Here is a 72,089-nt window from a genome sequence, read left to right as displayed (position 1 = left end):
ATTCAATATCTGGGGTCGTCCCGTTAGAGCTTGGTTACAGTTCTTCTCTGTCGGATATTGATTTGAGTTATAATTTGCTCAGAGGGTCATTGCCAACCTCGATTTGGAACCTGTGTGACCGCCTCGATTTTCTTAGGCTTCATGGTAATGCTCTCTCCGGTTCTCTGCCGGAGCCTGCATTGCCTGATGCCACTTGCAAGAACTTGCAGTTTCTTGATTTGGGGAAGAATGTGTTTACTGGGAGTTTCCCACAGTTCGTTACTGGTTTTCTTGGGCTTAAACTGCTTGATCTTGGGGACAATATGTTTTCTGGTGGAATTCCAGAGGGTGTGACTGGGCTAAAGCTGGAAAAATTGAATCTTTCTCATAATAATTTCACAGGGGTTTTGCCAAACTTTGGGGGATCGAAGTTTGGTGTGGAGGTTTTTCAAGGGAACGGTCCAGGTCTTTGTGGGCCACCTCTGAGGAAATGTGGCGGAAGCTCTGGATTGAGTTCTGGTGCAATAGCTGGGATTGTTATTGGTTTGATGACCGGTACCGTGGTGTTGGTTTCGTTGTTGATTGGATATTTTCAAGGAAAAAGAAGGAATTTGGATGAAGAGGATGAGGAGTTTGACGACGGGGAGGATGAAGAAATTGGCAATGGCGAAGATGCCGGCGGTGATGGAAAATTGGTTTTGTTTCAGGGTGGTGAGCATTTAACTTTGGAAGATGTGTTGAATGCTACAGGGCAAGTAATGGAGAAGACCAGTTATGGGACAGTGTACAAGGCCAAGTTAGCAGATGGAGGAACAATTGCTTTAAGGTTGTTGAGAGAAGGGAGTTGTGAAGATAAGAGTTCTTGTTTGCCGGTGATCAAGCAGTTGGGGCGGGTTCGGCACGAGAATTTGATTCCTTTGAGAGCTTTCTATCAGGGGAAAAGAGGGGAGAAGCTTCTCATATATGATTATCTGCCTAACAAAACCCTTTCTGATCTCTTACATGGTATGTTTCATGATTCGATCTTTGCTTCAAAACAGGACTACATATGCTTCATATTGGATGTTGGTTAAAATGCAGTATGTGTATATTTGTAGGTAGACTCCTTTTACATTGTGATTAACAGTTGTATAATGATGGTTATGTGTGGTTTATATTTGCTCCAAGAATATGTAAAAATTATTTAGAATTCAATTAATGATGTTATGTTATGTGAATCGAATCTTGCGTGATTAGTTTGAGGATTGAACTTCAACCAATTTTGTAGAGGCCCGCAGTGGTGAGATTTTCATGAAAAGCAAAATCAAGAATGTGATGACTGTTAGAGTAATTCTTCATCAGAAGTGATACAACAAATATCTTCTTGTTTCATTTTAATGTGGCCGCAACGCCAATTCTCGACCCATATCAAGATTTGATGGCTCATAAACAAAAGTCTGGGGAACTTGTATTTCGGTGTTCGCCTGGTTATACTTTTTTTTTAGTAATATCCTGCATAGGCCATGATAGTACTCAGCTTGTAACCAGAGCTATTTATGTGGGTAGGTTCTCAAATGCATTAACACTGTTATTGCTAATTTTTTTTGACAATATTGCTAAGATATTGTTGATGATTAATTGATTGAAAATTGTGAACTAATTTCTAATATTTGTATCTCTGGCTTATGTTTAGAATCTAGGGTAGGGAAGCCGGCCCTAAATTGGGCTAGGAGACACAAGATTGCACTGGGAATCGCCAGAGGATTAAATCATCTTCATGGCCTCGAAACACCAGTAACTCATGGCAATGTGAGATCGAAAACTATTCTGGTAGATGACTTCTTCGTGGCGAGGCTTAATGAGTTTGGACTGGAAAAGATAATGGTTGCAGCTGTGTCAGATGAGATAGTAGCACTAGCCAAAGCAGATGGTTACAAGCCACCAGAACTCCAGAAGATGAAGAAATGCAATTCAAGAACCGATGTTTTTGCATTTGGGATACTACTACTCGAGATTTTGTTGGGAAAAAAGCCAGGGAAGAATGCAAGAAACGGTGATTTTGTCGACTTACCTTCACTAGTGAAAGTAGCAGTTTTGGAGGAAACGACCATGGAGGTTTTCGATGTGGAACTCTTAAAGGGTGTGAGAAATCCGATGGAAGAAGGGTTGGTTCAGGCGTTGAAGCTTGCGATGGGATGCTGCGCTCCCGTTTCCACTGTTAGGCCTACGATGGAAGAGGTCGTAAGGCAGTTAGAGGAGAACAGACCGAGGACTCGGTCTGCTTTGTTCAGCCCGGCAGAAACTAGAAGTGGGAGCATTACTCCCTTCTGAGCTTTAGCTCTTTTCATTGAATTGTGAATTGCATCAAGTGCTGGTTCATGTAGTTGGGATATAAAGCTAATGTTCTCGAGTTTCTTATGTTGGTTCTTTATTGTATTGATGCTACATTAATATCATAGGTAAAAATATTAGAGAGAAGGCTGATGTGTTGTAGCCCAAGTTTAGGACGAGTTTCGGGTTTGTGACTCAATTGTAACAAAATACTCATCGCCCGAAAAAAAAAGTAAAAAATGACTATTATGTGTTTTGGGTAAAATTTTTGAAGGATCATGTGAAGGACCGACCCTTTAAATTTTTAGTTTGCCATGTGATGTAATATGCCAATTGGACTGAAACACTTGAATTATGTGAGGCAATGAAGGCTAGGCTACTCCGTATGCACTTCACAAAAGTATTCTAAGTTTTACATTTGTATATTAAAAATGTACCTTTTTTTTTTAATTTTTTGGTTGACATTTAAAATTACAAAGAAAATAAAGTAATTAAATTTTTTTTCAGCTTATATTTATAAATTATTCAAATAAAACACGGTAAAAGATCGTTGTGGTTTGAGATATCAATTTGGGTTGTGTGTGTCGGGTTGGCATGCACCGCCAAACAGTTTGTGTGAGTTAGGTTGAAATTTTATCGACTCATTTAAAGGTGAGCCTAAATGAGCTCGCACGAGTTTATATTAAATATCTATATATCTAATATTATCGATTTTCTATTATTATATATAAATATGTGACTTTATATGTGAATATACATTTATCTCTTTATTAATTGCTTACTTTAAATGTATATTTTCTTTCTCCTTATTCATATTTTAAATATGTGCGATTATTAGTATTTAATTTTTTATGTCTACCCACATTATAATATATTATTTTGATCCAATGATATCTTTTCATTATGTAAATTAGTATTTGGTTTTTTTATCCCTACTCACATCATAATATGTTATTTTTAATTCAATGACTTAGATTTTTTATTTATCTTTTTATTGTGTAAATTAAATAATTAATGTTGTTAGACTTAAATTTGTTGTGGAGATGCTAGTAAAAGTGGAGATGCTAGTAAAAACCAGTAGATGCTGACTTAGTACAAAACCAGTAGATGTAAAATAGCAGAAAAACAGAAGCACTTGTAGCACTTGTCAAGTACTGTTTCTTAGCTAAAATCAGAACTAGAAGGATACAAAATTCGAAATATACACTAACAGAATCTTGCGTATCTCAAAGTCTCTAAATATTACCGTTGATCTATTAACGTGACACCAGCATTTATTGCTTCATTAAATGCCATTAAATGCTATACAAGAACATTTAAGACGGTATACCATTTTTGGTATGAACTGCGACTGATTACTTTTGATGTATTCTGCAGGGTCCATTTTAAGCAATAAAGCTGAACCACCAAAAAGAAAAGAACCGTTCTGTTTTTGAACGTTGAATAGAGCCTATATATGGAGATGAATGATTTCGTGAAGTAATACGCAGCATTGAACAAAAATTTGAATTGAAAAACATCATTCGAGCAATGTTAGAACTTTCAGTTATCTAAAAGCTCAAATACTGAAAAAGCAGCACACGCTTCATTGCATACTCTTGATCATTGAGATCATATTGTGCTAGCTATTTTTCGTTATATCTTCTCAAGCTATTCACTTCACTATTTCATTGATAGAATAATTTGTAACTGGAAAAGAGTCTTTTCCAGAACTTAAGATCATTCAAGAAGTTGAGTTGTAAAGCTAAGAGTTTAAATAGGCGAAGGGTAAGTCCTGTTGAAGTGGATGTGTACAATTGTTATGCTGTATTCACCAAAATCTTTTAGTGATACCTTCTGGAAACAGAAGAAGGGGAGACGTAGAAGATTCATCTTCGAACTTCCAGAAACAAACCTTGTGCTATCTACTGCTTTTCGGCTTTATTATTTTTCACCCACTAACCAACAGATCGTTTTTCGCACATTATCTTGTGATCTGCTGGTCTTTATACTTGAACAAGAATCGTTAAAATCTCTAATAGGATTTTAGCACATCATTCGAAAGAATTTAATAAGTTGGCCATTGAGTTTATTCAACCCCCCTTTCTAAACTCAACCCGATCCTCAACAAGTGGTATCAGAGCAGAGTTATTCTTGTTCTGAAAAATATTTAATAGACATGGCTCATTTCAGCAAAGTTCCAATGTTCTCAAAAGAAGATTTCGATGATTGGAAAATCAGAATGCACGCTCATCTTGCGGCTCAAGATGATGACATGTGGTATGTCATCACTGATGGTCCATTAAAGATCTTAAAGCCAAATCCAGCTATTGCTATCACCGAAGGTGCACCTCAGATGCTTGAAAAACCAAGATATGAATGGACAAGTGAGGACAAGAAGAAAGCCAATCTTGACAACGTTGCGAAGGACATTTTATACAAGACACTCGACAAAAATATCTTCAGCAAAATCAAGATGTGCCATACTGCCAAGGAAATCTGGGAAAAATTAATTCAGATCTGTGAAGGAAACGAAGAAACAAAGGAAAACAAACTGTCTGTAGTCATGCAGAAGTTTGAGAATATGAAGATGAGGGCTGAAGAAACTATGAATGAATTTGATGAACGATTCAGCAGCCTCGTCAATGAACTCTCAGCTCTTGGGAAAGACTTTGGCAATAGAGAAATTGCATTAAAGATAATGAGAGGTCTATCCAGAGAATGAGATGTCAAAACAATGGCAATGAGAGCTTCCAAGGATCTCAACAAGTTAGAACTGCACGACTTGTTTGCAGACCTGAAAGCATACGAGTTCGAACTGGAGGTAAGAAGTGGAGAAGAGCCCTCAAGTCTACCTACCAAGGCTCTTGCTGCTACTGCTACTACAGCTGTACCTCAAGCATTACCTACTGTGATCATTGACAGTACATTGGAGAAGACTGCTGAACAAATCAGTAGTGATGCTATGTCCTTGTTTGTAAAGAAATTCTCCAGGTTCATGAAAAAAAACCATCGAACTTATCAGGGTCCCAATCGCAACTTCAAGAAAGATTCACCATCTGGTGATACGGGATGCTTTAACTGCGGAAAAATAAGTCACTTCATTGCTGATTGTCCTAAACCAAAGAAGGATGACCAGAAGAGAAAGGATCACAAGAGGAATGACAAAAAGTCCAGAAGAGATCGAAAAGCAATGACTGCTGAAGAAAGCAAATCCAAATGGGCGGACTCCAGTTCTGAGTCATCTGATTCAGAAAGTCATTCCAGTGACAGTGATGCAGAAGAAGTTAAATGTCTCATGGCAAACACTGATTCAACCTCGACATCTGGAGAGGTATTTGATTTTGATTCTAACGAATTCACACGAACTGATCTAGTTAATGCATTACATGACATGGTAGAAGAGTATTCTAGACTTTCTCAATCATTCGAAGAAGTTAAGATCGAAAATCAGAACTTAAAGGATCAGAACAGTAAGTTAACTTGCTTGCAAGTAGACAGCTGTAATGATTTACAAGTTGAGATGAGTAAATTAAAAACGGAGAATGAAAGAGCAAAAGCAGAATACCAGAAGATGCTTTCTGAAAGCCAGAAGTTATCACTACTGGTAAATGTTTGGAACAAGTCCTATATTTCACTGGAAAAGATGCAAGAATTACAAAAACAATCTGGAGACAGGAGTGGTCTCGGATTTTGTAATAATGAAGGCACTTCTGAAACGAATACTAAGCCAAAACTGGATATGTGCAAAGAGAAGTATATTCACTTTGTGAAATCCAGTGTGGTACAGAAACCAGAAGTACCTACTGTTTCAGTAGAAAGGAATGTAAATCAGATGAACAAAAGGATGCATTATGGTCTGGGTTATGTTGAACCTAAGGAAAAAGTTGACCATAGTTCTAGAATCAGAAGAGGATTCAACTCAGGAAGACAACCTCCTATGAAGTTTAAAAACTACCAGTACTACAATTCTAGACCTGTTCAGAAGAGATACAGGCTAGACAACAGAAACAGAAGGGAAGAACAACATACTAAGATGCACAATGTTAAAAACAACAGACCCTCTGTTGCACACACCTCCATGGATACCCGAAGTATAAAAATTATACAAATGTGGGTTCCAAAGGGACTAATAAGGCTTGGACCCAAATAGATTGGGTACCATATACTAAAATTTGTGCTTGCAGGAACAGGTGAAGAAAACCAAGATCAGTAGCTCAACGTGGTATTTGGACAGTGGATGTTCAAGACATATGACTGGACAGAAAAGTCTGCTATCAGAAGTAGTAAGTTGTGCTGGACCAGAGATAACCTTTGGGGATAACTCAAAAGGTAAAACCGTGGGTAAGGGTAAGATTATCCATGATAACATCACTATTAAGGATGTGCTCTTAGTTGAAAATCTTTGTTATAACTTGATCAATATCAGTCAATTATGTGATAATGGATTTTCAGTAGCATTCCAGAAGCATACTTGCACAGTTAAAAATGCTGATGATTCTACTGTTATAACCGGAGTAAGAAAAGGCAACACCTATAAAATCTCATGGAACATAGATCATATCATTGCTCCTACATGTTTAGTTGCATCTCTAAGTAATAAACACTGGTTGTGGCACAAAAGACTGAATCATCTAAATTTTAAGTCTATCAACAATCTCAAAAAGCAGAACTTAGTCGATGGATTGCCAGACATAAAATTTATTAAGAATCATGTATGTTCTGCATGTCAACTTGGTAAGCAAGTAAGATCTAGCTTCAAAAATAAAGGCAGCAAATCATCCTCAAGATGTTTAGAATTATTACATATGGACTTATTTGGTCCAATCCCTATCATAAGCTTAGGGGGAATGAGATACACCCTTGTTGTTGTTGATGATTTCTCTAGATTTACTTGGGTAATTTTTCTTGCTGGAAAAGATCAAACCAGTAACCTCCTGATCAAACTTTTGAAAAAGATTCAAAATGAAAAATAAATTTCTGTCATTAGAATCAGAAGTGATCAAGGTACTGAATTTACTAACAAGATTCTTGAGATATATCTAGATGAACATGGCATTCATCATGAATATTCAGCTGTCAGGACTCCTCAACAAAATGGAGTAGCTGAGAGGAGAAATAGAACACTTAAAGAAGCTGCTAGAACAATGCTAGCAGATGCAGACATCTCTCAGCGCTTCTGGGCAGAAGCTATTAATACAGCTTGCTACACACAAAATAGAACGATGATCAACAAGAAAAACAATCAAACTCCGTATGAAATATGGAAAGGAAGTAAACCGAACATATCTTACTTTCATGTTTTCGGTTGTAGATGCTTTGTGCACAATAATGGCAAAAATCATTTAGCTGCTTTTGATTCAAAATCTGACATTGGTTTATTTCTTGGATATTCAGCAGTTAGTAAGGCTTTTAGAATTTTCAATAATAAAACTCTTAATGTTGAAGAATCTATTCATGTTGTCTTTGATGAAGACAGCAGTGTTCCCGAGATTACTAACATATCTAATTTAAGTAAAAGATTAGACAAGGTTTATCTGGAATTAGACAGTGAAGATGATGCAGAAGCAAGTGTCAAAGATATTCAAAATCCAGAACCAGACATTCCGATAGTGGAACCAGAAGTACAGACATTAGATCTGCCAATACCAGCAGAAGACACTCAAGAACCTACTACTGGTTCCGTCGAGAACAATCTCAACATATCAAATCAGGACTATTATCTCTTGCCATTTCTCTTAAAGAATGATTATCTGGTTTACCCCATGTTCATATCTATAGATGAAAATCGGGCACAAAAGCTCGAGAAAGTCTTGACTACAGTAGATATATATATGAAACATCCCATATCAAGCTATCAATGGTTCAGTTACCAAGTATTTTAATTTAATAATTGCACTAATTTAGGTAGAACTTTATTCTGATCTTCTGTGATTTTGTGTCAGATGCAGAAAGTATTTTGTCTCATTAACAAAACAAGGCTTTCTTCAGTTTCCAATAGAATCTATCATAAGATGACTTACTTCCTTCTGAACTTAATCATTTATTCATTTTATTCTTCTAACATTGAGTTGTTTGCAGAAAGGAATAAAGGAACATCAAGTACTTCAACTGAAATTTCATTAGAAATTTTTCAGTACATTAAACAAAGTGAAAGTTACAGAAATCTCAAGACATCAAAACGTCTTCTGAAATTCTAGACTAATCAAGCTCATGTCTTCAGTAATATCAGCAGCTTGTAGTATTCTTGCAAAGTACTTCAGCAGAAGAAGGGTATTATAGATGATATTAGTTATCGATCCACCAGCACTCTCTTATTGCATTTGCATGTTTCTGGAAGGGATCGATGCTACATATCAATCTCAATGAAAGCAAACAATCTTTTTGATTGTTAATATTACAACTCCAGGAGTAAAATCCAAGGATCATTATGTGCAGAACGACTTTTTCCAACATCTTCTTAGAAATCGCAGCAAGCTGTCTTCTGAACATTCTTGCTTCTGCTTCCGGATCAGTTGTTACCTCTTCTTTCATTTGATTTTTATGTTTACTTAACCTTGTTTAACCCTTGCAGGTATTTATAGTGATATTCAAAGGAGATAAGGATCCTTGCGACAGTTCAAATTCAACGATTTAAATTGAAAGATTGCCAAGAGTCGTTTAGTATTTAATATCCATTACTACTGCATTAATTGAGGGGGAACATCTTTATGACATTTATATTAGAAACTGATTTGTCTTTTCGATAAAACAGTATACCTACCAGAAGTTGTTAAAGTGCTGCATTTGTTTCAGCATCTTATCCACTTCCAGTAGATATTATCATAAAATGACAAATCAGCTTCTGTTTATTTAGCAACCGCCTCGGACAGCCCGCCAATTTTTCAAAATATTTTAAAATGAGTAGAGTAACTGACACTTTTGTCTCTCTCTCTCCTAACATATCGACATGTGTCACTATGTTCACTGGCGGCTGTATATTTTGCTTTAACCGTTCATTTTTTTTTACTACGCTTTACGAACTCAGATTATTTCCTTGTCTCTACTGCTTTTTCGCATCTACTGTTAACATACTTCTATTCTCTTTCAAATTTAGAAATGGCCGCAGCATATACGTTGAATGCTTATCAGGTGAATTTTGCTTCTGTTCTCACTATTAAGGATGAGAATCTTGTCAAGATGTTCAAATCATTGGAAAAGTCCGGGCTTCGAATATTCTTGGAATCACCTGCTGTTATCTACAAGTATGTTCTTTTGGATTTCTATGCCAAAGCAGAAGTTGTGGAAGGCAAGATTACCTATACACAGGGAGATGCATCGATTTCTATTGATGCTGCACTTCTGGGTTCCACTTTCTTCCTACCGATTTCTGGCCTTTCCGAGCACTCGGACATTTCAAAGGAAGACATGTCCATCGCCTTGACAAATTTTTCAGCCACTGGAGAAGAACTTTCACCCTCTTGCTTCAAAAAGCTACTGAAAATTGAGTACCAGGTACTCGCTGATATAGTAGCAAAAGCCTTGTTAGTTAAGGCTGGAACCTTTGACAAACTAACAAAAGAAAATGTTCAAGTGATGGTGGCCATCACATCAGAAAAGAAAGTGGATTGGGGACGTTTTCTGTTTCGCATTATGAAGGATATGATTCTCAGGAAAAGTACTGAATTTGCTGTGCAAATCAGTAAGATGTTGAAAGATGCTGGTTTTCCTGGAACAGCAGAAGAGGATGACTCTTCGGTAACAATGACTGATGTTGATAGCGTGCTTGCTTTAAGGCCAAAGCTAACCGTTGGTGAGTTTGTGGCCATTAAGAAGGAAATTGGAGAATCTCAAATTGAGGGGCAGAAGAAAATTAAATGAAAAAGGTTGTGGTCTTGTCTGATTCTGACAAAATAGAATCTGGAGAATCAGCAGCACCCACTCAGCAAGCTTCACTGCCTCCCACCCCAGCTAAGAAGAAGCCTCGCACAACAATCCGCATCAAGAAAACAGCGGTTCTGTCTGAACTGGAGAATGTTCCTCTCCGCCAAATTTTTCCATCTGTTGTTTCATCCACCAAAGCCAAACCGATTGAATCAGGGCCCTCACCTGCTCAAAGCTTCAGACCAACTTCTGGTGTGGTCATTAGAGAATCTGCTACTGGTTCTTCTGCTTTTAAACCAGTAGTCGCTGCTACTTCTGAAAAAAGAAAAGAAAAGATTACTGAGTTGTCTCAGTCACCGGTGGCAACATCAACCATTCAAACAGCAATAAATCTACATCTGGAAGAAGTTGAAATCTCAACCAGAGAATATATGAAATTTTTTGACGATTGGCTTAAGGTACGTGTCTACCACCCAATCACATTTTTGAAAACTACTGGTGTTTATGCTCAAACAGTAGAAAATGAGAAAAAGGTTTTTGATGCTGCCGGGACACGAAATGTGATAGAAGCTATAAATCGTCGCAATTACATTTTGGAAAAATTCTTCAAAATGCAGAAGATGGACACTGTTCTGAAAACCTTAAAGTCAAATTTTGACTCTGCAAGTCCTACTGCTTTTCATGACCAGAATGTCATTCAAATTTTGTCGGAGCAGCTGACAATTCTTTCTGAACAAACTGCTAATAAGGAAAAGGCCTTTTCTCGGCCTCCAAAGTTCAGTCTCACTTCTGTCTCCACCATTTTGAAGACTCAGTCAGTTGAGGAACCGGCCAAAGCTTCTTCTGAAGTCAATGTCTCTAGTACTCCTGCATCTCAAGAAGTTCCTACTCAATCATCCTCTCTGATTTCTGTTCATGATCTGGCATCGGTTGATGAGGTAATCGAATTGATTATGCCGACCCAAACAGCACAAGATGAATTGCTTCAAGCTATTCCTACTACTACTGATCCTTCTCCAGAATCTGCTACTGCTACTGCAACTGCTGCTGCCAGTGCTACTGTTATGACTACTGCTTCATCGTCTCTTCCAGAGCTTGAGCATTTTTCAGAAGCTCATCAAGCTGAAATGGCAACTTTGTTGCATACTTCACCCTCTGTTGTTGAGCCACAAGCTGTATCTGTACCTGCTGCTGTTTTGCAGCAACCAGACGAAGGGCCAACATATCAATCTACTGCTTCAGAAGGACCTTCTGCTGAACCAGAACCAGTTGTTATCACTCAAGCAGAAGTTGCACAATCTACTGCTCTTATTATTCCTTCTCTGCAGTCTCCTGAGCGCATCGCCAGAATGGAAGACATTAAGCAACGATTGCTTGCAAAAACCCCTTCACCAGTTGTGGAACCATTTGATTTAGAGTTTCATATTGATAATCTACAAAAGGAGCTACAGAATCTTTCTGATATAGTCAAGCGGCTATCTCGTGAGAATGCCGTAGAAATCAGTGGTGCTCAGTTTTTCCGAGACCGTATGACCTAGGAAATACATAAAACGGCGGAATCTGTGCATAAAATGAATGCTGAAACCATTGTTTTTCGACAAGCTATATCCAGAAGTTCCAGTCAGCTCATGATTGCTCAATCTGACATACTTACCCGGCTCACCGAGCATGATGGTCTTTTTCGCTCAATCTCTACCACCATGGACCTAATGGATGCCAAGATCGATTCTCAATCTCGATCTCTCACCGCTCTAAATGATCGAGTTTCTAATCAGGCTCCATATCTGGAGATGTTGACTAATGGCATTCACAACTTATCTGGGCGAATGGATGACTTAATTGCTAGGGTCATTGCCGATGATGCCAAAAAAGGGGAAGAAGATAGAACTGGAGCGAGTAGCAGCAGACCTCATTCTTCTGGAAGGGATCAAAATCCAGATGAAGCTACTTTCAGAGATATTGGAACAAATTAGTTTTATTTTCTTGTCTTAACTAATTTGTGCTTTACGTGATTTTTCTGGATAATAACTGTTTTTATCTGCTTCGTAATCTGTTTTATCTATTCATCTTAACGTCTAAGGAACATCTAGGTTTTGGCATCACCACAAAGGGGGAAATTGTTAGACTTAAATTTGTTGTGGAGATGCTAGTAAAAGTGGAGATGCTAGTAAAAACCAGTAGATGCTGACTTAGTACAAAACCAGTAGATGTAAAATAGCAGAAAAACAGAAGCACTTGTAGCACTTGTCAAGTACTGTTTCTTAGCTAAAACCAGAACTAAAAGGATACGAAATTCGAACTATACACTAACAGAATCTTGCGTATCTCAAAGTCTCTAAATATTACCGTTGATCTATTAACGTGACACCAGCATTTATTGCTTCATTAAATGCCATTAAATGCTATAGAAGAACATTTAAGACGGTATACCATTTTTGGTATGAACTGCAACTGATTACTTTTGATGTATTCTGCAGGGTCCATTTTAAGCAATAAAGCTGAACCACCAAAAAGAAAAGAACCGTTCTGTTTTTGAACGTTGAATAGAGCCTATATATGGAGATGAATGATTTCGTGAAGTAATACGCAGCATTGAACAAAAATCTGAATTGAAAAACATCATTCGAGCATTGTTAGAACTTTCAGTTATCTAAAGAGCTCAAACACTGAAAAAGCAGCACACGCTTCATTGCATACTCTTGATCATTGAGATCATATTGTGCTAGCTATTTTTCGTTATATCTTCTCAAGCTATTCACTTCACTATTTCATTGATAGAAGAATTTGTAACTGGAAAAGAGTCTTTTCCAGAACTTAAGATCATTCAAGAAGTTGAGTTGTAAAGCTAAGAGTTTCAATAGGCGAAGGGTAAGTCCTGTTGAAGTGGGTGTGTACAATTGTTGTGCTATATTCACCAAAGTCTTTTAGTGATACCTTCTGGAAACAGAAGAAGGGGAGACGTAGAAGATTCATCTTCGAACTTCCAGAAACAAACCTTGTGCTATCTACTGCTTTTCGGCTTTATTATTTTTCACCCACTAACCAACAGATCGTTTTCCGCACATTATCTTGTGATCTGCTGGTCTTTATACTTGAACAAGAATCGTTAAAATCTCTAACAGGGTTTTAGCACATCATTCGAAAGAATTTAATAAGTTGGTCATTGAGTTTATTCAACCCCCCCTTCTAAACTCAACCCGATCCTCAACAAATGTTTAGAAATAACTCATTATCGAATTGTGAATTTTATTGGGTGTCTTATTAATTTTTTTTTCATGTCCTCATGTGACAATTTGTAGAATTTATGTGTTTAAATTAAAGTTTTTTGCAACCGAAATTTTTTTGCGATTTATATTTATAAATTATTTAAATAAAACATGGTAAAAGATCGTTGTGATTTGAGCCGTCAATTTGGGTTGAGTCTGTCGGTTTGGCCTGCACTGCTAAACAGTTTAAGTGAGTTGGGTTGAAATTTTGTCTGCTAATTTAAAGGTGAGCCTAAATGAGCTCGCACGAGTTTATATTAAATATTATATATCTAATATTATTGATTTTCAATCATGAAGTCTTGATATAAAATAGAAAATATCATTTTGATTTCAAAATTTTGATGTTACTATCTTGTCCAAAAATTGTGAATTGTTGAGATATTTTGGCAGTCACTCAAAATTGAATGTCAAAGTTGACATTTGAGTTGTATTTTTGGATTCCTGACAATATGTTAATCAACAGATTATTTTTAAGTTAGTTTTATCAGTATCGTGAGGGGTAAATATATTATTACAATATATAAATATTGTCATCTCTTTAAATTAATATTCACTTTTATGCTTGACATATTATGAGTCTTAGTAAAATGAGGAACAATAAATTCAAACAAACGAATACAAAAAGTCTGGGCGAAACCAGAATTATATGGTATTGAAAATTAATATATAAATTTTTAATGAATTTATCGATGTTAAGATGTATCACAAATCTTATATCATAATATATAAAATTTCAACCTTATAAATGAAATAAATCAAACATATTGAAATATACAAAATTTATATTACATATACAATCAAGTAATTTATTATAACTGTATTTTATTCTAAAAGAATTATTGTCAAACTTAGTGATTGTGGATTTAACATATATTAAATCAACAAACTAAAGAGCGTGTCAATTAAACTAATTGAGTAATCACATATTCTTGAATTTTTTAATTAATTTTTTATCTTGATAATTTGTTTCAGTTAATATTTTAAATTATAAGACACTGTTACTATAACTAAAGACACATTTTTTTAAATGTTCATAAGGACTCAATCACTAAATCATATGAAAAACATTTATCGACATACTATATTGAAAACATTCTAATTAATTCAGCATATTTGCTGAAAATTTTCTAATTAATTAAGAAAAATTCATTTACAATAATCATATTTAATTTTTTTGAGCTAACACCGTTTATTTTATAAGATATTCATCGCAATTAATTATTTTTATGTTAATCTTTAAATCTGAATTATGATGTATATTGTTTTGCTAAAAGTTCTTAATTAATGATTTAATACATTTATTCGACACTTCAATATTAACATTTTAAAATATATAATTTTATATTGTATGTGTGCAACACTTCTAATCATGATTATAAAAATTTAATAAAAATTCTAAAAATGAATTAGGTAGAACATAAAAAATTACACAATTAATCAAAAGAGAGAAATAAAAACTAAATAATTGTCTATCACCTATAAACTACTAATACCGATTTCTAAATATTGAATTCGGTAAAGTGGAGGCACTATGTACTAAAAAAATAAAAAGTTAATACTTGAATGAGTCACACTGCAAAGTCAATGAAGTAAAAACGAAGGACAAAGTGAGTTAATAAAAATATTATAATAGGCTAAGTTGAATGAGACTTATATATATATATATGTATCCCACTTGGTCTCACCTTATGTTTTGTCACTGTGCAAAGCGAAAGTTCATGCATGGTAGTGTTCTACCTTTTCTTAATTTTTCTCTTGATTTCAAATTTAATTTCATCATCTATTGGTCTTTAAAGATATATTAGAATTTTTTCTAAACATCTAATCTTAAATGTGATAAATTAACCAAATAATTATTATACTTTATATACAATAATAAATAGATTAATATATTTGAAGATAGAAAAAATAATGTATTGAGAAGAATAAAAAAAAAGAATGTTAGAATTAATACTATAATTATCTGATGTCAATTTTAAATTTAACATTCTACATTCGAAAATGTGTATATTGAGGTAAAGACTATGATGATAAACTAAAAATAATAATTTATTTATCATTGTAACGTAATAATAATGTGATCGTTATTTTGAATCAGAAAATGATGTACTTTGACTTTTTTATTAAATTGCATAAACAATTCTTTCAATATTTTTAGTGGATAAACATATTAATTAATCTATTAAAATTAAATATAGAATTTAATGATGAATATGAATATATTAATTCAACTTTCAATTTGGGTTTTGAGATTTTGTCAAACATGCTATATATATTTATATATATATTTATATATATATATATATATATATATATATATATAATTTTTTTGATTATTTTTTTATTTTAAAATATAAGTTTTCAAATAGATGAAAATTGATTTTTTTATCTACTACTTATGTAGAATATCAAGTATATATTCTACTCAAATGTCTTATAAATTCATATGATATAGTAAAATGTTATTTGCATAAACTTATTTGTTGGGTACAATAATTGATCATGTTGAGTAGAGTAATTGAAATGTTTCGCTTGAACTGTTGTACAATTTAAAATATTTTATTTGCATTGTTACCATAATCTATATGCTTTGATAAAACAGTAAACGCTTGAGCCTACAATTGGTATCAGAGCCAAGATCGCGACTTTGATTTTCATTGATTGAAATTGGTGCAATTATTAGGAGATAGATTGTCTGGTACAATAATTGTCCACGATGGGTAGGCGCTTGAGTTGTTGTATGATTTACATATTTGACTTGCATAGTTACCATTAGTTATATCTTTTGGTAAAGCGACAAACGTTCGATCCTACATTATTCGATTGTAAAGCTAGAAGAACCATGTTGCATCAACTTTTAGTTTTGAATGGATCCCTTACATGTTACTCAATTTTTAAATTTAGAAGCATTATACAGTTTTCAAATATTATTATATATTGAATTATAATTTATCCCTTTCAAATTGGATAAATATACAATAAAACTCATGTAAATATTATTAACAAAAACATTTAAATGAAATATTGGATTTGTCGATAAAAAAATAAGAAATAAACAAATTTTGATCCTTGAAAGAGAAACAAGATATTTAAATAAAGTTATAATTGCCACAATGATATAGTGCACCTGCATGCATTTATTACTATATTTTGCAACTAAAATGTCAAAAAAAGTTTCCACATATTATTTTTATATCATATTTAAAATTATTATGAATCCTAATTTTTATTGTTTTGAGTTGGCATTTGTTATGAAAAATCATTGTAAATAAATTGAATTTGAAAATTCTTATATCTATGTATATTACATATTAATATATCAACCTAAGTCTAGGTAATAAAAAACTACAAAATGAACTTATTCATCTTCAATGTACACAAATTATATAGTAAAGATATATGACAATTAAGACAATGAATTATAATATATGTTTACATATAACAAAATATATAGACATGAAAAAAAATATTTTTCTAGATACAAATATTTTTTAATAAATTTTTACAGTGAGTTGAAGAAAATAAAAGAGAAAAAATATTAACTCTGTTGGGTGCAATAATTGTCCCTGCTTTGTAGAGCGATGGAACCGTGGTGCTTGAGTTGTTGTGCGGTTTAAAAGATTTGAGTTGCACCATTACTACTAGCTATAGCTTTTGGTAAAGCGGCAAGCGTTCGTTCTTATAATTGGTATCAGAGCCAAGGTCACGGGTTCGATTCTCATTGATTGCAAGGAGTGCAATTATTGGGAGGGAGTAGGGAGATTGTTGGGTGCAATAATTGTCCCTGCTTGGTGGAGCGATTGAACCGTGGTGCTTGAGTAGCTGTGCGATTTAAAAGTTTTGAGTTGAACCATTACTCCTAGATGTAGCTTTTGGTAAAGCGGCAAGCGCTCGGTCCTACAAACTGTTTGGGTTACACAAAAAAAATTGAAATGGAAGAAGTGTTTGTCAAACAATGAATTCAGTTTCCAAATTAAACGTATACTATAAAGTTATATTTATCGTTCAAACTTTATAAATGCAATGAATTTTTCTCAAGATAAGGGTACACAAATGATCACGTTAAGATATTTAAACAATTAGAAAAATTAAATATATTATTTTTCTAGAAATAATACCAATATGACATTAGTAATTTGATTGTGCTAATTATACTTATGAGTTGATATGAAATATTAAAATCAGTGTTATAAAAGTCAGTAAAAAGATGATTTATTGTCAAAAATATTATTATTATAAATTACAAATAAATGACAACATTTAATCAATATTTTTTTGAATCAATCCATCAGTACTTTTTATGTGATGATATATTGTTATCTTAATTAGGGGTGAGCATTCACCGACCGAACTAAATTAGTCATAACCGTTCCGAACTGAAATATTTAGCAATAACCGAACCAAACAAATTATTTTTCATAACCGATGAAAACCGAATCGAATTAAAATCGATTAATTCGGTTGGTGTCCGAATTAACCAATTAGTTTTTTTAAAAAATGTAATTAACTTTAATTATATATGTACTTTTTTTTAACACTACAATCTACACAAATGCATAAAAACATAAAATCACATACATCACAAATTTTTCTTTAGAATTAGGTCTGATTTTAAAATTAAAAATAAAAAAATATATTAAAATTGATAAATAATAAAAATTTATTAAATAATAGTATTTATTATATCGGTTAATTCGGTTAGCCGATTTCAAAATTTTGAAAACCGTAACCGAGTCGAAATAACCGATATAACCGAATTCTTTTAATTTTAAAATCGAATTTTCGAAATAACCGAACCAATTTCCGAATTGACTCGATTCGGTCGGTTAATTCAGTCTAACCGAAATTTTGCTCACCCCTAATAATAATGTGTAGTTTATATGTTATCAATTATAAGTGTCTAATAAATTAAATGTGACTAGGAAAGTAAAAGCATTCAGTGAAAATTGTCGTCAATTTACATGAAAGAGGATAATAATCAAACAACATTGTAAATAAAAAGTTGCATATCATTGATTGTCATAAAAGATTGTAATAATTGAATATTGTAATAAAATATATGCATTATTGAGAGAATATGACAAATAACAAAAAAAAACAATATGATAAAAAATATATGAGAAAAATTTTAGTAGTCCAAATATCTTTTTTTAAAATTAAAAAAATATGTTTTTTCTAAATTAGTTACATATGCTAATTAACACGAAATGTCAAAATTTACAATACTATTATCATTATTTTTTGTTGAGTTAACTAATTTTATTTCAAATTATAATTACTTTCCCACGTGCAACGCACGTACATTATTTCTAGTATATATATATATACAAAAACTCATATAATACATGTTGGGATATTTGGTGACTCACAAGTAGGGAAGTAAACGGTCTAAACCAAGCCAAACAGTATCAAGTTTGAGCTTGAATCGTTTAAAATTGTTTGAGTCCCGAGCTCGATTCGAGCTTTTATTATCAGGCTCGAGCTCGGTTTGTAATCAAATTACTAAACACGAGAAAAGCTCAAGCTCGACTCGTTACACTTATATCACATTATAAATAACATTGCAATAAATGAGCCAAGTTCGAGCTTACGAGCCACCTAAACAAGTCGAGCTCGAACTCGTGAGCCTATTAACGAACATGTTAGCGAGCTCACGAGTCGAATATTCTTATGTTTGAGCTTGATTTGATTAAATTTTTCGATCTCGAGCTTGACTTGATATGATTAACAAACAAATTCAAATGAACTTTTTATCGAGCCGAGCTTTGAATAGCTCGCAAACGGTTTGGTTCATTTACATCCCTACTCACAAGTTGGCAAATAGACAAAATATACCAAGGGTTGGTTACTGGTGGTTATGGGCCACAAATATAAGTCAATTAGTTGCGGGCTTGGGTCATATATTCTGTTGGACAACTTGGAGTAACCGGAACACTGGAAACTCGGGACTATGCATATATAGTTGGATTCAGAGGCTGGGAAAAACAAGGAAAAGAGGAGTGAATAATCTCCTCGTGATCTTTGACAAAGAAATACACGACACAAAGAGAGAGAGTCGGAGTGGTTGAGGGATATAATCTCAATTGTAATTCAGTCTTTGTTCTCTCGGTTCTGTACTTGGAACTCTTTGTTGAAATAATAACAAAGAAGGTTGTTGTGTTCTTCCGTGGATGTAGGCTATTCAAATCCGAACCACGTAACTCGATCATGTTCTTTTTGTGTCTTTCATAATCTTGATTTCTAGTGAATTCTTGTCTGAGTGCACTGTAATTCTTGATCGATTGTTTCAAAAATTTGGCGCCGTATGTGGGAAACAAAGCCACGACAACCGGGGATCAAGAAGATGGGCTATATGAAACTTGATACCGAGAAGTTTCCAGGAAGCAACGACTTTGGCCTTTGGAGGATCCAGAAGAAAGCCATATTAACACAACAGAGGCTGCTAGAAGCACTAAAGGGAGAAGAAGCGATACCAGGCAACTCAAAGGAAAAGATGCACATTATTGCCAAAGCACAAAGCGCCACCATCTTGTGCCTCAGAGATAAACCTCTCAGGGAAGTTTCAAAAGAAACTTCGGCTGCAGGCATGTGGAACAAACTAGAGAATTTGTATATGACTAAATCCCTAGCCAACCACCTGTATATTAAGCAATGTCTATAATCATTCAAGATCGGAGATGAAAATAATATATCTGTTCAAATAGATGAATTCATTAAAATCCTGGATGATCTTGAGAACATATATGTGAAGATGGAAGAAGAGGATAAGGCTCTGATCTTGTTAAACTATCTCCCAAGCTCATATGAAAATTTACGAGATGCCATGTTATATGGCAGAGAACGGACAATCTCCCTAGAAGAAGTTCAGTCAGCAGTACAAGCCAATGAATTACAGAAGAAGATCCAATCTAATGGATATATGCAAGGTGAAAGTCTTGCCATTCATGTGAGAACTGAGGTGAGTCCTTCAAAAAATGAAAGAAACAGATCAAGATCCAAAAGCATAAATAGATACAGATTTTTCAATGTCACAAAGATGGAAATTATAAGAGGAACTATCCTGATATGAGAAAGAAATCATAAGATAAACCAAAAGAGAATGCTGAAGCTGTTGTGGCTTGTGATGACTATGAGTCTCCAAAAGTACTAGTAATATCATAACAAAGCCCTTGCAACTATTGGATACTTGATTCGGGGTGTTCATTCCACATGTGTCCTAGATCTTGGTTTGAAACTTTCACTGAAGTCGAAGAAGGTTTGGTACTAATGGGAAATGACATATCATGCAAAGTGAGGGGTATTGGTTTCATAAGACTCAAGATGCATGATGGAATGATGAGAATTCTAAGTAAGGTGAGACATGTCCCCGATCTGAAAAGAAACTTGATCTCCCTAGGGACACTTGATTCAAGTGGATATACCTTTAAAGCTGAAAGTGGCATGCTCAAGATTCGAAGGGGATAGTTAGTAATCATGAAAGGACTCAAGAAGAACTCTTTGTACATACTATAAGGGACAACTATAATAGGTAGGTCTTCTATGGCACAAACTACTAATGATGCATCAAAACTATGGCAACTCAGATTGGGACACGTAAATGAGCAAGGACTAGCTCACCTATCGAAGCAAAACATGTTGTGCGGAGATCAAGTTCACTGCCTGGACCAGTGTGAACACTGCATCTTTGGAAAAGCTAAAAGAGTACGGTTTACAAAAATAAGTCGTGCCACGACGAGACCATTTCAATATGTACACTCAGACTTATGGGCCCCCTCGAGAAATCCAACACATGCTGAAGGAAAGTACTTCATCTCAATTGTTGATGACTTCTCACGAGGAGTGTGAGTCTTTGTACTTAAAAACAAAGACGAGGCATTGATCAAGTTCAGAGAATGATTTATTGTGGCCGGAAACAAATAAGACAAGAAGCTAAAATACTTAAGGACAACTAATGGACTGGATTACATGTCACAACAGTTGCAGATCCAAGGGAATTACCAGACATATGATAGTTAGTGGCACCCCTCAACAAAATGGCTTAGCAGAGAGAATGGACCACACACTTCCTGAAAGAGTAAGATGCATGATGCTAAACGCTAGAATTCCAATGACCTTCTGGGGAGAAGCCATAACCACAGCATGCTACCTAATAAACAGATGTCCGTCTAGTGCAATCAACTTCAAAACTCATGTGGAATTGTGGAATAACAAAACCAACGAATTATTCAAAGTTGAGAATCTTTGGGTGTCTAGCTTATGCACATGTTAAGCAAGATAAATTGGAAGCAAAAGATAGAAGTTGCATCTTCATAGGCTACCCTGAAGGGGTAAAAGGATACAAAGTTTGGAATTTAGAAAGCATTGACCCGTAGCGTTTCTATACCAGAGATGTAACATTTTATGAGTCAAAAATGGGCTATCGGCAGGAAAAAATGCTTCTGGAGGTAATGGATTGGTTACTGATGATATACAAGTCGAGGTGAAGTCCTATAAAGACACCTCGACCTTTGAAAATTTGATTAGTAGTGAATTAAGTTCTGATCGAGAAGAACAAACTCATCAGACATAGCATGATTTGAGATCCTACAAGTTGGCCAGGGATAGACAAAGAAGGGAAATAAAACCTCCAGATAAGTTTGGCAATGCTGATATGATTTATTATTCTCTGATAGTAGTAGAACAATTGGAGCATGATGTACCGAGTTCATACAAGGAAGCAGTATCGGGAAAGAATGGACGTAGGTAGATCAAAGATATGGATGAATATATGACCTCTTTGTAGAAAAACAAAACCTTGAAGCTTGTGAAAAAACCTAAAAACCAAAGGGTGGTTGGATGCAAATGGATATATAAGGTTAAAGAAGAAATGCCTGGCGAGGAAAAGACGAGATACAAAGCACGGTTAGTTGCAAAAAGTTTCACTCAACAAGGAGTAGATTTCAAGGAAATATTCTCCCTCGTGGTTAAACATTCTTCTATCAAGATGATCTTAGACTTAATAGCATAATTAAACCTTGAGCTCAAGCAACTTGATGTAAAGATTGTGTTTCTACATGGAGAAGTCGAGGAAACAACCTATATGAACCAACCTGAGAGCAATGTCACTCCATAAACCAGTGGAAAGGTGTGTCTACTTACAAAGTCTCTTTATGGACTTAAGTGAAGTCCAAGGCAATGGTATAAGAGATTTGACGAGTTCATGTTGAACAACAACATCACGAGGTGCAGCTATGACAACCGTGTGTACATTTGCAAACAAAAAAATGAGATCAAAACTTACCTCCTCTTGTATGTAGATGATGTGCTAGTTGCCAGCACAAATAAGACTAACATGGAAACTATTAAACAACTTTTGAGCTCAGAGTTTGATATGAAGCAATTAGGAGAAGCTAAACGAATCCAAGGTATGGAGATTATGAGGGATAGGAAGAAAAACAGACTTTTCTTGTGCCAAAACTCATATATTTGCAAATTACTCCGATGGTTTAACATTTATGAGTCCAAACCAGTTGTTATACCTCTGTCCCAATACCTTAAACTGTATCAAGACCAATCCCCTGCTACTGAAAAAGAAAAAGAAAAAGAAAACATGCTACACATCCCATATTCCAGTGGAATTGAGAGTGTTATGTATGGAATGGTTTGTAATAAGCCTGATTTATTTATCTTACAGCATGAGTGTTGTGTCAAGGTATATGGCATATCAGGGCGAAACTCATTGCCCATTGGCATGCCCTAAAGGGAGTGTTGAAATATTTGAATGGGTCAACAAATCTGGAGAATCATATAGTTGTTTATGTGGATTCTGATTTTGCTGGAAATATAGACATGAGAAAATCCTTTTGAGATTTACATTCACTATGTATGGCACTACCATCATGAGCTGGAAAGCTACGTTACAATCCACAAGTTTAAGTGTACTGCAGTGTGATTCAAATTACACCTCATTTTGTCATTGTACGAGTGGTGCACTAATATAAACCTTCGACCATAAGTTAGAAGTCTAATTTCGAGATTTCGATCCCAAATAATAGAGAAAAAACCTCAAATCTCATGTAATAAAAAATATATTACCCACAATATTATATTTTAAGTTAGTTTCTTTAAACATTTCGATGTACTATATCACAAATAAAAGTTGCAATGAATTTAATTGACTGAATTATTCCTTAATTGTACTATTCCTGCAGAGGAGCTGAGGTGGGGTGGTTGTATGATTCAGTTAGGGGTGGGAAAAAAATACCGAAATACCGAAATATCGAAAAACCGTATCGAAAAAATATCGAACTTACCGAAAAAATCGGTATACCGATACCGTACCGAAATTTTCGATATCGGTATCGATACGAAATATTTTTTTTTCGGTATTTCGGTACCGAAAATAATTTTTTATTATTATTATTTTTTAAATTTAAGTTCGGTATACCGAAAAAACTTTCGGTATACCGAAAACATTTCGGTATGCCGACAATTTTTTCGGTATACCGACAAAGTTTTCGGTGTCGGTAAGGTACTGGTATGAACTTTTTTCATACCGAAAATTCGATATACCGAATTTCCGGTATCGATATCGGTATAGAAAAATTCCATATCGATATTTTCGGTACGGTATACGGTACCATAGTTCGATACGGTATACAATACCGTACTCACCCCTAGATTCAGTGCTTATTTTCCCCAACGCGGCCCCCAATAGCAGTTCGTTCGATCCTGGGTGTGGGGGCAGTGCCCACACCCCATATGAATAGTTGAGATTCCACTTCATGGAAAAAAAAAATTAAAAAAAAAAATTGGGCCAGAAAAAATTTCAACCATTGGATGTACCTTTGCAGGCAGTGATGGAATAATCCCCCAATAGCCACTAAATTATATTTTTTGAACATATAAAACGTCTGATTAATCCACGTAATCAATCGAATATATTCGTTCTGCAATATTCTATATTTCACCATCAAATATCTCATCAACCGATAGAATATTCACGAGTTTCACTGTTACTGTATTACTCATCGTTTATATTTTATTTAAATAAAATGGTTTTTACTTTTTAAAGTTTTGTTTAATATCATTAGTTTCATATACCATTTTCCTTCATTTTTTTAAATTTAATATCCAATTTATATATATTGACAATTATTAGTACTATTAATTTAATATTCAAATTTCATTTAAAAAGAAACGATACAACAAAGAAATCAAAGAATTGAAAAATTACAAACCAAAATACATCACATTAAAAATAAGCAATGTTTAAATTTTTAAAAAGAAAAAAAGAAAAAGAAAGGCTACATCCCACCTCTGCAGCAACAAATATATATATATATATATATATATATATATATATGTTTTGGAATGTCCAACGTGGGGGAAAAATGTTCTCCCGGCCAAAAGTCCTCCGTCGGAGGTGCTCTCAACTTAAGTATCAAAGTAAGTCTCGCAAGTTGAAATTTGAAACAAGAATTTATGACACATCTCTTATAAAATTTGATAAATCAAATTTCCCTATGGGAGAAGTTTTTTGTTTTCATTGTTACATATATAAAGACAATAATTACAAAAAAATAATATATAAATTATATTCGGAACCATGATAGGGCGACCAGTCAAGCATATATAATAGATTTGTGATTAACGTAAGGACAGGAGTTTAAATTCGAGTGATACCTCCAAAAATCAACTTATTGTTAAAGTCGGTAGGCAAGATGCAAACTCCTCGAGTAACTAGCTACATTTTTTTTAGAGAATGTAAAATTTAAGGGAAATTTTTGTCGATATATACCTAAAATTTACATCCTAAACGTTTTTCAATATGTAAGAAGATTCACGAGCTCGAGCTCGAACTCGATAGAGTTCAAACATACACAATTTAAATAAAATAAAACTATAGTATGGTAAATAATTATTAGTACAGGGGAAAAAGAGGCGTAACAAGTTTTGGGAAGCATCCGAAACCGTTGAAGTGACAGAGGTCAAATGATGCAAAATGATTCAAATAATGACATACACACATACAACAAAGTTGCGAGAATTCTAGATTTTCCATATTTAAAAATATACTTGATTATTAAAGTATCTTTCAATATTCCACAACTCTTTCATAAAATGAGAATGCCCTCCCACATTGATTCCAGCAATGGCTTTAGTGACCATACTTCTGAAACTCCCACTCACTATTGTCTGTCAAGTGTAGTTCGATAATAGAATCAGTGCCGGAGTAAACAAACCATGAAATACATGGAAAAATCTCAGAATGAGAAATTCCTTACCCAAGGGGCAAACTTGGCGAGTCTTGAGCCATCTGCTGATGCAGTGGAAATGGAAGGCATGATTGCAAACACCTGTGTGATCGCGAACCAAAAACATAATACAAAAATATTTACAACGCATTCATCAAATACCAAACATTAACTAGTTTCCGTCCATCTTATCGAATATTTGATCATGGAGGTGGGGATAAAGTGATCATACAGAACAGGGTATAAGATGAAATCAAGTGTCATAATTTAACTTGAGAGAAAAGGAAATTTTTTTGAATCTTCCATTTCATGCAGGATACAAAAGTGAAATCAACTGGAGGTTTTGGTATCGAAACCTGGGGAGGCATGAACTCCATTGCCAGGAGTGGAGAGTTATGTGAGTAATGGCGCATGTGGAAAGCCCGTGAAGGTAAAGGCTCAAGATCGAGATAGCTCATGGTCATTACAATTTAGCGTTCAGGCATTCAACAATAAATCATTATATTGATACCTTGATTAGTTGCATCAAATTTGAAACAACATAAAGCTTCTCACTTAGAAACTCATAAACAACCTAAGAAAACCATCTAAAAATCGCAGGAGAGCTACATGATATGGTTTCGACGAGAAGACCCGAATAAAAAGCTCTAAAATATCAGAACTTGAATAAATTATGCAAGCATGCAACATCATTAATATCTTTTGTCGAATTAAACACAAGCATATACTTGATCGTATGTTTCTCTACTTGGTACTATAGAGTGCAACAGTACTCAAATGTTAAGAGTTTGGCTCAGTGAGAATTATTCAAATATGTAACATAACTAGGGCCTTATATTTCAGTAGTCAACAAATTTGCACACAAAGACTATTATTCTTTGTAGAAACACAAAGAAAAAACACACAAGTATGATAATTTTTTTTATGAAAATCATATTAGAAAGGATTCTAAAACAGAATTGTGGTTGCAGAGGGAATAGTACAATAAAGAACATTGTAGGATATTAGGTTGTGGAAAACCGAAGTTTTTTATGGGTGTTGCAAGTAAGATTACGTTATATTCTAGCACCTTCTTCTGTATCTCATAGCTTCTAATACTGTTCATTCATTCGCTATTAGTTTTAATAAATTGGTATATCAAATGCGTGTCAGTATTTGGTTCTCTTGCACTTTAACATCCCGCTTTGATGGGGAGATTGATTGAAGGAATACCTTATTTCGGGTTGGTGTGACAAAAAAATTAAATTGAATCATCGGAAGAAAATATCAATTAATTCAATCACATCATTTAGTAGTTGGACTTTCACTCATTAAAATAAAATTGTTACAACTTTTCAAAACCTACGCATATAAAACGGGAATAATTGAAGATAAGCTCCTAACAGGGGAGAATAAAAATGCATATAAAATTCGCTGACTGATGCAAAATCAGCGTCATATTTGTTTCTATGAGATAAATAAATCAAAATGAGGAACTTACGTATCAAATCAAAGATAAGCATGCATGTCTATATAAAATTTCTGTGTGCACGTCCATTCAAGACACTAAGAAATAATTTGAAAAGCACAAGTAAACAACATGTTGCTGCATGGCTTACCAACTATTTATCTCTCTGCCCACCAAGACTAATATCATTTAATATAAACAGATAAAAAAATCTAGAAAACCGTAGAAACACTTCTCCATGAAGGATGCTTCTAACCAAATCTAAGTTTACAAAGATACATGCCATGAAACCTATTTGTAATGTGTAAGATTTACTGCACCAAGAATCAGAATGATCGCAGCTGCGCACATTATCCCACTAACACAAAATTCAGAACTTTAGTTAAGATACTAATTATTATCCTGTAGTCCATGTAGAATTTTAAAATGCTAAACAACCAAAATCAGCCAAAGCAAAACCAAAGATTCGCAATATAGCAACAGAAGAACAATCCAAATCTAGCAATACAGAGAAAAACATACCCCAAGCAACCGTGCACTCCTCACTGGTCGCACTAGCTTGATTAGCCTGACACTCGATGCCTAATAAAGATATTAAATCACAAACATTAAACAAACTGAATCGAAACAAAAACAAATAATCAACAAATAAAAACAGGAAACACAACTCACAAAGATCCATAATATGATTCCTGCAAATAGCACAATTATCAACCACAATATCTGCATAAAAATTAGGGTTAGTGTCCCGAACAATCCTGCAAACGGATCGAGAATTCGCGCACACAAAAGCTAATAATCAACAAATACAAGAAGATCAACAGATATAATCGGAATTCAGAGGATACCCCAAGCCCAGAGAGCGACGGCGTTCCACTTCTTGATCTCAAATCGCTTGGCTTTCTTGGCGGATAGCGACGGCGCTGACGTGGGAGCAGCGTTGGAGGGCCCAGCATCGGAAGACCCCTCTCCGGCGGGGATCATATTCACGTCGGTGTCCAACGACGCCATCTTCGTTCAGTTAGGGTATGCTTCAGCGCAGCTGGGATACTACTTGCGGCTCAAAAAATCAAATAAAGAAAAATATAAATGACGTCATCTAAAATAATCGTGCAAGATCAACACATATCATCGACCAGATCAGCACATACGTGAAATATAACTACGGTTAATTGCCTTTAACTCCCCAATAATCTTTGTAACTGAAAGTTTTTTGTTTGACATCGCGATAAAGATTGTGTATATAAGATAAATGGTGTCTCGAATATTGTAATAACTTGTGACAACATGAACTGGAATAATATAATACACAAAATCATTTGATTGCAAATTCAATTAAAAAAATGAGAATTGTTATGTAAAATCAAAGTTAAAAAATATCTAATTTAGGTATCCATTAGAATGAACTCTGCAATAGATCGAACACATAAATTAGATATTTTAATGTATGAGCCCGTTTGATTTCAATTTTCAGTACAAAAAATCCGGGTATTGTTTCATGGAATCAACGTATAAAAATATTTAATTTAGGTAATAATTAGATAATTTGAGGATTAGAACAAGTAAATTAGGTATTCAAATTGATGGGATCGTATTTGATGCCAAGGTTCATCGAAATAGTTCCATGCCTGGTTTTTTAACTTGGATATTTTATACCTAATACAGTTGCCTCTCGATTGATTTTTTTTATTTATTAATATTTATTGTATATTTTTAGTTAATATATGATAGGGAATATCATGAATATAATGCCATCGATAGTTTTAATAGTTTTTAGGTATTTTTTTGCTGGTATTTGTTGATGTAATACTAATATATATTTACACAATGTTATTGATTATAAAGAATTTAACATGAAAAGAATAATAGTTACAAAGAATTCAAGATTGATTGTAACTATTAGGATTTGTAACATGTTTTGCAATATTTTAAGTATAATCTTCAATTAATTAAGCACTAAATACAATAGATCGAGTATTATTCTAGACGTTCAACATTTATGCTAGTATATGCTAAATTTATTATAAAAATACTCATTTTCAGATAGAAATGTCTCTAGTTCCAGGGGTTGAGCATATGTAGGATTGTTCACCATGGCACAAGCGTTATTTGACATTTTTATTATGATATTTTTATGAAAAAATGCATGGTGCATTGTAGATTAAGAGTAGGTCTCTTGTGAGACGGTCTCACGAAACTTTATCTATGAGACGGGTCAACCCTACCGATATTCACAATCAAAAGTAATAATTTTTCAAAGATGACCCAAATAAGATATCCGTCTCACAAAATACGACCCGTGAGACCGCCTCACACAAGTTTTTGTTGTAGATTAATGCCTATTTGTGAACTTTATACCGAGGAAGTCTAAAATGATGTTGATGATTTTAGGACAACTAGCACTTGTTTTTATCTATCAAACAAAAAACGTTACATAAATTATTATTGACACAAAATTATGTTAATTCCGGCATAATATATCTTAAATTTAGTATAATTCGTCTACAATTAAGTACATGACTTGTATATTTGAGCATAAATTATGAGGAGTACCCAAGTCGTCTGGGTCTAAACTCTCATGAACGCTTGAGTGAGATTTAGGAAAACAACTTCTTACAATGATTATATTTATCATATAAAATGAACTATGTATATATATATTTTTTTTTTGAGCAAATGAACTAGGTATATTATTATTGACACAAATATGATAATTCAAGCATAATATATTGCAGCTACATTATAATTTTTTTGAACGTGGACGAATAACTTAGATATTTGAGCATAAAATCGTAAATCAAATCTAAATCATCTTGATCTAAACTCATGTGAATACTTAATGAATAAGAGGTAGGTGAAAGAACTTCTTAACATGATTTTTATCTAGTGTCATTATCTGATACATAAAATTGAGTTAAGAACTTGTTTTATAACTTAAATTGGTTAATTATATATATAAGTTCAGATCCACTACGCGATGTTCCTTATATACTCAAATTGCCAAGTAATTTACAGAATTCAAAAGATTTTATAGATAAATTTCACGGTAAGAAGGTTTTTTTTTTTTTCTTTTTTCCTATTTTTTGCTCATTAAATAAGCATATGAGTTTGGATTAAGAAGACTTCTGTGTCCCTAAGAGTTTGGATTAAGAAGACTTCTGTGTCCCTAAGAATTTACACTTAAATATATAGGTTATGTGCCCAAATTCGGACATATTATACCAAAGTTACGAATTTTATGTTCGAATTAGCATATTTTGTTCCAATAATAAATAGGTAGCGTTTTGTTTTAATAAATAGAAACATGATAAGAAGTAGTTTGATCATTAAATATGCATATGAGTTTTGATCAAGACTTCGGTGCTCCTAGAATTGATGATAAAAATCCAGTTTATATACTTGATTTCAGAAAAATTATTATGCTGAAATTTCAATATATTACCTCCAAAATAGCATATTTTGTGTCCATCATACATAAAACCATATCAAAATTATTTTTGGTTATAAAATATGATGAGACCATATCAAAAATAAGATCATAGGACACAAAATATGACAATTATGGTAAAATTGTCAAGATTCTGGTTTTATATATATTATTATTTTTTTACCAGCAAAATGTATCCATTTTATTAAGAAAATCAATGTTCGCAGATACAAATTAATCAACCAAGATGGGAAATCCCCATTCACCCGACAAAATGGCGAGGGAGAAGAAATAACAAATTGAGCTAGAGAATGCGCTATGATATAGTATTTTATTATATAATATTTATTTCTTTTACCAAAATATTTTATTTGAAGTTTGAAAAAAAAAGAAGATAAAAATGTAAATATCATTTTTGTAGTGAGTGTGCTGTGTTGTTAAATTATTAAGTTATTTTTGAATCTTAATTGTTCTTTTATCTAGTTTTATCTTTACATAATTTGAACTATATTTTATATTTGAAGATATTATATTATTTTTGTTTTCAAATAAATTAGAATATATGTTATAATATTTTTCATTACAAAAATCGTAAACCGACCGCAACCGCCTGAAACCACTCAAAATTGTAAGACTAATTCTACATTATAACCGCGATTATTTTTTTAAAATACTAACCGACCGCATATGGCAATTAGGTTTTAATTTTTTTTAAAAAAAAACCGCAAAATCGCACCGTGATCGCCCATAACAGTAGGTGGGGAAATTGGGGGAGGTCACAAATTTTTTTTAATTGAAGGAGAATGAAAAATTATAGTGGGCAAATTTGTAAATTGGTCAATTAGGGAGTTAATAAAAAAAATTATTTAGTGTTGGGGAGTGCAAATAAAGAATTCAGGCCAAACAGTTATCTCCATACTAGAGCAATTGGTTTTATAAGAGAATTAAATTTCTGGATTCATGTAACACCAATTACGTCATTAGATACATTAATTTTGAGAAAAAACCAACAAAAACTTAGCCATGATGACCTCATTTTTAAGTTATGATATCCAGTAATATATCCAACAAAATGATGGCTCTAGTATGGAGATAACTGTTTGGCCTGAATTCTTTTTCTTTATTTAATTCTAAAATTAAAATGTGATAACTATTTTAACCTTGAATCGACTTGTGCAACAATCTAGATATTCACTTACTTTTTTTTTTTTTGTATAATCACGATAATCATATTTTTTTAAAAAAAAAAAAAAACCGACAAACCGAAATAAAAAATTATAGACGGTGGTAAATGAACAACTCAAATATTTTAAATTATACAACAACTCAAATATCATGTTTCGATTATATAACTAAACAAAAACAATTAATGCACGCAACAAATTGTCTCTTACTCAATCACAATTTTGTGTTGGAAACTATTGAACTAGTTTACGACAATGAAAAATAATAATCGAAATAAAGTTTTTAAACAAGAAAAATAAAAAAATAATGGCTTCGTCGAGTCACATAAAATCGGAATGGTTGGAACAAACAATTCCTAATACTTGGTTCATAGATTCAAAGACACCCCTAGTTTATCGTAAAATTTGAGTCAAATACGAAATGACATAAAGAATATTGATTCCCATACTCTACAATGCACCACACGACAGTTAAAACCAATAGTTTGATGGGGGCAAAAATCATACCTATTATATTTATAGAATCAATAATTTTGGGAGTAACACAAACTCGATGTAAATTAAAAGAGTACGATCTTCTGTAGAAAATCATCGGTCTTTCCAAATTATGTACTTTTAAGTCACAAGTAAATCACGTGAAAATTGTCATATAATTATATAAATGGATAACATATAAAGTTTTTTTAAGAAAAAAATTATATCTGTATAGATTTTTTTTAAACATCTAGAAAGGTCACAAATACAACTTACCCGTGTAGGACAGCTAGAACGTCATGATTCAATGCAAAATCTTTAAATAATGTAATTTCATGTAAATATTATATGACATTACATTGAAATTTACAAATGCGGCCAACAAGTATTCATATTTTTCACTCGTAATTACCAAGAAATAATCCACTAAAAAATTTATGGCTGATATTGGAATAACTAAATCCTCATTTTGTGGCAGATTTGGAGCATGAATTTCAAATAATACAAATATTATGTGAATTTGAAATTTATTATAATTATACTAAATTGATAGGAGACATGTGAATTTGAAATCTCCTTAATCAAACTTCTCCAAACAACTAAAATATTTTTTTTAAAAAAATAGTAAAAATTAGGGATGATAACTTTCTCCACTGGTTTGGGGCCCCGAGGAAAAACCCGAAATGAGGACGAGGATCCCCGAGCGCTCACCTTTCGAACACTGTGTTTCTTTTGATTCGGTAGCACAACATTTGTTTTTTTTTTTTTGCTTCGTTTTTTCCGCGACATTTTCTATTAGCTATATTTTTTCTCAGTCGGACGTTGGATTCATAATTATTTTGTTATCGAGAATTGTCAAGTATTAATTTATTTTATTATTATTGAATTAATGTTGTTTTATAATGTATTTTATATAAGAATGTTTAACATTGACAGGTTAGTATATTGTTCATTGATTTTAACATTTATTTCATTACGAGGAAATATTAAGAGGTAACATTATTATTTTTGTTAATTATATTTGTTATTGTTTGTTGATTTATTTAATTAAATTCGATTGACTTAATTTTATTGCTACAAATATATATCTTTGTTTCGGTTTATTCTGTTTTGACAATTATTTAAATTAGTAATTAAAATGTAATATTTTATTTTTATTTAATTATTTAGTAAACTTTTAAAATGTAAATAAATTAAATAAATAACAATCAACTAAAATTAATAATAGCATCATTCTACAGATTGTAATAATAGCAAAATTAAATTTGTTTTAAGAAGCATTCTTCATATAATAGTTATATTTTGTTGATAAAAAATATAATATTTGTTATATCATGATTTTTTATTTGCAAGATGGCTGAAAATACCGATATTGTTCCGGGTCTAATCCTGCTAATCTTATCAGGTGCCGGTCAAGCATTCCAATCCCAATGAGTCAATAGCAGCAGAGAAGTGAAAAGACCTAAAAGCAACTATCTAAATTATGTGTCGTATTTGCGTGGTAGACACATATCGAATAATATCAACGCTGAAAACATTGATGCACTAATTCCTCCATGCCTGTCTGAAAAATGTCTTTAGAGATTGCATAATGCTGGGATTCACCTCCGTGTCCGCCTAGGTCTAGCACGCATGGGTTTCTATAGTGTCATTCAGTGTGATCCTATTAAAAATTATGATAATCATTTGCTTACAGCCATTATTGAGAGATGACGTCGTGAGACACACACATTTCAGTTTACAGTTAACTGAGGCAACAATCATCCTACAGGATGTTGCCCTTATTTGGGGGGTTGAATATTGATGGCATGCGCATCACTGGTGTAGATACCGCGTACGACAAACATACGTTACAACAGCGCTGCGCAACTCGATTGTGTTTTATAATAATAAATTTTTTTTATGACTTATATTAAAAAATTTAAAATTTAAACATGTGTAATTATAATTTTTACACATATTAATTTCTTATATTAATAATTTTAACAATTAAAAGTATCAATAAATTTTAAAAGAAAATAAAACATAATAAAAATAAAAAAATGAAAAATTTACACGACAAAGTTATATATTTCAAAATTGTTTTCACATAAGCACGTGATAAAAATTTTTGACCTTAAAACTTAATTTAATTACTTTAAAAAAGTATTAAGTAAATCAATTCAAAATATATTATTGAATAAAAATATATTATTATTGTTGTTGTTGTTGTTTTAATATATGTAAAGTCGAGACATGCAACTTTGTAATAATTATAGCGAGTCATTTGCATTGCCTTTTTTTAAAAAAAAATTATGCCAATTTAGTACACATAATACATCAGTTTCAATTTTATTTTAGTTTTAATTTTTATATTATAAAAATATAAAATATAATAATGCGTTCAAAATTATTAATATTGTGTTTTTGTAACTTTTAATATATATGTGTACGTTTCTTCATTAAAGTGATCGAGCCGTCAAGTTTTTTTTTTCAAATATAGCAATAATAAGTCGTGACTTACATTTAAATTATTTTTTTAAAAAAATTTCCAATTCATGTCACGTCCTATTTTAAATTTTAATAAAAAAATATTATTTCGATTCATATCACGCCTACTTCATTGGCGTGACATGAATTAATTTTTAATAAAAAAATAAGTAAGTAGGCGTGAATTGTTTATTTTAAAATTTTAAAAAAAATATGATGAATTTTAAAAAAATCACTCCAATTTAATAGGCGTGATACAGTAATTTTACAATTATTTTTTTCATTTTATTTTTAATTAAATTATTATAATTAATACACTAAACAGTGAAAAAGTCTCTAATATTAACATATTCTCATATTTAAATAATATAATTACATTTAAAATACGAACTTTGAATTTTTCTTAAAGATAAACAATTTATATTTATTATTAATTTCTTATTATTATTCTCATTAAAAATTTTATACTGAGAGTAATATTAAAAATAAAAAATATAACAAAATTATACTTAATAGTATAACGCAAACGAACAAAATTATAATTACATTAATACAATATAATAATACAAATAAATCATAAGAAATTATTGAAATTACCTTTTCAAATCTGGTTGTACAGAATTTGTAATTGAATCAACGAACGATGTTTAATATCTGCAATAAATTACAAACATTATTAGAAATATTATAAAAAAACTCAATATAGAAAGAGAAAACAGAGATTCGACGCAATTATCTCGAATTCTGATACTCAGCACAATTCTCCAAAATCAAATTCTGAATTACTAATACTCGGCGCAATTCTCTCGAAGTCTGAACGAATAAAGCCTCCGAATTGAAGTGCGCAAATGAAGGAGAAGAAATGCGGAAGATGCATGATTTTCGGTTTATGCTAGGTGCAATTTATAAGTGGTATCGGGTCACGGATTCGTGATAGACGGTCATAAATTCTAAGAATCCGTGATCCAATCCGAAATCCGCGACATTTTTTTAATTTTTTTTAAAAAAGAATCCGGAAATAACTTCCACGGACCGTGATATTCTCATGTTACTTTCCATTTCGCAATATTTTAATAAATACATTTTTAATTTATATTATTTTTAAAAATACCCCATGATGTGATGTAAATGCAACCCAATAATATGGTAAGAAGAACACGAACCACAGAAGAAAGGAATCAATCGTAGCCGTCACTTTTTTCATTCTACGTAATCTCCTGCGTCACTGACGTAGACCCCTACTCTCCCATTTGCTAACCCCGGTATTCTGTATTATTAGACAATAAACTCAAATATAATCAATTAATCCCCCACTTTTTTTAAATGCAACTAATCCCCAGTTTTTAGATAAATTATATTTTTGTGAGATAAATTTAGAGATGTAAATGAACCAAACTGTTTACGAGCTATTCGAAGCTCGGTTCGATAAAAAGCTCGTTTGAATTCGTTTATTAATCATATCAAGCCAATCTCAAACTCGATTTTGAGCTTGAAAAATTAATCAAATCAAGCTCAAGCCTAAAGATATTCGGCTCGCGAGCTCGCAAACATGTTTGATAATGGCTCGCGAGCTCGAAATCGAGCTCGGCTCATAAGCTTGAGCTTGACTCATTTGTTGAGTTGACAAATAAAAATATTAGTAATAATGTCAATGAAAGGAATTGAACACAAGACAAATTAAAATATTAGTACTAATGTTATTATGAACTTTGCAGGATACTTGACTAGTTGTTATTAGAGATGATTTTGTAATTCTTGATTTTAATGGATTCTTTGACGTCCTCCCTACTTTCTCACCAGACTTAGTTGAAGTATTTGTGTTGTTTTGGTTATTTATGAATGAATTTATATTTTTATGTCTGATTTAAAATTAGTTTATAATTATATTTAATTTTTAACAAGCTCAAATCAAGCTCAAATTCGAGCTCAATTCTATGATTTACGAGATCGAAAACGAGCCAAGCTCAAGTCAGGCTTGTTAAACATGCTAAACGAGCTATTAATGAATTAAGCTCGAGCCTGACTTGATTAACATGCTAAACGAGCTTTTAACGAGTCGAGCTCGAGCTTTTCCCGAGCTTGGTAATTTCAAGACAAATCAAGTTCGAGCCTGATAATAAAAGCTCGGATCGAGCCCGAGCCTCAAACAATCTTAAACTGAGCCAAGCTCAAGCCTGATACTATTTGGTTTAGTTTGGATAGTTTACATTTTAGATAAATTATATTTGATATCAATATGATAACAATTTTGAGGCCAATCAATAAAATAATATTTTTATAATTTTCAATTTGGTAGAATAAAATTAACATTGTGTTTTTTGAGTTGATTGAACAAACTGAGTGTTTGACTAGTAGTCATATATTCAATCATTTATTAATATTTTTTCCGACGAACTTATTCTATAATGTTTATCCAATACACAACATTATCCAGAAAATCAAATTAATTACGTAAACTACGTTAAAAAATATTAATAAAAATAATCAAATTTTATATTTCACTAACTCGAACGGCTCGAAGTTATGTATATGTATGTGTGTATATATATATATGTATGTGTACTATTATGATATATTATCTCTCATGGGCATAGCATTGTAGGCAACACTCAGCCAATCACAGACGTTAACGTCACCTCGTTGCCCAAAGGTCCCGCAAGTGGGCCCCAACAAACGGACACTGAGCAAGATAAAAGGAACCCAATTACGCCCATATCGTCGTTGCATTTGATAATATTTATATTTATTTGTTAAATGGCTGGAATCGCGCAGCTCATTGCCGGTGTTCTTATCCTCTGCGCCGCCGGCGTCATATCCGGATCGGACCTCTTTGTGGAGGAGAATCCGATCAGGCAAGTTGTCGACGGTTTGCACGAGCTCGAAAACTCGATCCTCCGAGTCGTCGGAAACTCTCGCCATGCCTTCTCGTTTGCTCGCTTTGCTCACAGGTTTTTCAATTTTAATTAATTTCTTTTTTGCTACATTTTTTTTTTTGGTTTTTGGAGGTTCTGGATTGGTGTTTTTTAGAGGTTTTTTTTTTAGTTTGTAAATGGATTTTTGTTGCAAAAGGTACCGGAAGAGGTATGAGGATGCTGAGGAGATTCAGAAGAGGTTCCAGATATTTGTGGAGAATTTGAAGATGATCAGATCGCATAACAGGAAGGGACTCTCGTACACTATGGGAGTCAATGGTATCTTTTTAGCCTTTTAATGACTATCGAGTTTTTTAATAGTGTGGATTTCGTTGTTTTGTCTGTCTATTACTCAGAGATGATAATATGGTCCTCTCGATAACACTCTTGACTCTGGTGTTGTATCATGTATGGGTTGACTTTGGAAGTTTATTTGTTGTCTTCTCCTGCATTGGAAAACTTGAAGTGTAACTGTATTGTCGTCACTGTAGCTGATCCGTTTTGTATATTTTATGTTTGATTCATAGGATTGATCTGGTAATAAAGGGAAGAAGATGGGAATTTCTTCTAATGTATCCGCATACGTTCGAAGTTTTGCTTCACTTCTATGTATCTTTTGTTGGATTAACTGCAAAACACTGCATAAAAAAACTGATCTTTAGTTGGGTGAACGGCTTTTTTTGGATTAACTGCCAAGTACTGCATAAAGAAACTGATATTTACAAGTAATTGTAGGTACTAGCTTAGGATGATTACTTTTCTCCGGATATGAATCTATGTACTCTCTTATTGATTACACATGACCGTTCTTTCGGAATGCTTATTAGTTATTACTCATAAAAAATTGATATACTTCATATTTTCAATACCTGAAGTATGCAGAAGACAGTTCCTACAACCAGACTTCACCCAAGCTTCTGTTTGCCCTCTGCATCATTTTTTTTTTTTAGATTTTTATGGATTCAAAGACATGGTTTTGGCTGTTTGAGAGCCTTAAAATGTTTATCCTCATTTCATTTCTCGACTATCTTAATTGTCAACAGAGTTCACTGACTTGACTTGGGAGGAGTTCCGTAAGCATAGGTTGGGAGCCTCTCAAAACTGCTCCGCTACCACAAGGGGCAATCACAAGCTCACAAATGTCATCCTTCCAGAATCGGTAATTACAATTGTTTGTTTCCCACCTAAGATTTTGGTGTTTCTTATAGTATGCATCTCTTCTGATAAATTTATTCGTGCCAGAGATGATCTACGCGGTTGTGTAATTTCCTCATTTGTTACCTTGAAAGAGCACTCTGCAGTCCCAGGTTGCCTTGAAATAAAAAAAAACACAACCATGTAATTCAGTTTTTAAACTGGAATACCTTTAAATGGCAATAAAAGAAAGCTGTGTTTGGCCTGCTACACTCCCAAAAGATTCTTCTTTTCCTATCAGGAAAAGAAATTTCTGGTGGGCATACTTTATACGCAGATATGATGAAATCACCCTTTCCGGGGATTCAAATTAGAAATTCTATTTAACTGACTATAAAGGGTATCTATCAGCTATGAAAAATATTCAAATGTGTTTCAAAGCTTATGAAAAGTCAAAAACATTTATAAAATCCACGTAACATCTCATTTGGTGGTGTGTTGGACTGCAGAAAGATTGGAGGGAAAATGGCATTGTTAGCCCTGTAAAAAACCAAGGTCATTGTGGATCCTGCTGGACATTCAGGTTAGCTCAAGTTTTGGGTCAGCTACTGAAGGGTGGAATTTAGTTTCATCCATATTCATTGGATAAAAACCCACAATTTCCATTAACGCCTCCTAACATATATGTGATACTTACAGCACAACTGGAGCGCTTGAAGCAGCATATTCTCAAGCATTTGGAAAGGGTATTTCTCTGTCCGAGCAACAGCTTGTGGATTGTGCAGGAAAGTTTAATAACTTTGGATGCAACGGGGGTTTGCCCTCACAAGCTTTCGAATACATCAAATACAATGGTGGGCTTGAGACTGAGGATTCATATCCGTATACTGGACTTGATGGATCGTGTAAATATTCATCTGAAAATGCTGTTGTCAAAGTAGTTGATTCTGTCAATATTACCCTGGTAAGATTTATGATTGGCAAAATAGTAGTTGAATTGTTCTTAAGCCTTAAGTTTCATCGTTCTTGTTCTTGGAGGATGTTCTTTTGTAGAAATGGGGCTGTCAAATTAATTTATGGATGAAAATCACATGAGACACAAGACTATATCATAACCATTTACAAAGGTTGAGATGCTTTTGAGTGTTTCCTCTGATGTTTCTGCAATCACAGGGTGCTGAAGATGAGCTTAAACAAGCAGTAGCATTTGTTCGGCCAGTAAGTGTGGCTTTCGAGGTGGTTAATGGTTTTAGAGCGTACAATGGGGGAGTTTACACCAGCACTTCATGTGGCCACTCTCCAACGGTGAGTTTTTTTGGCATTGTAATGATGTCACCCATAAAATAAAACAAGTTTGTAGGAAAAAAAATTGTCTTTATGCTACTCTGCATTAACTGGCACAAAAATATGGTCTCCAATACATTGTAGCTTTAGTACTACCACAAACTAAGACACACAAGAAGAATATTTAGTCTTGCATCCTAGTTGTACTCTAGTAAAAGCCTTGTTTCCTGCTGTATCTCTGTTTCTCGACCAACTTTTGTTAGACAAATGATATGATGAAATCGGAAGTATTTTTTAAAAATTGCGGTACTTTCGAGTTGGAATAACTTACATGCAAGGCGTTTAAGCATGTATCTAAAATTTATTGTGCATCGGAGGCCGTGCAAGTATATATTTGAGATCTTGCTAACCAATTAGTCAAGGACTCAAGTGTATGAAGTTGGTGCAGCCATAATTCAGTTCTTTGGTTCTAGTCTTAGTCAAGGACTCGAGTGTATGAAGTTGGTGCACCAAAATTTAGTTCTTTGGTTCTAGTCACAACTGGTGCATGGAGGTATAAGAAACCTTTTTGTACATGTTTGCAGGATGTGAATCATGCTGTTCTCGCTGTTGGTTATGGAGTTGAGGATGGAATCCCCTACTGGCTCATTAAGAACTCATGGGGAGCTGATTGGGGTGACAATGGTTACTTTAAAATGGAGATGGGCAAGAACATGTGTGGTAAGTCTTTCTTCGGATTATACATAATGATCTTCCAAGTTCATAACTCCTACCTAACTCCTAATATCACACCAGGTTCAGAAAAATGTTCTTTTGTTGTAATCTGTTTTGTAAACTACATCGAATACTTATCTACACACGATATCAATCTCCTTTGTTTTGACGAACTTTTGGTCATAACTTTATTGCAGGTGTCGCCACTTGTGCATCATACCCCGTGGTTGCTTAACTTCTCGTAAAGAAAGATCGGAGTCACTACTAGAAATTCCAGGAAGCCAATTATATAGTTATAGATGCAGTAGTTATCAAGGATTACCTTGGAAGTTATGTGCAAAAATGGTTCAAGTCTGTGCAAAAATAAGACATGAAAAATTCGATGCTGTATTTGGGAAGTTCGATGTATTTTCAAACCTGGATTTGTATATCAGTGTACTGTTATTTAGACATACTTCAACTGATGAAAATGTGCTTTAACGACTCATATACAAGTATTCCATCATTATGTTCGATGTATGCTATATTAAAGTCAAACTCTTTATTGTTTGCACATAATTTTGAGTTACGTGCATATTAGGTGTAAAGATGCATCGATTTATGTAAAAATGATAAAAATCTAACTTCTAAAAATACAACTGTTGTAGATATTAAATTTGACCGTTTATGATCTCCTGAACAAATACAATGTCATAAACAAAGAAAACTATAAAAAAAAATACTGGAAATTGATAGATATATTTCTAACATGATCTATATTTTCATAAATTGTAGAAATTTACAAAATATTAACATATAATAAAATAACGTTGCTGAAATCCGGAAGAAAAATGACTTGAGCTACTGAAATTTAAAAATTGCTAATTAAATAAATCACATTGATGCAGTAACTTAGAAATCACTTTAGTTTGATAAATTGCATTAGAAAATATTGGTAGGGAGCAAGATAAAAAGAATCCAATTATGCCCATATCGTTGTTGCATTTGATAATATTTATATTTGTTAGAATATGTGTCAAACGAGCCAACTTATTATTTGGGTTTTATTGACTCTTATGTAAAAATAATTTTTATTTTAATATTATTTTACGGTTTTATCCAATTATGACATTTTCTTTATTTGTATACCCATGCAAGCTATATAGATAAAGTACTTAAATATATCATAGGTACCATGAAGTAAGTCTCTCAATATAAGATCATGAAACTCATAGGAAGTGTACCGTATATTCTAAATAAGTTCTTAGTCGATTCAACCTCTTAAAATAAGGATAAATGTTGCTTGAGTTTGAGACTAACATCTGTTATATAAACACCATGCTTTAGTGGTAAGACATGAAGATGACCATTCATACAGATGAGTGGTCATTTGATGATTAACTGAACAACCCTCATTCCTATTGTCCAAGTGATTATTATTTATCGAGTGCAATAGTCCGCTGTTATGGTTGTACTCTATTAGTACTTTGAACGTAGATGTTCTACGTACTAGCATGCGTTTTGATATTTTTATTTACTCCATTGAGGGTCATCAGTTGACAAGGTTGGATGTAATTTCGAAATATGTAGGAGCAAATATATTGTAGTTGGGGATTCACCGTTTGCTTATGGGTGAAGATATCCTATGTGATCTGATGAGTTAATAGTGCAAGGAGTCTTTGGCCAGATAAAGACATGTGCTTTGGGAAAATGTGTTTTCGTAGTTGCACATACCATGTCACTGTTATCACTCAAAGATAGATCTTATCATTATTGAATTTATTTGCAACTCTCAATATACCAATGATTGGAGATTCGATCGAGATATATGAGTTGAATGGACCGTACTGTACACTAACCATAACTTAAGGTTCTTACATGCACTATCAGAGATACCTAGGAGATCATAGGACGATGCTACTAGACGCTCTTACCATGATCTGATGTGTGCAATTAGAATTGAGTTATGACATTCTTGATAAAGGTGTTGATGAATAGAATGAGTAAAATTATGGTAAGTACGAATAAGAATAAATGTTATTCTGAATCACATGAAGTTGTGAACTCACAGCTAGCTGTATCTCTGAACCATCGAGGGTCACAAAGTATCAGATTCTGTGTTCCCGTTGATATAGTCAAGTTCAAAGAGTTGAATTTGACGATTGTAGTTTGATGGAGATCAAACAGAATACTTATAAAAAAGTTTACAAGTTGATTCCATATGATATAAGAAGCAGGAGTTAACTTAACTGATAATTGAGTTAGAAGAGTGAAAATGTCTGTTTTTGCGAAGAAGTTCACAAAACTGGCTGCTGTAAAAAATGGATTAGTGTAAAATTTTGATTTTTGAAATTTTCTATTTTCTTTATATGAACAAAATTTGTATAATTGATACATCGGCGCTATCTGATCATCGATCGGGGTTATGATGAGTTCACAATTATTTATTTAATGAATTTAGAATCTACCAATTAAATAATAGTGTTAGTAGTGATGACTATTAATATGTACAAAATTCACATGAAATATTTTAAAAGAATCTAGAATTTATTAACTAATAAGTTAATTAAGAAATTAAATAATATGTCTATACATACAAAATATGTGCATATATAGACGTATTAATATAAATAAATAATATATATATATATATATATATAAGTGAAAATACTATGCATTATCAAGAGTTGATTTATACATGATATAATCATATGAGAATTTAAAATAATGATAACAAACAATCTTGATAGAAGAAAGACTCCTGATGTAATAAAAAGTAAAGTATATAAATATTTCATTAATGATTATTTGAAATAAGATTATTTTTGCATCTATGTTTTGGCAACTAAAATTTTCCAACTCTCCCCTTCAACTAAAATTTCAGCCAACACAGTTCTAGTGAAGCAAATTTCGGCCGACAGACCTCTTCCACCGTTCGTCGCCCGTCGCAGCCAGATCTCTGAAATTTCGACGATATAGTCTTGACATAATATTGTTCGAGATTTCTAGTGTGATCCAAACAAAGAATCCAGTCTCCGATCGTGAACTTAAATTCGACGATAAAAAAAAGAAGATTTATTCGAAGAGATTTACAAGAATGATTATCTCGAATTAAAATTCGGAATAGTTTGTAGCTAGCGTTGATGTTTTAATTCATACGACGTCCAAGGAATGTTTCAATTTCGAAACAAAATTTTTAAACTTCCAATGCGCCTTAAGTATGAGAAATTTGAGTTTTCAATAATATTATATTTATTTATTAAATGTCTGGAATCGGGCAGCTCATTGCCGGTGTTCTTATCCTCTGCGCCGCCGGCGTACTGTCGGACCTCTTTGTGGAGGAGAATCCAATCTGCCAAGTTGTCCACGTTTTATGTCTCCATACTTTATGTGATCATTGTGCCAACACACAAGGTTCGTTGTTTCTGTAGATGCCTGTAACATTTGCAAACATGGGATTAGAGGAAAATAAAAATTCTCTTTCATGAAACATTTTTTTTATAGAGAGATTTTCTTAAATAGATTTCACACAATTACTATAATCAATTTTATTCTTCATTTAAATTAATTTACCAAAATAGTCTTTCTATCATATCAAATTACATAGATATCCCCTATCATTTAAACACTATTCACCATCAATTTCTTCATCTCAAACTTTTTATTTGATTTTCTTATGCTCTCGAATAATCTTATGAATTCCATGCATTTGGACATAGAATGATGATAATTTGAGATAATTCTTTTGTCAAATTGCATTTTTATGCATTTTATTTTTTTGAAGGTTTGTTGTGCATACTCATAAACTGTTAGAATGGAATAAAGTAAAGACTTAATTGAGACCATCAGATTTTTTATTTATACTTATGTAAACTCACATTGATGTAATTATTACGTTTCATAACCATGGTGATTGGTGATTTTGTTAATATTATTTTGCATGAGCAACATTCGTAATTAAAATATTATAACCTTGGTGGTTTCGCATGCACTAATTCAAACTAACAGTTCATAATTTTATTAAATATGTTTATTGATATAAATAAGTAGTATTAAAAAAATTAATATATTATAAATTAAATAAAACAGAACAAATGTTAAATCAACTCTTAAAGAGAAATAATAGATAATTAAACAAATGGATCAGGAAAATAGAACATATGTGTTCATAAAAAAAATGGTATTTTAGGATATTTTTAATTAAATAAGACATAATACAAAATGTGTAATAAAAAAGACCATTTTTAAAATTCTGGCTTTGAAATATATTAGAATAATCAATTTTTATTTTTTTTTATACCATGTCAAATAAAAAGTACAAGATTTTTTTTCTTTCCTGTAGATATTTTGATATACATAAAGTAGGATATCGTAAAATATATATAAATTTTTGAAATCAAATTAATTATATTAATTTTAAACAAAATCTAATTAAATAAATAATATTATATATATTGCAATATGATTTTCCGAGCGAAAACATACAATTCAGACTTTGAATTTGAGATTCAAATTGAGAATTCAATTCTCTCATCTTCTCGGTTGAAAGTTTTATAATATAATTTTATTCTTTTGTACTTTCGTACAATCTATACGTCGTTGAGACCATGGTTTTACTAAGTTATTAGAATTTTGTTCGTGTAAATTGAAGAGTTGTCAAGTGCTAATTATTCGTGGTACTAAAACAGTAGACGTCGCTTTTCTCGGTTAACCGGCTTGTTTGCATGTACTCGGGGCCTAAGTATCCAAAGGTCCCCTGGACTCGAGTGATTACATGTGTTTTATCAGTGGGACTAATCTTGAAACCCCAAAATCCGATATTTTTGCGTTGTATTGTTCATCTATGTGTATGTTTTGTGACTTGATGTCTCTGTGGATGATCGGCATTGCTGCTGATTGCTGAAGAATGAAGATAGGACAATGCACCAGCACATTCAGCAGCGATTCTTGGATGGTCGCTCCAAGAAAACCAAGGTGCTTCGCCATTGTTATGTATGTGATCACGAGAGAGTGTACCATTTGATAATAAACTCGTAAACCAATAAAGGAACTTCACTCTCTAAGCAAGTAAGCAACGTCCCAAAAGCTTAAAGACATTTCGATTATTTACTTGGATCAAAAGGGACACTTCGTTTATAAATTGCTCGATTTGGTTCTGGTCCATTATTCTTGATTTCTTGATAACGACAACTCGTTGATCACGTAGGATTCCTTTGTATAACGTGCCATAACCCCCCATGCCAAGGATCCGGTCTTCAGAGTAGTTGTTAGTGACTATTTCTAGCTCCTTGGCATAGAATATCTTGTTGGAATTTTGATGCTTAACGAATGAAAATTAAGCAAATAAATCAATGTGTTTGATTGGAAAATTCGAAACGAAGAACGAAGCTTAATGAACGAATATTAAGTTCGGTGGTTCTGAATAAAACTCGAAAAGAGTTCATCATATGTTGAAAGAAACTCAAACGAGTAGTCGGAACTTGTAAGGGACGAAAACCGGAAAAAAAAAATTTGGTCGATGAACAGTAGCAGGCGCGCGGATCTGCGCGCAGGTGCGGGCAGACGCGCACCCGCGCGCGATTCCGGCGCGCCTGCCGAGAACTCTCGGCAGCGCCCCGAGAGCGCTCGGCAGGCGCTGTCGAGACCTGACGAGCGCTGCTCGGCAGCGCGCGAGCAGGCGCGCGCACAGACGCGTCCCTTCGGATTTTTTTGACTTTTTCTGACATTTTTTCATTTTCTTGACATTGTTTGATGATTGTGATTAGTTACAATGGCCAAGGGACACCCCATATGAATGAAAGATCATGTCATTTACATGAAAAACATTAAATGATTGATTATTAAAAATCAAATACACATTACACATAACATATCATATGCATATTGTCTTCTTCCTTCTTCAATAAGAGAGAGTTTCTTCATTTTTTTGTGAAAGAACTTGAATATTTGAGTGCTCATTATTCAAGTGTTGTAGTTGTATCTTGGGAGAAGATTGCCATAACCTCTAGCACATTGTAAGGGGCAAATTCTTCTTAAGGAGAAAGTGTTCAACACTTGCCTCTACAAGACATATTCATTTATTTTCTTCTTGCTTCTCCTCTCATATTTGAATACCACAAACAACAGATCTTACATGACTCGACTCTAGACTCAAGAGATGAAGTCCGCTGCTTCAAAAAGAGCCTACCATTTTGACGGAAGAATTTCTCTCATTTTAACAAGGTTTCTTTTCTTCATTCCATAATATAGACATGTGATACGAATAAAAATGGATTGCAGTCCAATATTGAAACCTGAAATATCAAGTAACAACATCAAAATTATGTATGAAGAGAACAAGGAAAATGTGCAAAAGTCGGTCAATTGAGGTGGTCGCTTATCTTCAATCTTACCTTTATATATTTATGTATCACACATAAACACATATATATAATATTTGATTTCACAATACTGAGGTACAAGCACATAAAATCCATGTCCGTCTTTTCTTCCATAGTAGAGTATCTCTTTTTGCAAACACAATGAAAGCTCCCAGGAGTGTTTGAACAAAGACCATTTTCATCACATGGATTGTCCTTGCATTCATTTATATCTGTTACATGGAATCACATTATGTCTTTTAGGAGCAATGACAAAACCTTGGAATGAAAACAATATTATTTTTGAAGTATTGCAATATTTTTCTATGAGTTTACAAGATATGCAGCATGTGGCCAGAAAAAGAAGTTGAACATCTATTATACTGTCATGAACGAAAACTTGTAGTTGAACTCAACCCCAAACTTCCTTTGTAACATATGTATATCGATTTGTCTTCAATATGCTAAAATCTCAAGCATGCATGTTAGCATAGAGATCAAGAAATTTAGATGATTAATTTTCTCTGACAGTTAGTTCCTTTTATGTGCAACCTCGACCTAAGAATATAATGGGACATATTTTGTTTTAATACAAAATAAAAATCAATAAACATATCTCATCAAACTAAATGCTTTTCGTATTTCATTTTCAAGGCATGTTTTATTTTAAAATTTTTTACATCGTATAAAGTTTCATTATTATTTAATGTTACTAACTAATTTATTCTGAAAATACACAGAATTTTCGAGATCAAGGCATTAACCAAACTTCACCAATACGGGAATCTGACCTTAGTTTATTTTGAGATTTATGAAATCCGGCTAATTATGGACCTCATATCTAAAAATAGACATTTAATTGTTAGATATGTATTTGGGATAATACTGTCAACGTAGACTGAACGAAACCATACGCCCCATTTCTAGAACTTGTAAGATTTTGTCTGAGCTAGCTATACTTGGTTTGTCGCTTCAAGTTATCATTCAAAAACTAAGCAGTGCAGATGAAACTAAGCCCATAATATTACAGGTGGCTGATCAAATCATACTGCTTTTCCTCAATGTTTTTGGTTGCCGTAGTTCTACAGTTCATGAAGAAGCTATGCTTGCTACTAGCGCACTGGCCTATGCCACCGGGCATGAATATTTAGAGATGGGTTTGCAAAATTTTGAGGAATATCAGGTTTGCGCCTTTTCCCGTGCACTGGATGAAAAGATCTTGCCGTAATGTGATGGGATGATGACACTTCTTCTCAATGATCTCTCCAGTGCTGAACTACACCGCTCGTTTAAGCCTGCCATATTTTCTTGCTTTGGTGACTTCGCTGTTGCAATCAGTGAACATTTTGAGAAGTACATCAGTTATGTACTATCAATGATGCAGAGGAAGTGTGCACTCAGATGGATTACACTGATGAGATGGACTATGGCAACCTGCTCAGACACAATATTTCGAGGGTTATTCAGGAATTCTTCAGGGATTCAAGAATTCGAAGGCTGAGCTCATGCTACCATATGCTCCTCATCTTCTGCAGTTCATAGATTTGGTTGCCACAAAACAGAGTTATAATAAATTCATTTGTACATTAATATCTTCCATTATTAGTATTATTATATTATTATTTGTACATTAATATCTTTCATAAATCAACTCATTCCATGTGTCGGGCACCCCTGGAAGGCACCAATGCAAACAATCGGCGAATTTAGCTGGATCAGCTTTCTGCTCGGGTGTCAAAAGATTTCCTTGGCGAATGGAGTAAACTGAGGTATGTGCATCTTTTCTGTATTCAGTGTAGTAATGTCTTAACAAGGTCACCGGAACTTCTGTAGCCCTGATCACATTTCTTGCTACATCAAGCAACCGTCTGTCTGTGCCCACAGCTAATGCCATAGAAGTGATTTGAGTCGTCTCTCTAGAACAATCAACAATAAATCTCATTGTGATTGTTCCAATCCAAGCTCCTGCATATTTACATTGCAACGTTTCAGTCTCACCTTTATGGATCCAACAAACAATTAGGATGATGTAGGGGCTATAACTGTTGATGGACTGGAGACACGGTGATGAAAAACGATGAGATATGCTTGTGATCAACATTTTGCTTCAGCCACCTAATCCATGTTGTCAAAACTCGTTCATATGCTTGGGATAGTTCAACCTCATCGTATTCTATTGATCCTGCAGCAAATGACCCTTTTCTGTTCCATGAAACCAAAAATTCCAATTTCCAGTTGATATCATCAAACAAATGAGGATGATGGCATAAACAGGACCAACATAAATGATGTGTGCTTGATAGTTGTAAATGTGGAAAGTTTAAATTCTTCTTGCCTCCTACTTAAATTTAGTATTTTGTTTGACGACAAATATTTGAGATACCAACAAACTTGTTTCTGGGTTAATTGATATAGTGTTATAGATACTTAACAGGAGTTTAATGCCGGAGCTGTTCATCCACCATATGTAAGTATTAAAGACTAGAATATCTGTATCCTTCCAATGGAATCCATGCTTGGAAATGTATTCTGCCATTTTGTTCTTTGGGATATGCTGTGATTTCGTGGATCATCTGAATTTGATTAAACCAGGATTGGCGCCGTCAAATTCAATTGTAGCATTATAATCCTACACATTACAAATTCAATGTTAAATCTAAAGAAAAATTGTTAGATTGCAAAGTCCACTGTCATTATTTGGTTGAAGTGATATAAAGCTTTATGTTTTAAGAGAGATATATGGGTTTATGCCGGTATTAAAAAAAAAAAAAGTCCCCACCCCACTTCAAATGTTATAAAAAGGAAGAATTAATGAGGACCCCGACCATGCCAGTCCAAGAATCCGACAGACAGAACCCCGCCACCCGTCGCAACTTCAATTTGGTGAGATAGAAAATAATGTAGGACCTAGCTTTTAAGGGTTCTTAATAATTGATCAACCGACACAATATAGATAAATATTTTGCACACAAATAAACAAAAATATTACTAGTTATGAAATAATGAAAATAATACATTACTTGATCTCTTTTGGACACATTTTAGCTTATGGAGAGTCAAACCTGAATCGAGAAAATAAAGAACGGGGCTCCCATTTTCCAGGTTGCCCTGTCGGGATGGATAGCAGAGCAAGTCATGGACTCCCATCGATTTCTGTTCACTGAATCCCCCACGAAGAAAAGTCTCTTCCCCCTTAGTTTCTCCCAGAACAATTTGGCTTTGAACCTCAACCAAACCAATCAATACATTTTTGAAGTTAAATCACTCATAAAATCAACACTAAAAACTAGCCCTACAAAAAACAAAAGCACACCAGTTGGATGGAGCAAAACTTATATAATAAACATTTTCGAACACACACACACATATGTAGACGTGTGTGTGTATATATATGTGTGTATTTATAGACTAAATAATGAGATTACTCATGAGTGCTTACTTGGGTAAAGAACAGTCATTGGGTTGCCATCTCCAGTTCTAATACTTTGTGTCCATTCTACCTTCTTCACACAAGTGACCTGTGAAGTTAAGTAAGCACATTCCTCCTCTTTGTACAGCGGCCGGCTGACGTTATTAAAGACCCATTTCCCCTGTGACAAATGAAAGCTCTCTGGTGGCAAAACTATCTCCTCTTCCTCACTTAGATTGCTGATTTGTTCAAGAAAACTGACTTTGTACTCTTGGAACATTTGGAAGGCTGGCCGTTGGAGAAAAATCGAAGTAACATCTTTGGTGAATACTTATAAGCGGGTCGTTTATTGCGTGGATCAAAGGGATACTCCCCGTTGCTGCATTGTGTTCAAGTCTCTTGCTTTTCGTAGTACTTCGAGTTTCATCGCCACTTCTCTCATCGTTGGACTATCATCACCTCGTAGCTTAAGGCAACTCTTTATGAGCTCTGCAACGGCCTGGAGTTGCTCTAGAGTCCCCTCTCTACGTACTCGGGGATCCAAGATTTGGAACAAGCGGTTGGATTCTAATGACATCAAGAAAAATATGGACAGGCTCTTCTCATCACCTGGTGCCGTGCTGGAGATTGGCTTTCTCCCTGTCATTAGCTCTGCAAGAATAACTCCAAAGCTGTAGACGTCGCTTTTCTCGGTTAACCGGCTTGTTTGCATGTACTCGGGGTCTAAATATCCAAAGGTCCCTTGGACTCGAGTGATTACACGTGTTTGATCAGTGGGGACTAATTTGGAAACCCCAAAATCCGAAATTTTTGCGTTGTATTTTTCATCCATGAGTATGTTTTGTGACTTGATGTCTCTGTGGATGATCGGCGTTGCTGCTTGAGAATGAAGATAGGACAATGCACCAGTACATTCAGCAGCAATTCTTAAACGGTCGCTCCAAGAAAACCAAGGCGCTTCGCCATTGTGATGTATGTGATGATAGAGTGTACCATTTGATATATACTCGTAAACTAATAAAGGAACTTCACTCTCTAAGCAACATCCCAAAAGCTTCACGATATTTCGATGATTTACTTGGGTCAAAATGGACAGTTCGTTTATATATTGCTCGATTTGGTTCTGGTCCATTATTCTGGATTTTTTGATAGCCACAACTCGTTGGTCTCGTAGGATTCCTTTGTACACCGTGCCATAACCGCCCGTGCCAAGGATCCGGTCTTCAGAGTAGTTGTTTGTTGCCATTTCTAGCTCTTTGGCATGGAAGATCTTACACAGCTCGACTCCAGACTCAAGAGATGAAATCCGCTGCTTCAGAAGGAGCCCGCCATTTTGACGGAAAAATTTTTCTCTCGTTTTAATAAGGTTTCTTTTCTTCATTACGTAATATAGCCATGTAATACCAATAAAAATGGACAGTAGTCCAATACTGAAACCTGAAACATCAAGTGACAACATCAAAATTACAAAGAGAACAAGGAAAATGTGCAAAAGTCGGTCAATATAGGTGGTCGCTTATCTTCAATCTTACCTTTATATATTTATGTATTACACACAAACACATATATATATAATATTTGATTTCACAATACTGAGGTACAAGCATGTAAAATAAATTACCTATGGAGTATTTCATCAGTGGAAAATGAGAGTTTACAGCAATGCATCCATGTCCGTCTTTTCTTCCATCACTGGAGTATCTCTTTTTGCAAACACAATGAAAGCTCCTAGGAGTGTTTGAACAAATACTATTTTCATCACATGGATTGTCTTTGCATTCATTTATATCTGTTACATGGAATCACATTATGTCATTTAGGAGCAATGCCAAAACCTTGGAAAGAAAACAATATTATTTTTGAAGTATTGCAATATTTTTCTATGAGTTTACAAGATATGCAGCATGTGGCTTGAACATCTATTATACTGTCATTAACGAAAACTTGTAGTCGAACTCAACCCCAAACTTCTTTTGTAACATACGTATATCGATTTGTCTTCAATATGCTAAAATCTCAAGCATGCATGTTAGCATAGAGATCAAAAAATTTAGATGATTAATTTTCTATGACAGTTCCCTTTATGTAGCTAGGCCTGTGCAACCTCGACCTAAGAATATAATGAGACATATTTTGTTTAAACACAAAATAAAAATCAATAAACATATCTATCAAACAAAATGCTTTTCTTATATCATTTTCAAGGCATTTTTTATTTTAATTTTTTTTTACATAATTTCATTATTTTTTGATGTTACTAACTAATTTATTCTGAAAATACATATCTACGTGATTGAACTTGTCGCCTACAAGTTTGAGATTACGTACACAGAATGCCGAGGTCAAGGCATTGGCCAAATGTACAGCGAATGGTCGATAATTGAAATTTCTCTTGTTTTGTCAATCTTAATGAAAAATAAGTCTTAGAAAAAAAAACAAAGTACATTAATATTTAAGATGCTCAATCAACTTGAGCAACCTTTTAATTTGTCCTTCATTAAGGTAAAGTACTCCTCCATTATACAGTTGTTTTATTGTACCCTTTCAAGAAAGTAGCAGAACACTACAAATTTTGTGAATTACTTGATTTATCGAACAATATATATAATGGCAGGTGCACGGCATGGCCTGCCGGATTAAGCTCATCGATCAGAGATTCTTTGAAAAGTCACTTATATTTAATTAGATCTAAAATAGTTTTTTTTTTTATTTACAAAATTACATCATCATTAATCCCTTTTAATTTGGTGTGTCTTGATCTTTATACATTTCTCAAACACATAAAATGCAGATCTCGTCTTCTTATGGCAACGTCTACGCCGCAAACACGGAGACCTAACAGCTGACATGAACACTCGATCAGGTGCATCCCTTGTTATAGACTCGGATGTTTAAAATGGGAAAGAGCTAGCTATTGAAACTTAAACACAGAGTTAGCTAGGATTATGGAAATTAATTAATTTGAAGAGACAATAAAAGCAAGTTATTGTTTTTTTATTGCTGTCATAGCTCGTATCTCCATCAGTACTTTGGGGTAGAGACTTGTGAACCAATTGGGGAACTTTATGTTTCTTGAATAAAGCTATATATTGAAATGTATAGTAAATAGGAGAAGCAAGCAACTGGTAACATGCAAATAGTGAAAAAAATCAAGATAAGAGCACATCATATTTTGTTTTGTATCTTGCAAATCAGGGCCATGTCTTACTAGAAGAGTATATTTATACAACAATTAGAGAAATATAAACTAACCTGTGCAGCCTGGACTAAGATACGGATTGCCTTCATATCCGGCTGCGGAATTACATCGGTATCCGCCAAGACCCGTGTTTGAATCAATGCAAACACTATTTTCTTTACAAGCAAAATTAGCAGATTTCTCGGCTTCCTGACAATTCCCACCCCCAAATGCCCAATCAAGTACAATAGGGACTTCTTGGATTGTCCTGTTCTTAAAATTCTCATCCGAGAAATCCGAAACCCGAAACTTAAACACCTCATGATTCCCAAGAAAAGCGTACCCACAAGCATCAAAAGTCCAAACTTTTGTATGATCTTTCAAACTCGTGAGTTCCAAGGTAATATTCTTTAAACATTTTGGAATCAGAGTTTGACAACAACCAATTCCAGTACAATATCCGTCAAATAAATAATCATGATGTAAACAAACTGAAGAACATTGGCTGGTTAAGTTCATGTTGTTGGTGTTAATAATCATAGCAACATCGTCGCAACCCACTGCTGTAAATCTATTGTACTCAGAAAAGCTGTAGGGGGACCCTGTCAGGTCGAATTTTGCCGTGTTCTGCCTAGTGATATTGCCTGATTTTGAGTAGCATACTTCAGAGACCGAGTTTTTTATCTGTATTTCGTTGTCAGATATGTTGACAACTTCAAGACTAGATGATGTAATCATGAGTTTAGGCGGGGTGACAGAATTATCACAATTCATGTCAAACCAGAGGCCTATGGAGCAGCCTGAGTTGTTGCCAATGCCGAAAGGGAACGGAACACTTATATCTCCGCACTTGGCTTCGCAGCCAGGTTTTGCTACATTGGAAAGGGGATGACCAGCAAATGACAGTGAAAGGGACAAGAAAATAAAGATTATAGATTCAGGGAGCATGCTTTTGATCTTCATGACTTTGTTCAGGAGTTGTATAACTCAAATCTCTCTTGACTCTGGTGTTGTATGGGTTGACTTTGGAAGTTTATTTGTTGTCTTCTCCTGCATTGGAAAACTTGATGTGTCTCTGTATTGTCGTCACTGTAGCTGATCAGTTTTGTATATTTATGTTTGATTCATAAGATTGATCTGGTAATTAAGGGAAGAAGATGGGAACTTCTTATAATGTATACGCATATGTTTGAAGTTTTTGTATATTTATGTTTCCTTGGCGAATGGTGTAAACGGAGGTATTTGCTTATTAGTTATCACTCATAAAAAAGCTGATCGTTGTATGAAAATGCTTATTAGTTATCACTCATAAAAAATTGATATATTTCACATATCTGATACCTGAAGTATGCAGAAGACAGTCCCTACAATTAGACTTCAACCAAGCATCTGTTTGCTGTCTGAGAGCCTTCAAATGTATATACCAGCAGCAGCAGGCGACGTCGAAACGAAAAGAAAACACTCGTGCAGGATATGCGCTGCGCTGGGCAGAGACGGTAAGCTCCACAAACCAGAAACACCACTCCGCAGCAGTAGGTTACTGTGTAAAGAAAAGAACACACACCGAGCTGGAAGGTATTGAATGGAATTTTTAGCATGCCATCCCAAACCAACGTAACAAACTGAGGCCAAAGACCTTTAGGTGGCAACAACAATTCTGAAATATGAGAGATAACACACGTTTGTGAAACATGCTAACCGTTTCCCCGGAAAAAAAATATAAAAACCAAGCCAACTTCGATTGGAAATTTTGCCCTTAATCGGTCCGACATGCACACAAGTCATGCTTTTCTCCACTGCAAATCGAGCCCATGAGTTACACCTTACGCCATTCGACGCATGTCGCACTTGCACACAAGTCATGCTTTTCTCCACTGCAAATCGAGCCCATAAGTTACACCTTACGCCGATAAATGCAAGAGATCTTCTTAACCAATCTTTCTTACATATTCACTAAGTGTAAATCAATATATGCTTACCATTGCTATGTTCATTTTCCAATGTGGGACATTTCCTGCTTAGCATCTACTAGGCCTAGCTTGTCCAATTTCCCATTCAAAAGGAGCAAGCCCAATAGGAAGTCCATTAGCCTCTAAGTCCAACAGTTGTTTAGATTATAAAAACATCCCGCTTTGAAAATAAGCAAGCCTACTGGATTTAATTTCGTCATCCAATATTCTGTGAACTTGTGAGCATGATTCAATAGCTGTTTTTTGTTGAATGAAAGACAATCTTGTTCTTGATAATTAAAGGGACGGGAGTTGTGCTTTGCATGGAGAAGGCCTTGGTACAGTCGGGGGTAGCTAGAGAAGACATCAACCATATAAATGCCAAGAGAAGACATCAACAGTCGGGGGTAGCTAGAGAAGACATCAACTATATACCATGGAGAAGGCCTTGGTACAGCCTTTGCATGGAGAAGGCCTTGGTCAATTATTAAAGTATGTTGATAATGCTTTAAAATCTGAAATTTTCAGCTGCGGATAAACTCCACAAAATGTATGCTTGGTCACCTATTGGGGGCTGCTGGTGCTGTGGAAGCTGTGGCGACAGTTAAGGTAGTTTGGTAATGAACAAACTTGTTAGGGGAGTGTGTTTTATCCTATAGAGTTTGTCTTTTTACTGGCCGAACAATCAGGTCGTATGACCGATGTCGTTCTTGTGATGCATACAGGCCATACAGACTGGGTGGATCCATCCAAATATCAACCTTGAATACCCAGATGAGGGTGTGGTATGGATTCGTTTTTTCGCCCATTCCCCTCGACTTTTCTCTGATGTGATACATTAACGAAATGCTGCTCCTTCCTCAGGATGCAAACATACTCGTTGGCCCCAAGAGGGAGCGAGTAGACGTAAAAGTAGCTCTTTCCAATTCACTTGGCTTTGGAGGTCACAACTCTATTTTATTTGGCCCCTACAAGAAGTTTGGTTACTGATGCCACTGCAACAAATCCTAGTCGTTGAACTCCTCTAATTTTTACTCTAAAATAGTTATTTTTGTTTTTATCTTATTTTGTTTTTATTTCTTGTTTTCAAATCAAGTGGGGTTTGATTCTTATCTTTTTATATTTTATCTCATGTCTTATTATTTTTTTTAACTTGAAAAACCTTAATTTTTAAAATTACTCACAATATATAGTAAAGAAATAATGGATACCAACTACAGAATATATTTTTTTTCAAATTTATTGTTAACATATTTTATTAAAAATTAGAAACACAAAATATACGTGTGTATATAAAGTGAATAAAGTTCAAACTAATATTTTTACTTTACTGGTGTGCTGTCGTTGACCAACAAATTAATTCCTACTCTTTTAAATAAAAACGAGTGTAATGGTGAGTAGGGTCGAATCCACAGGGAACGGTAGATTTATTTCTTTTGATAATAAAAATAAAAAGGGGGGATTTGTTTTGATAAATACTAAATAAAATAACCAAAGCTAAAATTACCAAGCAAAAAATTACTGAATCTAGAATTGAAAATTAATCAACGAGAGTAAAGAAAAAAATTTATTATGAGAAAATACTGATTTAAGAGGATTCTACTATTTAATTATCTCACTGTTCATCGGTTAACTAATCATTTATTCACGTTATTCCAAGCAATTAACCTTAGAATAATAGGGATAGCCGCTAAAATTCTTGTGTTTTTCTAAATTAATTGACCAAACCCAACATCCAGTCGAAACTTACCAATAATCAACTGGGCACGATAGCGTTCCATATTAATTAAAGACAACATTTTAGTTCGTGAAAACATTTAATCCTAAAATCTAACAACCGAGATAGCTGCAATTGGAAGATTTAGTTCCGTCGATTTATTTAAATTACACATGTTATGATAGCACAACACATCTAACCTATTGCTACTCACGTACCAATCGTTCATGACAATTACGGATCACTGAATTCATGGTTAGCATTAGAAAATCATACATCAAATTAAATTGTCAGATTAATTGACGTATAACATTCATATAATTAAATCATAAATCAACAAATATTTGAACAAAACACAAATATTAAATTAAAGTGCAAAAACCTCACAGTGATAAAATTAAAATAGTAGACTATCCCTTGAATCAGTCTAAGAAAATTAGCCTAACATAATTTGATCTACAATATCCATAAAAAATGAATAATGAAAGGAAAAAAAAATACTAGAATTGTGAAGATTTTGAGAATTTTGTCTTGTGTAATCCGCCGTCACTTTTCTCGTGAATAGTGATTGTGGAAATCTTCTCTCGTGTCTCCTCCACGTGAGTAGTCTTTTTGGGTCTAAATTTTTGCTAAAAGCCCCCACTAATCTTTTATTTAACCCTAAATCTTAAAACATAAAATAATAGATAATATTTTATCTAGATTTTCCCTCCTTGCAATTTTTGGCAGCTGAAATAACGTCACAAGGCGTGGCCACGCCTTGTTCCAGGACCTCTTTTGGTTTGGCCATTCTCTTTCAAACTCTATCTTGGAAACTTCAAATATGATAAACATCACCTTTTTAGCTCAAATTTGCTCCAAGACCATAAAAGTTCCTCCTACAATAAAATTACACCAAAATATGTCAATTAAACATATCGGAGGTTGAAATAATGGGAAATATGAAAATAAAAATACTAACTATTATGAGCCTATCAAAATCTCCCACACCTAAACGATGCTTGTCCTCAAGCATAAAATAGATCAACTCATTATCTCAATTTTTCGTCCTCCTTCCGCTTCTTCTACTTATCCAAAACATTTTTCATGCAAGAAGACATTTTAATTTCAGAGCACCTCACAAAATAACACCATGAACAATTACTGCAATCAGAATGTGTAGAAATTAAAATGCATGGGATTTAACAACTCCTCACAAGATTCGCTCATTTCGCTCCTAGGGGTCTATGAATCAGGGTAGGCTCAAAGAACGGCTCAGATGATGCGAAATAAAATGGTTTGGACCTAATGCCCTTATCATTTTGTCTATGCACCTAATCCACCACAAAGTGTTGACAAAAACATTTTGATAGGCTCATAATAGTTAGTATTTTTATTTTCATATTTCCCATTATTCCAACCTCGGATATGTTTAATTGACACATTTTGGTGTAATTTTATTGTAGGAGAAACTTTTATGGTCTTGGAGCAAATTTGAGCTAAAAAGGTGATGTTTATCACATTTGAAGTTTCCAAGATAGAGTTTGAAAGAGAATGATCAAACCAGAAGAGGTCATGGAACAAGGCGTGGCCACGCCTTGTGAAGATATTTCAGCTGCCAAAAATTGCAAGGAGGGAAAATCTAGATAAAATATTATCTATTATTTAATGTTTTAAGATTTAGGGTTAAATAAAAGATTAGTGGGCTTTTAGCAAAAATTTAGACCCAAAAAGATTACTCACGTGGAGGAGGCGCAAGAGAAGATTTCCACAATCACTATTCACGAGAAAAGTGACGGCGGATTACACAAGACAAAATTCTCAAAATCTTCACAATTCTAGTATTTTTTTTTCCTTTCATTATTCATTTTTTATGGATATTGTAGATCAAATTATGTTAGGCTAATTTTCTTAGACTGATTCAAGGGATAGTCTACTATTTTAATTTTATCACTGTGAGGTTTTTGCACTTTAATTTAATATTTGTGTTTTGTTCAAGTATTTGTTGATATATGATTTAATTATATGAATGTTATACGTCAATTAATCTGACAATTTAATTTGATTTATGATTTTCTAATGTTAACCATGAATTCAGTGATCCGTAATTGTCATGAACGATTGGTACGTGAGTAGCAATAGGTTAGATGTGTTGTGCTATCATAACATGTGTAATTTAAATAAATCGACGGAACTAAATCTTCCAATTGCAGCTATCTCGGTTGTTAGATTTTAGGATTAACTGTTTTCACGAAAATAAAATGCTGTCTTTAATTAATATGGAACGCTATCGTGCCCAGTTGATTATTGGTAAGTTTCGACTGGATGCTGGGTTTGGTCAATTAATTTAGAAAAACACAAGAATTTTAGCGGCTATCCCTATTATTCTAAGGTTAATTGCTTGGAATAACGTGAATAAATGATTAGTTAACCTATGAACAGTGAGATAATTAAATAGTAGAATCCTCTTGAATCAGTATTTTCTCATAATAAATTTTTTGCTGAGAATGCAAAAACAATTGCACGCAAAGAAAACATCATTTTTTTTATTCGCATCGGAGGCAATCAGGATTCAGAAGAAAGAGATAACAAATGAACTAGGTGCTTGGAACTAACAACGGCACTATATTTTTTTTTCTTTTTTTTTAAAAAATTTAAAATGCAGAAAAAAAAATTAAATCAAAATACTAAAAATCAAATAGAAAAAATAAAAAAAAATCAAAAATCCCACTTTCAAGTCAAACTTCTCACAATCAAATCAAGAATTCCCACACCTAAATTTGACATTGTTCTTAATGACAAAAAAAAAGATGCTCAACTAAAATGATAAAATAGTAGGAAAAGTTAGAGAACTCCCCTGAAAAATGATGAGCATCGTAAAGAAACATCATCTACTATTGCGGTGGGTCACGATGATGCTGGAGAAGGTTGCGCGAGATGGGAGAGGGGATTTGGAGAGAGGCGATGTAGGCTGCTGTGAGAGAGAGAGAAAAAAAATAGGTTAAGAAAATTTGTTGTAGTTTTTTTTTTTTTTTTTAAATTTAGCAGAGGTGTTTCAACAAGGCGTGGCCACGCATTGTGTGAAAACCTTTACTGGACAAATTTTTTTTATTAAAAAAAAAAATTCAGCAGAGGTGTTTCAACAAGGCGTGGCCACGCCTTGTGCGAAATCCTCTACTGGAATAAAATTAAAAAAACAAGAACTAAAATTTGGGTTGCCTCCCAAAAGTGCAATTTTTTTAAGTCGTTATGCTCGACATTCATTCTCTCTTGTTGCTCATGGTGGTTCATAGATGGTCACTTTGTCCACTTTATCCCGCTTGAATATTTTCATAGCTAATTTCAGCATGTGCATGTTTTCTTTGAATTTCTTGGAAATCTCTATCCCTTGAATATTTCTTCTTTTTTTCATGAGTACATGCTTGGGTCGATCTGGGAGGAGTCTTCGCTCAATTTTAGATATCTGTGAATCAGAGAGGGAAAATCTAGTATTAGAATTTTCAACATGTCTTTCAATAATCTCCTCTAAATCATTCTTATCCACAAATTTTGAATTTTCTTGTGACAAGTGATTAGCGATATCAAGGGTATAAATAGTGCTTTCATTAACATGATATTTCATGGTATCATAAATATTAAACTTAACAATCTCACCATCAAATTCCATAGTAAGAGTACCACTATTAACATCTATGACAGACTTTGAAGTTTTCAAAAATGGTCTTCCTAACAAAATTTGACTGTTTAAATCATCATTTTCCATGTCAAGCACATAAAAGTCAGCAGGAAATACCAAATTTTCAACTTTCACAAGAACATCTTCAATTACACCTCTAGGATATACAGTGGACCTATTAGCCAACTGGATCACAATGTCCGTTTCAGTCAGAGGTCCAAGTTCCAAATAATTATAAACAGAATCAGGCATGACATTGATAGAAGCACCTAAATCCAACATAGCATTTTCAAGTCTAGTATCGCCACAAGGGATAGAAAACATACCTAGATCACTGCATTTGATAGGAATAGTTTTTTTGAATGACAGCAGAAACATGTTCTCCTACCTTTTCCCTTTTACACCACTTCAACTTATGTTTCTTTTTTATAGTACACAACTCTTTTAAAATTTTAGCACAACGAGGTACTTGTTTAATAGCATTTAATGAAGGAATATTTACCTCATCTCTACAAAGAGTGTCATTCAACTCCTTAATACTTTCACATTTCCTGTTCAATGCAAGAGGGAATGGGGGAATAGGTTTATACTCAAATAGAGGAGAAAACTTACCTTTCGGAGCATCATCTTGATTGATTATTTTATCCTCAACCTTTATCTCATTCTCTTCCTTTTGCTTGATTGATGCTTGTACCCCAATTTCTTGAATATCCAATTCTTTACAATTTCTCAAAGTAATTGCACTCACATTCTCTTTTGGATTCACCACTGTCTGAGAAGGTATATTACCTAAATTTTTTGCTTCCAGCTTGTGAATTGAGGTCTCCAACTGTCCCACTTGAGTGCTCAAATTCTGAATGCTAGCCCTCGTTTCCTGTTGAAATTTTTGAGTGTTCTCAGCTAAGGCCTTCACAATTTCATCTAGGGACATACCTGAGTTAGAGGCTTGCGCAGGTGACGGGTGTTTGTGATAATTTTGTTGTGGATATCCCTGTTGACCTTCTTGATTCCTATAGCTGAAATTCGAGTGATCTTTCCATCCTGGATTGAAGCTATTAGAATATGGATCGTATCGGCGTTGAGGTTGTCCAGGAAATCCGTCGACTGCATTAACTTGTTGCGTGGGTTCTTCTTGTAGTGACGGACACATATCTGTAGGATGTCCCACCATAGCACATACACCACAAGCTTTTACCTGTTGCACCCGTCCTGCAACCAATTTTTCCAAAAGAGATGTCAAAGAATCTAACCTTTGATCGATAGGAGTAACACTTACCTCATTGACTTGTCGTAGAGGGTTGTCTTGCCTAGTACCAAACTGTTGTGCATTGGCAGCCATGCTGGAGATTAGAGTTGTGCCACTTGAGGCGTTTTTTTCACCAATGCACCTCCACTCGCAGCATCAATCATGTTCCTATCAAAGAGCGAGAGTCCCTCATAAAAATATTGAACTAGTAGCTGTTTTGGAATCTGGTGTTGTGGACAACTAGCACACAATTGCTTGAATGTGGGGACCCGGACGCTAATCAAGTTCATAATCGTCATTGGGATAATTTAATCAATTATAATAAACATGGTCTAATTTTTTTTTTAAAAAATGCGGAACGTAATGGAAATCATACTAGTATACATATCAGTATAAAATAAGGTACAAGTCCTGTACAACATACATTCAATACAACTAAGGTTCAACAACTAGCTATCAAATGTTCAAACCCTATCTACAGCAACGTCAAAGTCCGTGGTCTTCACTCTAATCATGATCTCTCGTCATCTCCTCGACCCTGATCCTGTCCCACATGTTGTCATGCACACATACAAACACGACAACAGTCGGATAATTCCGGTGAGAATATAATCTCAGTATAAATCAACGAACATGCAATCATATAAACAATATCAAGCATGAAGCAGATATCAGGTATATATCAAGGTCTGAAACATAATTAATATAAAACTATCAATCATACTCGTGACTCCACGACTCAGACTAGACTCAATCCTAGTCTAGGGATCCCGGTTTCCAGACGTTGGCATTCCTATATCGACCAACAGTAATAGAAGAAACTCCGATTCTATCCACGTCGATATAACCAAACATCCAGTGTCTTGACCTATCCGTCACAGACTGTGGCACTATCGCCAATACACTATCTTGTGACATCGTGCAATATGCCCGTGGCGATCCCACCACTATTAGGCACTTCTGTCACAAGATCACTCGTCTAATACTCATCTAATACATGCTTCCTATAAATCAATAGAACAACATATAAAATCAAATCAATGCATATAACAACAATAAGTATGTGATTTAGGGAAACTCAAGTATATCCTACTTGAGTCGATCTCCCAATATCACATTGACTTATACCTTTCGTTTGTAGTCTCGGTCTGAAGCAATATCAGTTCTGAACTCAAGATTGTCTCTGTAAATCTGAAACGACAAATCGAGAATCATAATATCAATATTCCCTTATCAATTCAACACTGAATCTGATTAATCTGGATTTAATTCAAATCAACGGCGTAACGGTACAATCTCAGTATCTCCGTCAATACCATATCAACAGATATCAATTAAAAATCATAACTCATATCCGATACAATCTGTAATTCATTCATAATCCAAATCTGTCCGATTTCAAATCAATATAGTCAGAAAATCATCACAATTCCATAATCAGTCTGTTTCTAATTCTGACTTCGATTCTACGATGTCTAGCATGCCAAGAACATCATATATGAAGTGTATTCAATTCCAACAATATAATAATTCCAATACATATCAAATGTAATACAAATTACGTCCAGTTGTAGCCTGCGTCGATAGGAACTTAGTACTGAAGTCGGATTCAAATTCTGATGGACGGATCTTTCACAAAAGGCGTAAGGATTTTTCACACTTCCCTCGAAGCTTTTCTCAATTTCTTCGTTGTTGCTCATCTGATTTCATATTGAAGGATTATATATATATATATATATATATATATTGCATGGTAAAGAAAAGTGGCATCATCCTTTAAGCAACACGTCTCGCGCATATGCGCGACATCACTCGGCGCATATGCGCGAGACCATATGTCTCGGCGCGTTATCTGCACAGCACCTCGCGCATATGCGCGAGGTCTTCTGCCCGTTTTGCGCATGTGCGCGCATCACGTCGTGCATGTGCGCGAAAGGCACTGTCCTCGCACATACATCTTCTCATTTTGAGTTAAATCGTGTCCCGATAAATCCCCTCGTAATCATATCAAATCATAATCACTAATTACGGATTACCAGGATAAAATTTCTCGGGCATTACATTTCTCCCCCCTAAGATATGATTTCGTCCCCAAAATCACAGGCAAATAATCATATCAATAAGAAGGAATGTATAATAGAAAATGATTAAAATACTCACATCAGTGAAATAACACCGGGAATTCATGTCTCATGTCTGATTCAGTCTCCCAGGTAGCTTCTTCAGTGCCATGACGAGTCCATTGAACTTTCACAAGAGGAATAGTCTTCGTTCTGAGTTGCTTTTCCTTATGATCGATAATCCGGATCGGTTTTTCGACATAACTCAGAGATTTATCAAGCTCGGCCTCGTCTGGCTGAATAATATGAGAATCATTAGGGAGATATTTCCGCAGCATAGATACATGAAAGACATCATGTATTCCAGATAAAGAAGGCGGTAATGCGAGTCGATAGGCACGATCTCCTATCTTCTCGAGAATCTCATATGGACCAACGTATCGTGGAGACAACTTTCCTTTCTTGCCAAATCTGACAACTCTTCTGAAAGGTGAAATCTTCAGGAATACTCGGTCTCCAACCTCAAATACCAACGATCTTCGTCGAATATTCGCATATTTGGCCTGTCGGTCCTGAGCTACCTTCATTTTCTTCTGAATCAGCTTCACTTTTTTCGTCATATCTCTGATCATATCAGTCCAATTTCAGGAACCTCAGAGATATCATCCCAATATAAAGGGGATCTGCATTTCTTTCCGTACAACGCCTCGAATGGAGCCATCTCAATGCTCGTCTGATAGCTGTTGTTGTACGAGAATTCACAAAGCGGCAATGCATCTTGCCAAGTAGCGCTAAAATCAAGCACTACAGCTCTCAGCATATCTTCCAATGTCTGAATCGTCCGTTCGACTGTCTGTCAGTCTGTGGATGATATGCGGTACTCAGATGTAACTTCGTACCGAGAGCCTGCTGCAAACTCTGCCAAAAGTGCGAAGTAAACCGAGGATCACGGTCTGATACGATCGACTTCGGCACTCCGTGCAATCTTACCACTTCTCTGACATATATCTCAGTCATCTGGTCATATCTGTACGTCATCTTGTACGGAATAAAACATGCGGATTTGGTCAGTCTGTCAATCACAACCCAAATCGCATCAGAGCCTCTGGAGGAACGTGGTAACTGCGTCACAAAATCCATGGAAATGTGATCCCATTTCCATTCAGGAATGGACAAACTCTGTAATAATCCTCCTGGTTTCTTTCTTTCAGCCTTCACCTGTTGGCAATTCAGACACTTTGACACAAATTTAGCAACATCAGATTTCATCTGTTTCCACCAATACTGTGTCTTCAAATCATTATACATTTTTCTACCACCAGGATGAATGCTAAAACGACTGTTGTGCGCTTCTGTCAGTATTCGTTGTCTCAAATCTGAAACATTCGGCACAAAAATACGGTTATTCACATACAAAACGCTATCACGAACCTTATACTCCGATTGATGTCCAGCTCTGACCATAGCAATCGAATTCTGTACCCTCTGATCAATTTTCTGGGCCTCTTTGATTCTAACGATCAATTCTGGTTCAGCCCGAATAGCACATAATCTCAGAGGCTGACGATATGTTTCAAAGGCTAATCCAAACAAACAACAATCTTCTATCAAATTGGAAACACCAATCGTCGACAAGGATAAAGAACATACCTTTCGACTTAATGCATCCGCTGCTGCATTGGAATTCCCTGGATGGTACTTGATTTCACAATCAAAGTCTTTAAGCAAATCAAGCCATCTCCGCTGCCTCATATTCAGTTCGGACTGTGAAAACAGATATTTCAGGCTTTTATGATCAGAATAGATCTCAAACTTCTCACCGTACAGATAATATCGCCATATCTTCAATGCAAAGACGATGGCTGTCAATTCAAGATCATGAATTGGATATCGAGTCTCATGGGGTTTCAGCTGTCTTGAGGCATAAGCAATAACATGCCCTCGCTGCATCAAAACACAACCCAATCCGCGGTGAGATGCATCGCAATAAACCACAAACTCACCAGTACCCGACGGGATAGTCAACACCGGAGCACTGGTCAACCTCTTCTTTAACTCTAGAAAACTGGATTCACAGTCTTCTGACCAAACAAACGGTGCATTCTTCTGAGTTAACTGTGTAATCGGTTTGGCAATGCTGGAGAAATCTTTGATAAATCGACGATAATATCCGGCCAAACCCATAAAACTGCGAATTTCGGGCACTGATGTCGGTCTCGACCAAGAAATCACTGCCTCAACCTTACTGGGATCAACTGAAATACCGTTTCCGGATATAATATGCCCCACAAATACCACCCGTCTCAACCAAAACTCGCATTTTGACAGTTTGACATACAATTTCTCAGCTCTCAATATTTTCAACACAGTTTTCAGATGTTCTGCATGCTCAATCATATTCTTAGAATAAATCAGAATGTCATCAATGAATATGATTACAAACTCATCGAGATATCTTTGAAAGACACGGTTCATTAGTCCCATAAATACAGCCGGTGCATTCGTCAAACCAAACGGCATGACAATAAATTCATAGTGTCCATACCTGGTTCTGAATGCTGTCTTTGAGATATCAGAATCCCTGACTCTCAGTTGATGGTATCCAGATCTCAAATCGATCTTGGAATACACCGAAGAACCCTGCAACTGATCAAACAAATCATCAATACGAGACAAGGGATATTTATTCTTTACCGTTGCTTTGTTCAGTTGCCGGTAGTCGATACAAAGCCTCATCGAACCGTCTTTTTTCCTCACAAACAATACTGGAGCACCCCAAGGAGAAACGCTCGGTCTGATGTAACCCTTGGCCAGTAAATCCTCCAACTGATCTTTCAACTCGATCGGTGCCATTCTGTACGGAGCCCTCGAAATCGGAACTGTACCTGGCATCAACTCAATGCTGAAGTCTATCTCTCGAATCGAAGGCAATCCAGGAATCATATCTGGAAAGACATCAGCAAAATCACACACCACGGGCAAGTCCGCCAATGATGGACTCGATTTCAGTAGATCAACTGCATAAACAAGGAATCCATCCGCTCCTTTCTGCAATAATCGTGTCATATTCATAGCAGATATCAAAGGAATTCTGGCTCGAGAACCCATACCATAAAATTTCCACTCATCAGCCATCTCAGGTCTGAATCTTACAATCTTGTGGAAACAATCGACTGTAGCTCTGTACTTGGTCAACATATCGATACCGATAATACAATCAAAATCATATATCCCAAGCACAATACAGTCTAACTCAATCTCATGCCCATCATACTGCAGTATACAAGATCTAACAGACTTTACTGATATCAAACCTGTCCCCAACGGAGAAGAAACAGACACTACCGTAGACAATGATTCAATAGGCAATGCATGACTCAATGCAAATCGCTCAGATATAAATGTATGTGATGCACCAGTATCAATCAATACATAAGCAGGATAATCAGAAATAAAGCAGTTACATGCCACAACATCATCAGGTGCATCATGTGCCTGCTCCTCAGTCAAAGCGAACACTCTGGCCTGCTGTCTCGGAGGCTGGCTTACTGTCTGGCTTCCTCCTGGCCTCTGCTGTGACTGAGTAGACGGTGCTGGCTGGAAAGAATGAACAGCAGATGATCGTCTCCCTGTTTGAGCCACTGATCCAGATGATTCTGCTGCCTGGGATCCCTGGGCACCTCTCTGTGGACATACTCGGGCAAAATGTCCCTGCTGTCTACAAATACGACAGCTGCCAAACACTCCTCAGCACTGCTCTGTGGAATGCTTCCCTCCACAGGTGCTGTAATAGGGTCCTGTATAATTCTGGCCCTGACTAGTCTGTCTCGAGCCACTAGAACTGGAAGAACTGTTGCCAGACTTCTTGAACTGCTTTCCCCTAGCTTTCAGGAAGTCTTTCTTTCCACTACCACCTCCACTCTCGAATCGAGGAGGTGGTTGTTCTGGTCTCGGTGCTGGAGGCACAAACGAAGCTCCTCTCTGTCTCATCAGACCTGCTTCGGCTCCCTTAGCTCGGTTCAAGGCATCAGTGAAATTGTTTGGCCTCCCGGTATTCACCAAGGTAAAGATTTCAGGATTTAGGCCATTAATAAACTGATCAGCAACGGCCTCATCATTTTCAGCCACATGTGGAGCAAACCGCAACAAGGTCGAGAACTTGGCCACATATTCCTCAATGTTTAGCTGGCCCTGTCTCAAATTAGCAAACTCGGCCCCCTTGTCTTTCCTGTACGACACTGGAAAGAACCTCTGATAAAATTCAGTTCTAAACACATTCCATGTAATAGTCGTACCTCGATGCTCCAATACCTTCTTCATCATGATCCACCAGTTCTATGCAACATCGTGTAACTGGTGTCCAATCAATTTCACCCTCCGCTCATCAGTATAGTCCAAGGACTCAAACAGCATCTCGATATCGTCTAGCCAACTCTCGCAGTTCACTGAAGTCTTGGTACCTTTCAGAGTTGGTGGATGAAATGACTGAAATCTTTTCAATAGTGTCTCCATAGGAGTGGCTGTAACATCCATGGGAGGATTCGAAGTGCTACCCTGTTCCGGTACTCTTCGGGGAGGCATATCTGATTATCAAAGAGGTTATCAACAAAATGCAACCAATCTATTTCAGTCCTCCTCCGATCATCTTACTGCTGATCCAGAATCGGCTCTGATTCATTCTTAATAACACATGTTTTCAAATCAAATCAGATAAACAGATAAACATGCATTATAAAGCAGTAAATCATGCTAGCAATCAAAAGCAGGAAAGAAAACACATTCTACCCCGCTCACTAGCTCCTATCTCAATCTAAAGGATCTATTGCTCTGATACCACCTGTTGTGGGGACCCGGACGCTAATCAAGTTCATAATCGTCATTGGGACAATTTAATCAATTATAATAAACAGGGTCTAATTTTTTTTTTTAAAATGCGAAACGTAATGGAAATCATACTAGTATACATATCAGTATAAAATAAGGTACAAGTCCTGTACAGCATACATTCAATACAACTAAGGTTCAACAACTAGCTATCAAGTGTTCAAACCCTATCTACAGCAACGTCAAAGTCCGTGGTCTTCACTCTAATCATGATCTCTCGTCATCTCCTCGACCCTGATCCTGTCCCACCTGTTGTCATGCACACATACAAACACGACAACAGCCGGATAATTCCGGTGAGAATATAATATCAGTATAAATCAACGAACATGCAATCATATAAACAATATCAAGCATGAAGCAAATATCAGATATATATCAAGGTCTGAAACATAATTAATATAAAACTATCAATCATACTCGTGACTCCACGACTCAGACTAGACTCAATCCTAGTCTAGGGAACCCGGTTTCCAGACGTTGGCATTCCTATATCAACCAACAGTAATAGAAGAAACTCCGATTCTATCCACGTCGATATAACCAAACATCCAGTGTCTTGACCTATCCGTCACAGATTGTGGCACTATCGCCAATACACTATCTTGTGACATCGTGCAATGTGTCCGTGGCGATCCCACCACTATCAGGCACTTCTGTCACAAGATCACTCGTCTAATACTCATCTAATACATGCTTCCTATAAATCAATAGAACAACATATAAAATCAAATCAATGCATATAACAACAATAAGTATGTGATTTAGGGAAACTCAAGTATATCCTACTTGAGTCGATCTCCCAATATCACATTGACTTATACCTTTCGTTTGTAGTCTCGGTTTGAAGTAATATCAGTTCTGAACTCAAGATTGTCTCTGTAAATCTGAAACGACATATCGAGAATCATAATATCAATATTCCATTCTCAATTCAACACTGAATCTGATTAATCTGGATTTAATTCAAATCAACGACATAACGGTACAATCTCAGTATCTCCGTCAATATCATATCAACAGACATCAATTACAAATCATAACTCATATCCGATACAATCTGTAATTCATTTATAATCCAAATCTGTCCGATTTCAAATCAATATAGTCAGAAAATCATCAAAATTCCATAATCAGTCTGTTTCTAATTCTGACTTCGATTCTACGATGTCTAGCATGCCAAGAACATCATATATGAAGTGTATTCAATTCCAACAATATCATAATTCCAGTACATATCAAAACGTAATACAACTTACGTCCAGTTGTAGCCTGCGTCGATAGGAACTTAGTACTGAAGTCGGATTCAAATTCTGACGGGCGGATCTTTCACAAAAGGCGTAAGGATTTTTCACACTTCCCTCGAAGCTTTTCTCAATTTCTTCGTTGCTGCTCATCTGATTGCATATTATATATATATATATATATATATATATATATATATTGCATGGTAAAGAAAGGTGGCTTCATCCTTTAAGCAACACGTCTCGCGCATATGCGCGACATCACTCAGCGCATATGCGCGAGACCATATGTCTCGGCGCGTTATCTGCACAGCACCTCGCTCATATGCGCGCCCCTGCTCGGTGCATATGCGTGAGGTTCTCTGGAATTGCACTTGGTTCATCGCACAACTCGCGCATATGCGCGCCCTCACTTCGCGCATATGCGCGAGGTCTTCTGCCCGTTTTGCGCATGTGCGCGCATCACGTCGCGCATGTGCGCGAAATGCACTGTCCTCGCACATACATCTTCTCATGCTGAGTCAAATCATGTCCCGATAAATCCCCTCGTAATCATATCAAATCATAATCACTAATTACGGATTACCAGGATAAAATTTCTCGGGCATTACATTGAATCTCTCCCAATAGTCATACAATGTTTTCTCATGAAGCTGTCTAATCCCACAAATTTCTTTTCTAATATTTGCTGCTCGTGAAGCGGGGAAGAACTTCTCCAAAAATTGTTGTTTCATATTGGCCCAAGTTGTTATGGATCCAGAAGGCAAATAGTAGAGCCAATCCTTAGCCTTGTCGGCTAGAGAGAATGGAAAAGCTCGCAGTGAAATTTGTTCCTCTGTGATCCCTTGCGGTTTCATGGCTGTGCAAACAATATGAAACTCTTTCAGATGTTTATGGGGATCTTCACCTGCAAGACCACGAAAAGTAGGCAATAAATGAATCAAGCCAGATTTTAATTCAAAAGTAGCATCAGTAGTAGGGAATTGAATGCATAATGGTTGTTGAATAACATTAGGATTAGCTAACTCCCTGAGTGTTCTTTGAGCGTGTCCTGCCATTTCTTTTGGTCACTTTCGCTTCTTTCAATCTCAAGATCAATGTCAGATTCTCTTTCTGTATTGTCGGAGTCCAATGATACGTCCAAATAAGGAGATGATGATGATGGTTGCTTTTCACGCCTTAATCTTGCTTCTTTTCTCAATCTCTTAGCTGTCTTCTCGATTTCCGGATTGTATTCGAGTTCACCTGTACGAGAAGAACGAGGCATAAAAAATAAAAAAATCAAAAGAAATTAACCTTGCACCGCTCCCCAGCAACGGCGCCAAAATTTGGTGTGCTGTCGTTGACCACCAAATTAATTCCTACCCTTTTAAATAAAAACGAGTGTAATGGTGAGTAGGGTCGAATCCACAGGGAACGGTAGATTTATTTCTTTTGATAATAAAAATAAAAAGGGGGGATCTTTTTTGATAAGTACTAAATAAAATAACCAAAGCTAAAATTACCAAGTAAAAAATTACCGAATCTAGAATTGAAAATTAATCAACGAGATTAAAGCAAAAAATTTATTATGAGAAAATACTGATTCAAGAGGATTCTACTATTTAATTATCTCACTGTTCATCGGTTAACTAATCATTTATTCACGTTATTCCAAGCAATTAACCTTAGAATAATAGGGATAGCCGCTAAAATTCTTGTGTTTTCCTAAATTAATTGACCAAACCC

The 72,089-nt window shown here is 34.7% G+C and overlaps 6 protein-coding genes, 1 long non-coding RNA gene and 1 pseudogene across 7 annotated transcripts in view; 4 read left to right on the top strand and 4 right to left on the bottom strand.

The window, feature by feature from the left end:
- The window catches only part of LOC142505804 (putative kinase-like protein TMKL1), a 2,916-nt gene extending 522 nt beyond the window's left edge, over positions 1 to 2,394 (top strand). Inside the window, exons 1-2 of the mRNA XM_075618912.1 lie at positions 1 to 984; positions 1,652 to 2,394. The exon at positions 1 to 984 is cut by the window's left edge and continues 522 nt beyond it. Coding sequence (XP_075475027.1) covers positions 1 to 984; positions 1,652 to 2,289 — 1,622 coding nt within the window. The 3' untranslated portion in view covers positions 2,290 to 2,394. The remainder of the gene's footprint in view (positions 985 to 1,651) is intronic.
- Positions 2,395 to 25,287: 22,893 nt separating this feature from the next.
- Positions 25,288 to 28,179, bottom strand: LOC142505744 (RING-box protein 1a). The gene is made up of 5 exons (XM_075618845.1): positions 27,932 to 28,179; positions 27,756 to 27,806; positions 27,606 to 27,665; positions 25,667 to 25,738; positions 25,288 to 25,577 (listed from the first exon to the last, which is right to left on the bottom strand). Exons 1-5 carry the CDS (start codon positions 28,092 to 28,094, stop codon positions 25,540 to 25,542), a joined length of 384 nt encoding a protein of 127 aa, XP_075474960.1. The 5' UTR covers positions 28,095 to 28,179; the 3' UTR covers positions 25,288 to 25,539.
- Positions 28,180 to 37,332: 9,153 nt separating this feature from the next.
- LOC142504846 (vanillin synthase) lies at positions 37,333 to 41,133 on the top strand. Its single transcript, XM_075617692.1, has 8 exons — positions 37,333 to 37,585; positions 37,707 to 37,828; positions 38,593 to 38,708; positions 39,193 to 39,266; positions 39,383 to 39,647; positions 39,857 to 39,988; positions 40,552 to 40,687; positions 40,879 to 41,133. The coding sequence occupies exons 1-8, from the start codon at positions 37,392 to 37,394 to the stop codon at positions 40,914 to 40,916; spliced, it is 1,077 nt and encodes a 358-aa protein (XP_075473807.1). The 5' UTR covers positions 37,333 to 37,391; the 3' UTR covers positions 40,917 to 41,133.
- Positions 37,834 to 38,620, bottom strand: LOC142504847 (uncharacterized). Its single transcript, XR_012804355.1, has 2 exons — positions 38,347 to 38,620; positions 37,834 to 38,200 (listed from the first exon to the last, which is right to left on the bottom strand). It is a non-coding gene; the product is annotated as an uncharacterized LOC142504847 (long non-coding RNA).
- A 5,795-nt stretch (positions 41,134 to 46,928) lies between the features above and the next one.
- Positions 46,929 to 48,653, top strand: LOC142504896 (importin subunit beta-1-like; annotated as a pseudogene).
- A 169-nt stretch (positions 48,654 to 48,822) lies between these two features.
- Positions 48,823 to 54,791, bottom strand: LOC142505764 (putative wall-associated receptor kinase-like 16). The gene is made up of 6 exons (XM_075618874.1): positions 53,681 to 54,791; positions 52,050 to 52,217; positions 50,459 to 51,865; positions 50,082 to 50,311; positions 49,063 to 49,221; positions 48,823 to 48,984 (listed from the first exon to the last, which is right to left on the bottom strand). Exons 1-3 carry the CDS (start codon positions 54,567 to 54,569, stop codon positions 50,787 to 50,789), a joined length of 2,136 nt encoding a protein of 711 aa, XP_075474989.1. The 5' UTR covers positions 54,570 to 54,791; the 3' UTR covers positions 48,823 to 48,984; positions 49,063 to 49,221; positions 50,082 to 50,311; positions 50,459 to 50,786.
- A 1,241-nt stretch (positions 54,792 to 56,032) lies between these two features.
- On the top strand, positions 56,033 to 56,672 carry LOC142504806 (3-oxoacyl-[acyl-carrier-protein] synthase II, chloroplastic-like). The gene is made up of 3 exons (XM_075617612.1): positions 56,033 to 56,164; positions 56,281 to 56,340; positions 56,420 to 56,672. The coding sequence occupies exons 1-3, from the start codon at positions 56,108 to 56,110 to the stop codon at positions 56,543 to 56,545; spliced, it is 243 nt and encodes an 80-aa protein (XP_075473727.1). The 5' UTR covers positions 56,033 to 56,107; the 3' UTR covers positions 56,546 to 56,672.
- Positions 56,673 to 60,528: 3,856 nt separating this feature from the next.
- On the bottom strand, positions 60,529 to 62,266 carry LOC142504895 (uncharacterized). Its single transcript, XM_075617739.1, has 2 exons — positions 61,540 to 62,266; positions 60,529 to 61,196 (listed from the first exon to the last, which is right to left on the bottom strand). The coding sequence occupies exons 1-2, from the start codon at positions 62,264 to 62,266 to the stop codon at positions 60,529 to 60,531; spliced, it is 1,395 nt and encodes a 464-aa protein (XP_075473854.1).
- Between the last annotated feature and the right edge of the window lie 9,823 nt (positions 62,267 to 72,089).

This window comes from Primulina tabacum, chromosome 10 (genome assembly GCF_025594145.1).
Source record: "Primulina tabacum isolate GXHZ01 chromosome 10, ASM2559414v2, whole genome shotgun sequence".
NCBI lineage: Eukaryota > Viridiplantae > Streptophyta > Magnoliopsida > Lamiales > Gesneriaceae > Primulina > Primulina tabacum.
Note: the sequence above shows the minus strand (reverse complement) of the source record. Positions and strands in the feature narration are given on the sequence as shown.

Bases quoted from the DNA above. Each gene is read 5' to 3' on its own strand.
- LOC142505744 (XM_075618845.1), bottom strand. From the start codon at position 28,094: ATGGCGTCGTTGGACACCGACGTGAATATGATCCCCGCCGGAGAGGGG. The intron at 27,807-27,931 runs GTATCCTCTGAA...ATTTTTATGCAG, and splicing joins CGTCGCTCTCTGGGCTTGGG to ATATTGTGGTTGATAATTGT. The intron at 25,578-25,666 runs GTAAGGAATTTC...TACACTTGACAG, and splicing joins TCGCCAAGTTTGCCCCTTGG to ACAATAGTGAGTGGGAGTTT.
- LOC142504846 (XM_075617692.1), top strand. From the start codon at position 37,392: ATGGCTGGAATCGCGCAGCTCATTGCCGGTGTTCTTATCCTCTGCGCC. The intron at 37,586-37,706 runs GTTTTTCAATTT...TTGTTGCAAAAG, and splicing joins TTTGCTCGCTTTGCTCACAG to GTACCGGAAGAGGTATGAGG. The intron at 40,688-40,878 runs GTAAGTCTTTCT...ACTTTATTGCAG, and splicing joins GATGGGCAAGAACATGTGTG to GTGTCGCCACTTGTGCATCA.
- LOC142505764 (XM_075618874.1), bottom strand. From the start codon at position 54,569: ATGAAGATCAAAAGCATGCTCCCTGAATCTATAATCTTTATTTTCTTG. The intron at 52,218-53,680 runs GTTAGTTTATAT...TCCATGTAACAG, and splicing joins TCTTAGTCCAGGCTGCACAG to ATATAAATGAATGCAAAGAC. The intron at 51,866-52,049 runs GTAATTTATTTT...TTGATGTTTCAG, and splicing joins ACTGATGAAATACTCCATAG to GTTTCAGTATTGGACTACTG.
- LOC142504806 (XM_075617612.1), top strand. From the start codon at position 56,108: ATGCTTGGTCACCTATTGGGGGCTGCTGGTGCTGTGGAAGCTGTGGCG. The intron at 56,165-56,280 runs GTAGTTTGGTAA...TGATGCATACAG, and splicing joins AAGCTGTGGCGACAGTTAAG to GCCATACAGACTGGGTGGAT. The intron at 56,341-56,419 runs GTATGGATTCGT...CTCCTTCCTCAG, and splicing joins AATACCCAGATGAGGGTGTG to GATGCAAACATACTCGTTGG.
- LOC142504895 (XM_075617739.1), bottom strand. From the start codon at position 62,266: ATGGCTGCCAATGCACAACAGTTTGGTACTAGGCAAGACAACCCTCTA. The intron at 61,197-61,539 runs GTAAGTTTTCTC...TGTTGGATTTAG, and splicing joins TCAAGATGATGCTCCGAAAG to GTGCTTCTATCAATGTCATG.